Genomic DNA, 72,089 nt, shown 5'->3' with positions numbered 1-72,089 from the left:
GTTTAGCGATTGCCAGAAAACATTGCCTGCGAACCCTCAATCTTCAACCTTTCCTCCGCTATATTTCCCTCCCTCTTCCCGTAATCCAAAATTTTGCCCCATCATCACTTCATCTCTCTTTCACCCTCTCGTTTTCCCTCCCCCTCTCTCAAGATCCGAAATGTATATTATCTAAAAAGATCTTATATACACTTTAGTCTGTCCCTAACAATTTTATATCTTTTCTTTCAAAGAAGGTTTTTCTTAAAGGTGCTACTCCACAATCACTTTAAATATGACAATTAATCGACTACACCTTAAACAGTCAAATATGACATAATATTTTTGATGTTATCTTGTCTTTACATCATCTAATGATTACAAATTGATTGGATTTTATGAATAATTAATTTTATTTTCACAGTTAAAAGTTTTTAAACCTGAGTACAGTGAAATGGGGATATTTTTAGGTTGCGTCTCTTTTAGTATTCTGGAAACTTGCAAAAGTGTTTGTTTGGTAATGTTTCCAAAATTTGCGTCAAGAGTTAGCTTCTTTTTTCTTTCCTTTTGAAGGTTCTGGAAAAAATAAAAAGTTAAAACTTTTTTGCAAGTTCATGAATAAAAATTGACCAAACAAACATCTTTCAGCAAACTACTTGCAATATTGTTTTGTAATTCTCCAAAGACGCAAACAAACCCAGCATTACTAATCTCAAATGTTGTATAAGAGCTTGAAAGAAGCTCTCATTGCTCTTTTTAGATTCTTGTGAAGAACCAACAAGGGTTAAAATTAAGAAACATTATAAAAGAAAAGGAGTCCATCTCATCTCCCTTATTCCTCCTCTTCTCCTTCTTGTTCACCCCACAAGACTCCCTTTTTCTCCATCTCCATTTTCTTCTTCTACTTCGAAACACCACCCGTCACCCCACAATGCCAGCCCAAGACCGCTCCCTCCCAGTGAGTCTCCTCACACACCCTTCCAGATACTATTTTTCCCTTATAGCTTCTTCTCCTCCTCTTTTCCCCCAGCCCCTCCAACCAGAGACTCTTCTTCTCCTTTCATCTATGTCCTTCATTTTTCAATTTCATTTGGTCCTTTTTCCCCTCCTTTCTTCTCCTCCCAGACACCTCATGTCACCCATGTGTCATCCACTCCCAATAACAGCTCGAAACTCCAGTCAAACCATCACACCAGACACATATCCTCCTCTGCACATTCTCTCATAACATAGGCAACAATCTGAACTTCGAGAAACACAACAAGTTTTACACTATGCACATCAATTTGGTCACTCCCCTCAATCTTTTTATCAATAAAAGTGACATCATTGAAGTTAGTCCTTATATTGTGAGAAACTAGAGCAAATAATGGACAATTGAAGAATCCAAGCTATCATCTATTACACAGTAATACTCTAGACAAAACAAAGCTACTTGCGAAGCTATAATAGATCATAAAAATGTTAATACCATAAAATATCCAACCCCATATATCATCAAAATCCCAAAAATAAACCACGACAAAGTTCTTAAAGCTAGGCTGCCAACCTTAGATGCTGTGTACCCAGCTGCCAGAGCAAGAACCGGCTGCACAGCTATATAAAGTCCCGGAACATTGAAAGTCTCAAACATAATTTCACCGGTATATTCGCGGTTCTCCGGTGCAGTCATAGGGCTTTCAGTCAACAGAAAATAGTGATCCTCAGGGTCACAGCGCAGATAATTGAATATGCACTGCTGCCAGAACCGCTCCATTGCATCCCAGTTATCAACTTGTCCATGTTTAATAGGATAGCTAAGATTGTAAGTGCTACTAGATTTAGATCTACTCACTGCCTCTTCCCCAATAAAGAAATCAAGATCAGCCATAACTCCTGCACTGTACTGAGCTAAGTTGCTGCTCTTAGTCAAAGCTCGAGGCTGATTGATAAATGATTCGTTAACAGCGACAACTGTAGGCAGTATGAAAGATGGTTCAACATTTCCAGCAAAACCCATTTTTGTATACCTGAAAATAAGAGAGAAAAACAAACTTTTGGAATCAAAATGTCGTTGAGGAATTTTATCAAACAGGTGGAGGATAATGATATAATACCCGGTTCCATTGTCAATCACTACAGCTGAGCGAGAGGTAGAAGGGTCCATAATGAATTCAAGAAGGAATACGAAAGGTTGAATGTGCTGTGATGGATCTGCAGTTGAGATCCAAAGAAGGGTTTAAAGGGGATGATCATGGTCGTAAAGGTTTCAATTCGTCCATTCTTTTCATAGAATAAGGTGAAGAAAGAGTTTGGAATTCATCAAAGTGATCATCGTCTAGTAACGTATGAGAATCAGCCGTTCTTCAATATTGCCTTTTCTGGATTGAATATGGATTCCTTTCTTGGCAATCAAACAAAATGTTTTCAAGTCTTTATCGGTGGTTTGCTTGAATTTACTTTCGTCCACGGCAAGTGGGGCTTCTTAGGAGTAATATATAGATGTTCCACATTGGCTGCTTTCGCTTAAACTACTAGACTCCATGTGGATCCTAAAGTGTTATGGTCGGCCACGGTACGGCTGTCCAATTTAGAATTTTTTTTTAAGAAACTGTAATACTAATATTTTATTAGTACTACTAAGAACCAGTCATATTACATGTCATAGAGATGCCACCTAGGACATTTTGGTTACCAAGTTCAACCAACTTAGTATATAACATATCATCCGAAATAAACTTAATAAAATGTGTTCCACCTTTGTCTGCTAGGAATTGGTTTTCAACAAAATATCGTGAGACTACAAAATTCGTGACTTGATTTAATTTGGACTGCTTGGAAGCTTCCTTTGCCAAACTGTTAGATACTTGATTTGCTTGCCTAAAAATATGTATGACCACCACCTACTCCATCTGGTGCATCAACGCCTTGCATCCACAAATAATAGGATTTGTACGTAGGATAACCATGTTAAAGGCATAGAAGTACATCGGTTGAGTCTGTTTCAATCTCCAATAGACACAGTTGGAGAGCATGTTCAAGTTGAAGAGCTAGTAGTTCTGCATGGATAGGAGTAGCAGCATGCATATAGTTATTATATCCAACTACCCAGTCTTCTGAGTTGTTCCGGATAACTCTACCAATTTCACAACACAAATTACTAGCTTTAAATACCCCATTTGTGTTAAGCTTATACTACCCACTAGGTGGTTTAAGCTATTTTATTTTGATGGGCTTTTCAAGGTTGTAATTAGGCTCCCTGGCTATGATGACTTTGAATTCCATTTCCTGTTGAAAAACAAACTTAGGGGACAGAGAATAGTTAGTATTGTTTTGATTATTACTATTTCGGTTCAACCAGATTCCCTATAGAGTAAAAGGAAAAATATCCTCCCAAATTAAGTGATTATTGTCAAGAGTAAAATTAAGATCGTTAATGGTGAGACACTTATTGGGATCAATAGAGAGGAAATTTCTTGAACCCAATTTTTTCCGGAATGCATGGGCAACAAGGCAGGTGATGAAGATGTGAGTATTAGTTTCATCTTTATTTTTGCACATAGGATAAGTGATTGTGTTGTAGAAATGCGGCACTTTCAATACTAATTTCATATACTTTAGCTTACCTTTTAAAGCATTTTAAGTCGTTTCTTATGTTATTTTGTAGGGAATCGGACTTGATGAGCCAAGAACATGAAAAAAAATGTCAAATACCTTCAAGAAATCATATTCGCGATTATGCGATCATAGAATAGATGTGCGAACCGCACTTCAATCACTAGGGCATCTAGGCCTATCGATTTCAAGATTTAAATATGTGATCCATTATGAGGACTGCATAACTAATGTGCGGACCGTAGAATTATCGCACAAAGGCAAGGGGAACTTCTAGTGATAAAAAATGACGAGTCTACAATTCATTATGCGGACCGCAAAATGATCATACGGACTGCATAACCGATATGCGATAGAATTTTGAAAGTGTTGAAGATCAAATCTGCGGCGATGCAATGAATGTGCGGACCGCGGATCACATCTGCGGTCCATTATGTGATCGCGTAACTTTCCTGAAGGCTATTTTTATCACAAATTTGTCTAGACTTTTTAGCCATTATAAATAGAAGAGCTAGGGCTTTGTGGTTTATCTTTGTATGAAAAAGGTCTTACATTAAAAGCATTGAATACTTTATTTATTTGGAGCTTTTTGGATAGATTCCAACACTTTGCCTTCATTGTAAGCTTTTATGTCTTTCTTTATTGCTCTGTTCTTGTATTTTAGCATAAGTATCTAACTTCAAATACTAAGGTTGTGGACTCAAAGTGGTGTGCGGTTAATGGATATTTACCATTGAATATGTATATAATGGGTTGTTGATTTTTATGCATTTCTCATGCTTCATTTATGATTGGTGGTTGCAAACATTATCTATTTCTATTTTACTTTTCTTTCACTTGAAAAAGTGGGTTAGGGTTGTGAGCACGTGATTTTTGTTTCACACGACAATCACTCCAAAAAGAAATAAAAAAACAAATATAATTGGCCCTGCTGTACAATTTCGGATTTCTGTACGGCACCTTGTGGATTTATTTGTGATTTTGGCCCATTTCTTATTTATTTACTTTATTAAAATAAAATTCAAAAAAATATATATGTGTCCTGCGTAATTCAAACCGTAATTCGGTCGTTAAATAGAAAATCGTGAATAGGCATTTTCGTCCGTGATTTTATTTGGTTTGACTTTACCGGTTTTGAAATATTTTAGTATGTGTGCAAATAATTGTATTTGAGTGTGTATTTAATTTTAATTTGATTTTTTTGGCTTAGCTTTGTTTTAAAATAAATAAGAAGAAAATAAAAAAAAAATAAAGAAAAGACCCCTTCCGGACTTGGGCCAATTTTAACAAAATTGGCCCAAACAAACAGCCCAAGACCCAGGCCTGCCCAGCCCAGGTCACCTGATGCCCAGGACGTCCAAACGACGTCGTTTGAGTCGTGCCTGATCTGGGCCGTTGATCTCAGAGTGATCAACGGCCAAGATCAATCCCCATAACCCATCAACAAACCCGACCCATTTACACCCGGACCGACCCCAACCCCTTACCCTTGAAACGACGTCGTTCCCTGTTAGCCGAAGGATCCTGGCCCTTCATCTCGTCTCATCCAACGGCCAGGATCCACTTGCCCACTAACTATATAAGCGCATAACACTACCCTGCCCCCCTATCCAAACCCCAGCCTTCGTCGTCTTCACCACAACACCTAAAACCCTAGCCGCCTCTGCATACTTCCGCCATGAAAGCCGGCGGCATGGATGCCGGTGACCTTCCCTTGAACACCATAGGACCCCCAGGCCATCCTGAACCCAAATCTACCAACCCCATGTTTCGAATCACCCCCCAGGTCCTCGAATCTTCATTCGAAGATTCGAGTCAAAACTCGATCTGACCCAACCAACCCCAGTTTTGTACCAGATACTCCCCAGACCCCCCTCGTGACCGAACCATACTTGGTTTGGTCCGAATCTAACCAGGGAAACATGAATCCCGGATCTGAGTTTTGGAACTTTGTAGTTCCTCGTCACTAGTTCATACCCGTTCGAGCCAAAGAAATTAAGGTCCAAGGGACCTTAATCGAAGTGTTTCTCATCTGAGAAACACTTCGATTAAAGTCCGTTCAGCCTTAAGAAAGTCTGTCCAAGTCCGGTTCAAGGTTTCCGATTTTTCAAGATTTGAGGTGAGTCTGCCTTCTTCCCTTATTTGTTTGGTCCATGTGAGGGATTAGATGTCTGTTCATGTTTTGTGTCAATTTGTGTTTTGAATTTTTATCAACTTTTGTTCGTCCACTCTGTTTGAACATCTGTGTTTGTCTGAATCCTTCTCCTCCTATTCTGATACGGCATGCGTATTGGTTGTATTCCAATTTGTACTAACTAACTGATTCCTCGGATGCACCATTCTATTTTAATCAGTATAAGTCGAGTCATGTATCCTATACTTCTGAATGTTTGATTTTCGGCTACGATTGTGTACGATAATGCTAATATAGTCGAGTCGACATGTGTCGTCAATTAATTTCAACTGTCTGAGCATAGTAAATCGATTTGCTTCTGTTGAACATTTGTTGAAATCAATTCAGAATCAGTTTCGTTTACCTATAGCTGTTGATTTGGACCAGTCAATGTAAAAAGGGATTGTTTATGTTTAAATCCTGAATTGGAAGGCATGTGCACTCGTGCACAGCATGTGCATTGGTGCACCTCATGTGCCTTGTGCACAGCCTGTTTTTCTGCATTAAGAAGCTTTTAAGTTTTAAACAATCTGACAGTATATGCTGTCAGATATATTTTACTGCCCATACTTGCTTTTAGATAATAAAGTAAAAAAGTTAAAGCCTGCTAAGGGAATGTCATGGGATTAATACTTAAATAGTTGAGTGGAAACTGAAAAGTAATGGGCACATGGGAGGGGTATCTGATTAATCTAACAGGCTGTAAAAGTTTTGATGTGGAGGCTTATAAAAGGGGAGGATCTGAGATTAGGACAGGGGGGATTAGAGAAGAAACACACACACACTGTGAGGAGTTTTGAAAGAGAGAGTTGATAGAGATACACAGAAAAAGCATACAGAGATAGAGAGAGGCAATGAGAGGGAACATCTGAAAGTTTCAAATTCTGAAAACAGAAACTGGAAAAGTTTTCTCTTCGATAAACCAAATAGATTTCAAATTGAGGACTGATATTAGAACTTGAAAAGAAAGGAGATAGGGAAAGAGATATCACAAAAATCAGGAATTGTCTTCTCCCTACTGTTTGTCGATTCTCATTTTGTTCAAACTGTCCAAGTTAGTCCTGTTTTCCTTCAAGTGTCAGTTAAGTCTATTGTTTGGATTTGTTTGTTGGCTTCCCCTGGAATTGGATTGCTTGATTCTCTGACTCCATTACTACTGGGAATTTGTCTCATTCTGCCTCTCCTCCATTGGCTTTATTGGCCTCTTGCACTGGGATTTCTGTTCTATTTGGCACCTGCTGTTACTGCTGTTGTTTGGTATCGCTTCTATTGCCCTACTGACCCCTTGCTTCTCCTGTTGTATCCAATATCCAGGTACATACTAAGACTCGCATTTGATGTAACAATGAAAGCATGAATCAAAAGATTTGAAGGAGTTATAATCACCTGTTGTATTGCTTACGAATTGCCTTTTTTAATGTTGTTAAGATACGCAGTTTCTTGGTCTGTTAGCCTAATAGAGACACATTAGTAAGGTTGTACTTAATTAAAGTTTATGCCCATCTGGAGCTGTGACATTTTATTCGTTTGGTAGTACATAAGATGTAAATACAATCCATGAAATGTGCAGCCATTTTAATACAATTGCTAACTCAAAATCGCCATTTCAGCATGTTTTGAATATGTAGGGGCAAATGATTGTTTAAGATTTAGCTAAAGACAATACAGTTTCAAACTCTTGAGTTTCAGTTTGCGTGAAGCAGTTTATAGGATGAGTAAAATACCATTAGTCGCATTTCTTAACAAGCAATCTTAATTAATCTTGTCTGAATAAGTTAAAGTTAAGGAGCTCTTGTAACAGTCATAGCATTTCATCAATCCCATATACGTTTCTTTTATCAAGTTCAAAGCATGTTTACATGAGGTACAATGTTTCTTCATCCCGTAAATAATTAATTGGATGATTAGCTAAAAATCTGGATTTGGGCCAAACACATAGTAAAAATAGCACGCATCTTTTTTTTCTATTTTTTTAAAGAGATAAACACATTAGAAATGTAATCGCTTTAGGATGTTCCTTCTAAAAAAATGAGACGAGCCTCGCCAAATGAGATGAAAATCGCGGGGTCCTCAATAAATAACCTTGATAATTATCTAGAATTCAGGATAGGCCATTTAATAAATTTCATGGCCTTCCACAAATAATAACGCACTAGACCCCCTTAGGCGCCCTTAATAAATTACACTGTTAAACTTGGGTGCACATTGATGTGACCCGAATCCAAATCTCGACGGAGTCGAAATGTGTTAACAACTACGGGCGCATTGACTGTGACGTGGTTTGAGGTGCATTTTCACGACGTTGCAATTCTATAAAAATAAATGATAATAATAAAAGCGGTTTAAACTTAATAAAAGCACATAAGTCACAACCTGTATTTAAATCAGATACTTAGCCATTATAACAATTTAAGCGACCGTGCTAGAACCACGGGATTCGAGGATGCCTAACACCTTCCCTCGGGTCAACAGAATTCCTTACTTAGAATTTCTGGTTCGCAGACTTCATTTGGAAAAGTCGAAAATTTCCTCGATTTGGGATTCAAGATAAACCGGTGACTTGGGACACCAAAAACCAAACCTTTCCCAAGTGGCGACTCTGAATTAAATAAATAATCCCATTTTGAATATTGTCACTTAAATTGGAAAAACTCCACCCGCGCATCTTACCCCTCGGGGGCGGGGCGTAAAAAAAGGAGGTGTGACAGCTATTTACCATTGAATATGTATATAATGGGTTGTTGATTTTTATGCATTTCTCATGCTTCATTTATGATTGGTGGTTGCAAACATTATCTATTTCTATTTTACTTTTCTTTCACTTGAAAAAGTGGGTTAGGGTTTGATAGAAATGAATAGCAAGAACTCGAGACTTTAAACCATGTTTAATAGAATCGCTTAGGAGTAAGTGGATTCTACTTGGTATATATTGGTTGCTCTTAATTGTAACTCTTTTGTATTTGGGCAAATCATGAAAGAGAAATACTATCTAACTATTGAAAAATATTGGATAGTTATTTTAGGAACCATTTGCATATCAACAAACTTTCCATTAGAAAAATATCATATTAACACTAACAACATTATATTCCATGAAAGAGGACACAACCTTAGTTTCTTAATTCAATTAGTTAAATCTCTTAACAAAATAGCTTCTCTTCATAGTTTGCAACTAATAAACACTTTCCAAACTAACGGTGAAGAATTACAACCTTAGTCAAGTGACACGCTATTCAAGTAATCCTTTTACGCCTATTCCATGTAGGATTCGACCCCAACCTAGTTGGATTAATATGTTTGACATCGACCACTTTACACCATTTATAGGTGTAATTTGAGCGTATTAAATTTTTCTGCCATTGTCGAGGAATACAATTTTGATGTTACTAACTAGTGTATGCTCTACTTTGCGTCTTTTTCTATTCCATCACAGTTTCCTTTTTTTGGTGTAACTAGGAAAGCATATGTGAGCCGAAGAATGTGTTTGTAGGTATGGATGAATTTATTGATGATTCAAATTCTATTGTCCCTTCTAGATTTGACACGGCTACCTTCAAAGTGGATCATAGTCTCTACCTAAGGCGGAGGGGTTCTTTAGAAATTTCATCGACGATGACCCAACACAACACCTCAAATATTTTGTGGGTGTGTGGGAAATACATAATCAAAATCATATTTTGAATGATGCCTTAAGGTTGAGGGTTTTCAAATATTCTCTAGGCTGAGAGGCAAGGAAATGGATTCTTAGTCTACCTCCAAACTCCATCCATACTTGGGCCGAACTTGTGCACGTCTTCCTAGGGAAATTGTTTCCACAAATCAAGAAGTCCGAGCTTCGGGACAAAATTTTCTTCTTCAAGCAATTACCGGGGGAACAACTTCATGAAGCTTGGGTGAGATTCAAGCAATACTTGGCGAGATCACCAAATCATGGGTTTTCCAAAAAATATGTTGTTGGAGAAGTTTTACACGGGGTTGGACCCCATGAACCAATCCGTAGCCAACAATACAGTGAATGGATTTCTCATGGACAAGACGCTTGCAAGAGTCACGCAAATCCTCGACAAGGTAGCCGAACACAACCAAACTTGGCATCGTGGGTGGTGTCCCATATGGTATCACCATATTCAAGGAAAATCAAGAAGGAGCTTAATTGATTGCCAGGCTTTCCACCAATGTAAATATTTTGACAAAAATATTTATGAAAAGCCAAACAACGAAAGTAAATATAGTGAAAGACGTACAACCAATATCGAATGTTAACTACCAACATCAAAAAGGCCAACATCAAGAATATCCTCCAATGCAATATGAAGAAGCAAATTATGTTAAAAATTCACAAGGAGGATATCAAAGGCAAAACTACCAAGGGTCCGGACAACTACATCAATGGAGACCTAACCCGCAAAGGCAAGGTAATAAACAATGGCGAAATGATTAAGATAATTCAAATCAAGGAAATTGAAAAAACAACAACAATTTTGCAAATTGGAGTTCAAAATAGAGGTGTTTAACGGGTGGGTTAGGACGGGTTGTACTAAAAAAAAATCAGCCCGTACGGTAAAATCAGCCCGTACGGTTATCGTTCCGGGCTGTTAACAGGATGAATTAGCGGGTTGTGTTTTTGCGGGTTTTATTTGGCCCGTACGGGTTCGGGCTTAAACGGGCCGGGTCAGGCTCAATTTTTTCTTTTTGTAAATTTTGTTTTTTTTATTCAATGTTATTGATACTTAAGTGTTTGAAAATTTTGAAAAATTAAATTGTAATTTATCAATTATTAGGGGTGGGAGGGCTATTTTCTTAATGGGGGAGGCCTAAATGACCATTTGTGCAAAATATGACCGTTCCCCAATGGTCATTTTTGAATTTGACCGTTGACAACGGTCCACAAAATAAAAAAAATAAAAAATTGTAAGGATAACATGCTGAACTAGGCTGCAGCTCGTTAAAAACCCGTTAACGGGTTAGCGGGCTTAGCGGGTTTCGGTGCGGTATCCAAAATTTGTTCATCTAAAACCCAATCCCCGTCCAACCCGTTCCAGCCCGCCTTAATATGCTACAGTAACGGGTTGAACAGGCCGAAGCGGGGAGAAGCTCCGGGGAGAAGCTCGCTGGTCGAGACTCCCTATTCTGTTAATGTCAATACCTAAAATAAGAAAGAGGACGGACAAGTTACAAAGCCGGACGATCTCGCGGGTCCCCGGTACGTAGCCCCTCCTCGACTCGAGTTGGTCCGCTCGGGTACACAGTCTAGAACAAATACCAAGGTTTAAACCTAGTATAACGAAACTTCATGCCGGATCCCTAGTAGGAACGTTTATTTGCATTATGTTGCATTTGACTTAGGGGGCTCAACACAGGGGTTGGGTCCGTCTAGGACAGGCAACCTGAATTGAAAAGACCACCCTGCTGCATCCTATTTGTTTTGTGCATTTATTTGCTTCGGTTCCGCATGCTGACCGGTTTCTAAAAAAAGAGGAAAATAGCAACGTGGAAGGATAATTACTTATTTTGGAAAAATAAAACCAATGTTCAAATATTGTCAAAACCTCACCGGAATTGTTCTAAAAAAAAAAGAAAAAGAAAGAATAAAAACAAAATTTGTCTTCTTAGTTTGAATTATTAAAAAAGGGGGGTATATATAAAAAAAAATTTCTTTCGCTTTCAAAATAAAAAAAAAAGAAATGGTATTTATTTTTAAAAGTAAAAAAAAAAAATGGAAAACTCATAATTCAAAAAAAAATTTCTCTTGTAATACCCTTTTATAAATTCAGACTGATAGTCCAAATATTGCCAAAAAAAAAATTATTTTTTCTTTAGTCTTTATCTTTCTTCAAAAATAATAAAAAATACTTATTTCTGATTTTTAGGTTTATTTAATTTTCTCTATTCACGGTATGCCCCGAACTACGCCGGTTTGATTCTCACCGGATGTGAGATACGTAGGCAACCCTCGTCGGGTTCAACCCCCATTTTGCTAAAATAGCCAAAATCAAAAAATATATGTTTCAAATTTTTAAAGAGTCATAAATAAGTCAGGTGATGCTGTTTTGACATGAATAGCCGAATGTTCCCGAAAGGGGACGCCGGAAGGCTGACTTTGCATAAATAGCCACTTTTGGGTTTTGCTTAGCATTTTTAGACCCACACAGCCTTAAAATCTTCGTCCCCGAAGTGCTTAAAGGCCGTGTTCAAAGCTTGGTCCCCTCTGTAAAATATTTTGAGTCAGTCATTTTTGTTAAAATCACCTTAATAAATGTGCAGGATGAGCACGATGCAAAATGAACATTTTTCAATAATGACCAAAATCCCTATCAAGTTACGGCTATGGTGGAATGATCTAGGTGTTGAAGGGCAAAATGAGGTTAAGAAAAATCTGAAAGGTCTTGTGGGTCTGTTGGAAATCCAGCCTCGGGGAGATATCATAAGAGCTTTGGTTACCTATTGGGACCCGGCGCACAATGTTTTCCATTTCCCTGATTTTGAGCTCACCCCAACTTTGGAAGAAATGGCCGGATACATCGGGAATACTGAACTTCCGTTGAGGGAAAAATACTTGGTCGCCCCAAGAGTCGTCACGGTACATCGGTTCCTGGATTCATTGAAAATACCTAGAACAGTCCACAACCCGGATCTAGCAGCCGGATTCTGTACTCCAGACTTCATATATGATAGATACGGTCACGAGGGGGGATTCAATAATCCAATCAACAAACTGTGCAGCAAAGGAGTTCGTCAGAAGTGGGACGAGCACAGACGGGTGGCGTTCATGATAACGTTTCTGGGTCTTCTGGTATTTCCCAGGAAAGATGGAAACGTTGATTTGAAGATATCTGGGGTCGTCGGCACTTTACTCACGCAAAGCAACAGTACTCTCGCGCCTATGGTGGTATCCGACATCTTTCGAGCTCTCACAGCTTGTAAAGCTGGGGGAAATTTCTTCGAAGGTTGTAACTTGCTTTTGCAGATATGGATGACCGAGCACCTTTGCCATCATTCCGAGATTTTGAGCCATGGTTCCCCGGAAAAGACCCGCATAGGAGAATCTTACGCGAGAGCCAAAGAGATCAGTTTGCCCGAAGGAGTCCTGGCTTGGACCACGTTCTTTCAAGCTCTTACTGCCAGCCAAATACAATGGAAGTTGGGATGGTTGCCCGTTGATGAGGTCTTATATATGTCAGCGGCTAAAACTCATTTCTTGTTGATGGGGCTTAAGAGCATTCAACCTTACGCACCCGGCCGAGTTTTAAGACAGTTCGGAAAATGCCAGACAGTACCTCATGAGGAAGATCTAAGCACCTCAAGCAATTGAGATAAGTCCTAACGGGCAGTTCCCAGAAGCAAAGATTCGCCAAATCTGGAATGAGGGTCAATATTTGAAATCAGATACTTGCGTGCGGGATCAAGCCAAAGGAGAAACGGCGCCAGGTTACCTTGCATGGTACAGAAGGGAACTCGAGCATGAAAGGCCAGCTAAGAGACCCCACATCCGGAATTTTACCGAATCATCACAAAAGCAGTGGGATTGGTTAGCAAAAGAAAGAGGCTATTGCACCGAAATCAGCGGGTTAAAGCAACAAGTGGAAAAATTGAAATATGAACACAACGTGCAAGTTGCTACCGATCTGGGAGAACGGAACAGGTTGATTCAAGAAAATGAAATGCTCAGAGCCCAGATCAAACAGATAAGGTTGGATGCAGATAGACAACCAAGGCGTCGATCGGACGAGCAGTTGATAAAAGGGCTAAAAGGTGAAATCAGGGAATGGCGAGATGGTTTGGAGAAATCTGAAAACATCATAGCAGAGCTCAAAGCACAGTGGGGTACAAGAACAGACAAGCATCGCAGGTACCTGAATCGATTGGAAAGCGACCATGAGAAGACTGTTGCTAAGATAAAGAGAGAGATGGCTGCACTTGAGATCAAAACAGCTAATCAGGCCAAGGATTTCCAAATTGAGAGCAGATACTGGTATGACTCAATAGCCCAGATGAAGTTGGAAGTACGACGACTGAAGCATCAGCATGTACAAGATGCTCAAGTTTTCAAGATATGCAGCGATCAGACAAAACGCCTGCTCGTAGAGAAGAAGCAAACCAGAGATAGGATCAAGGCCATTGCCCATGCCATCACCAGACGATGCCTACGATGTGAGAACATGTCCAGCGCTACCGTCCTCTCGGCAGTAATGGGTTATGTCAAGCAGACTATGCACGAGCTAGAGCAACTTGAGTGGGATCTCACGCCTAGGACCGCGGCGAGGCCGAACGACGCCCCGCGGAAACCAATTTTTAAAACCATAATGCATTCATAGGTCAAATCTGTATCTATAGCATCTTCTGCCTTTTTTTTTTTCATCAGGGTGATTTTTAGTCTATTTTGAGTCTAGGTTTATTTCCAAAGTTTGCTTTTTCTTTTGCAAATGTAGTTTGTAATAGACTGCTTCAATAATAAAGAGTTTGCTTCTTTCACGCTCATTCGTGTTTTCGAACTACGTAATGATCTGATTCACGTGAGTATCGTGATACGTAGGCAATCCTCATCGGATCCGATCGCATTTTATTTTGCTACAAGAAAAATATATATAAAAGAAAAATAAATGAAAATAAAAAAAAAAGAAGAAAAGGGGGAAATAAGAGGAAAATACCGGAATGACGCATGCTCTCGTAGCAGACATATAGTAATCCACTTAACTGTATAGGTGCATCATGCCCAACGTGAGATTAACTATCTGTTATTTGCTACAAATTAACCGTGCGCTTGTCATTGAGCATGTTTCCAGGGTTTTTGAAAAGACGGTTGGTTTGGTGAAAGTCTGGCCTCGCACTCATACTTCACGAGGTCAAAGAGAGGTGTTCAACTACCTATTGTTAGGACCAGAAACAGTACTCACACCTACTTCACCAGGTCAAAAGGAAGTGTGGAAATGTCTTCGGAAATTCCATTGCAAACAGTCCCCGTCTCTGAGGAGAGCTCAATCTCAGCCGTCCTCACGCCTGAATCCGCAACTGCAGAAGAAAATAGAATCCTACGGCTCCGCATGTTGGAAATGCTGGATGATTGGAACAACGGGAAAGAGCCGCCAAGTGTCGTCCCCGGATTCCCTGAATTATTCTCCAGGTCAGGTGGGACTTCTAATGTCCCCATAAATTACCCTGCTACCCCATTCGGGTATCCAGCCAACTCCGTTTTCTCCGCCGGATCACCTTCTGAGCCTCATCCCCGAATGTCGGCCACCGATGCAAGCATGAATATCTTTACTGCATCGCCTTGCCCAGCTACGGCACAGCCTGCCACATACAAGCCAAGCTTTGACTCATCCTCTTTTACATTCCAAGCACCATCGTTCTCAATGGAACCAACCAGGTTCGCTACCAACAATAATCCTCTACCGCCTCAGTGCGAACTCGCACCGGGACAGGAACAGAACCCCAGGATTGCAGAACAAAATGAGATTGCTAAGAGAATGAGAAGCCTTGAACAAAGTTTGAAGAATATGCAAGGTTTGAGCGGGCAAAAGAGCGTCTCTTACACCGACCTGTGCATGTTCCCTCACGTGCACCTGCCGACGGGTTTCAAGACCCCCAAGTTCGAGAAATATGATGGGCACGGTGACCCCATTGCACATCTTAAGAAATACTGCAACCAATTGCGGGGAGCCGGCGGAAAAGAAGAACTGCTCATGGCATATTTTGGGGAAAGCTTAGTAGGGATAGCTTCGGAATGGTATATGGATCAGGAAATGTCCCGATGGCATATATGGGATGATCTCGCCAGAGATTTTGTAAAGCAATTCCAGTATAACATCGACATTGCGCCAGACCGAAACTCTCTGTCGAATTTGAAGAAGAAGCCGTCGGAAAGTTTTAGAGAGTATGCTATTAAGTGGCGTGAACAGGCGTCGAGAGTGAAGCCTCCCATGGATGAAGTGGAAATGGTCACTACCTTTCTCCAGGCTCAAGAGTCTGACTATTTCCAAAACATGATGTCGGCCATGGGTAAGCCATTCGCGGAAGCAATCAAGATAGGAGAAATGGTAGAGAATGGGCTGAAAACGGGTCGGATTCTGAGTCAAGCAGCCCTAAGGGCAACCTCTCAGGCCATCCAAAGCGGGTCTGGAGGGACGACAAGGGGGAAGAAGAAGGAAGAAACGGCTATGGCAGCCTCTGAAGCAAGGGAGTATCGTCATCACAGGCCCCATTTTCCGGAAAGGGCCTCACAACACTACTACCCCCACTCAAATGCGGCATATGCTCATCAACCTTATATGGTCATGAATGCCCAACCTTATAACCATTCACCACAACAAGCCAGCCGAGGCCCAGCTCCACCTCCCAGAAATCAGCCTCCTTACCGCAACCACTATAACCCACAACCCCCTCAAAATAACTACCGCTCCCAAGAGCCACCTCGACGGCGGACTTTCACGCCCATCGGTGAGCCATACTCGACTTTGTTCCCAAAGTTGGTTCAGTTGGGTTTCCTACAACCCATCCCTCAAACAAGGCAAAACCCGACATCTCCTTCTTACAAAGCCGGAGTCAGATGCGCCTATCATTCAGGGGCCGAGGGTCATGATACAAACGACTGCTGGTCATTGAAAAGAGTGGTCGAAAATTTGATAGAGCAGGGGAAGATAGTGCTAAGGGACGAAGAGATCCCAAATGTAACTAACAATCCATTGCCCGCTCACAATAATGGGCCGCTGATCGGCATGATTTGTGAAGACAAAGAGTTCGACCCTGCCTTGAAAGCCATAATTGCCATTGTCGACACAGCGAGGAGGCCTGAAACAGACCAGAAATCAGAAAGGGGGGAGGAGGCCAAGGCTGCAGAAAGCAAGCCTGAAAAGAAGGTGGAGAAGAAAGTGGTACCGGCAAAGGGTGGAGTTCTTTACATACCGCGAGGTCAAGCCAAGAAGACGCAGAACTTCGGGATCAAAAAGACAAAACCTATGTATGTGCCAAAAGGGGCCTATGTGGTCCGGGGGACGATTCAACCACCTCGGCTGAATGAGCCAGTGGTTATCGGACGCGTGCCACAAAAGCCAATGACCAACCCGTCCACAGTACCGTGGAATTATCAAAAGACTTTGGTAACATACAAAGGTAAGGAGGTCATGGAAGAACTTCCAGAAAATACTTTCGTTGGAGGGTACTCAAATACCCAAGAACTGAACAACGCCACACAAAGGCGCTTCCCTCCAAAGGAGCCTGTGAGTGTTGAAGAAGCGGAAGTGTTCTTCAAGCAGATGAAGATGCCAGATTATGAAGTGATAGACCAGCTGCGCAAGCACCCTGAGCAGGTGTCCATGCTGTCACTATTAATGAGGTCAACCGAGCATCAAAAGATCCTGCTGAAAACCCTGAATGAAGCATACGTACCGGTCGAAACCTCGGTGGAGCAACTAGAGCGGATGACCGAAAGATTCTTCGCCGTCAACCAAATCTCCTTCAGCAAGAACGATCTACCCCCGGAAGGAGCAGCACACAACAAGGCATTGCATTTAACAGTCAAATGTGAGGACTACTATGTCAAGCGGGTGATGCTGGATGGGGGATCAGGTGTTGACATCTGCCCGCTCTCCACGCTGCAAAGAATGGAAATTGAGACCGGAAGAATCCGACCCAACAACGTCTGCGTGAGAGCTTTCGATGGTATCAAGAGAGACACCATGGGAGAAATAGACCTGTTGCTGGTCATAGGACCAGTCGAATCTCGAGTCACTTTCCAAGTGATCGACATGGACACATCTTACAATTTCCTCCTTGGCAGGCCTTGGATCCATGCGGCAGGAGCCGTGCCTTCTACTCTTCACCAGATGGTGAAGTTCGAGTATGAAGACCAAGAGATCGTGGTCCATGGAGAAGATGAACATGCCATTTATCGGGACCCATCTATCCCGTATCTTGAACCAAGAGAAGGGAGTGAGCATACGGTCTATCAAGCTTTCGAGGTGGTATTGGCAGAGCAGCACGAAGAGGGAGTACCTTGCCCCCAGCCTTTCTTGTCTAACGCTTCGGTTATGGTGGCCAAAGAGATGATCCGACACGGATTTAGGCCAGGGAAGGGGCTTGGACGAACCCTTCAGGGAATGACGGAACCCATTACTTTACCAGTCATCAAGAAACCTTTTGGACTAGGTTTCAAACCTACTCCAGCAGACGAAAAATGGGCAAAGAAAAGGAGAAATGAGGGCTGGAAGTTGCCTCAACCACTGCCGGATTTACATGCGACTTTTGTCAGGCCAGGGTACACTGAAGAAGAAGAAGATGAGGTCTTCACAGTTGAGGAAATCGAGGAAATATGTGGGGCAATGAGGGAAATGCTCTACGAGGTCCACATGGTTCAACCAGGCGAAGGCACAAGCACTGCTGAGATGATATACATGGGGCCAAACGCCAAGCTCCAAAACTGGGAGATCACGCCATTCCCAACTAGACGGAAGTCCGGGTAGACTTGTCCTGCCACCTTTCCTGTATCACAAGTTATCCCCGGGACATAACTTGAACGTTTTCTTCTTTTCATTTGTTATTCCGAATTCCTAGTTGTAAACGTTGTTGTCTTCCAATTTTCCAAAGAAAATGAAAAAAAAAATCTTCATTGCTTTCCTTTCTTTCTTTCGTTCTGATTTTATTACTTTTCCTCTTATCTTCCTTTTCAGTCCTAATAATGCGGCTTTAAATATGACATGCTTGCGGACTTCACGCCCGGATCACAATGAGCTATTTAACTGCGAATTAATGGATCCAGAACCAGAATATGATGCGGAAGAGGCTTTTAGGGAGATAAACCGAGAGTTGGAATATTTCGAGAATAAACCTAAGCCAAATCTGAATGACACTGAACCGGTAAATTTAGGAACCCCGGAAGAAATCCGGGAGACCAAGATAAGCATTCACACGGACAAGAAAACGCGAGAGGCGATAATTCAACTTCTTCTTGAATTTAAAGACGTGTTTGCTTGGTCATATGATGACATGCCGGGACTAGGTGTCGATCTAGTGGTTCACAAATTGCCGATTCATCCTGATTGTCCTCCGGTTCAACAAAAGCAACGAAAGTTCAAAACCGAGGTCAGTGACAAAATTAAAGAGGAGATCACCAAGCAACTGAAAACAGGAGTGATCCGAGTAGTCCAATATACAACATGGTTGGCGAATGTGGTTCCAGTACCGAAAAAGGACGGGAAAACTCGAGTATGTGTAGATTACCGAGATCTGAACAGAGCAAGTCCTAAAGATAATTTCCCGCTGCCCAACATCCACATCCTCGTTGATAATTGCGCCAAGCACGAGATACAGTCTTTCGTAGATTGTTACGCTGGGTATCATCAGGTATTGATGGATGAAGAGGATGCCGAAAAAACTGCCTTCACCACGCCTTGGGGCACCTACTGTTATCGGGTCATGCCGTTTGGTTTAAAGAATGCTGGGGCTACTTACATGAGGGCCATGACCGCCATTTTCCATGACATGATGCATCAGGAAATAGAGGTGTACGTGGACGATGTAATAGTCAAGTCCAGGACACAGGATAATCACATCCAAGACTTGAGGAAATTCTTCGAGAGACTAAGGAAGTATGACTTGAAGCTAAATCCAGCAAAATGCGCTTTCGGAGTTCCGTCAGGTAAACTTTTGGGTTTCATCGTAAGCAGGAGAGGTATCGAGCTAGATCCGACTAAGATAAAATCTATCAAAGATCTACCTCCCCCAAGAACGAAGAAAGACGTGATGAGTCTTTTGGGCAGGCTGAACTACATCAGTCGGTTTATTGCCCAGCTGACAAGCACGTGTGAGCCCATATTCAAGTTGTTAAGAAAGGATGCGGCGATTAAGTGGACAACGGAGTGTCAAGAAGCCTTTGATAAAGTCAAAGAGTACCTTTCGAATCCCCCAGTCTTGGTCCCTCCCGAACCAGGGAGGCCACTTTTCTTGTATCTGACAGTCTTGGAGAACTCCTTTGGCTGCGTCCTGGGGCAACACGATGTGACCGGGAAAAGGGAACAGGCGATCTACTACCTGAGCAAGAAATTCACCAGCTACGAGGCCAAATACACTCTGTTGGAGAAGACATGCTGCGCTCTCACATGGGTTGCTCAAAAGCTGAGGCATTATCTCCAAGCCCACACTACATTCCTCATAAGCAGGTTGGATCCCTTGAAATATATATTTCAGAAACCAATGCCTACTGGGAGACTGGCTAAATGGCAAATCTTGCTTACGGAGTTCGACATAGTTTATATCACTCGCACGGCAATGAAAGCCCAGGCGTTAGCAGATCATTTGGCCGAAAACCCGGTCGATGAGGAATACCAGCCATTGGATACCTATTTTCCAGATGAAGAGGTAAACACCGTAGAAGCGATCTCGGAGGAAGCTCATGTTTGGAAGATGTTCTTTGACGGAGCCGTGAATACCAAGGGTATAGGGATCGGGGCAATTTTGATCTCACCTGCCGGTCAGCATTATCCCGCCACAGCTAGACTTCGTTTCTTCTGCACAAATAATACAGCTGAATATGAAGCCTGCATTATGGGCATACATATGGCAATCGATCAGGATGTCAAAGACTTACTGATTATGGGAGATTCTGACCTGATCATCCGGCAAGTTCAAGGCGAATGGGAAACTCGGGATGTCAAACTTATCCCATACCGACAACATGTGGAGGACCTCAGCAAGCGCTTTAACTCAATAGAATTCAGGTATATTCCGAGGTTTCACAATGCCTTGGTACCATGACATCAAGAAATTCTTGAAGACACAAGAATACCCCGAGCATGCAACTGGAGATCAAAAGAGGACCATTAGGCGACATGCAAGTGGTTTCTTTTTGAGCAGTGAATTGTTATATAAGAGGACTCCGGACCTCAATCTCTTAAGATGTGTCGATATCGAGGAAGCAAGAAAGATCATGCACGAAGTACACGCAGGTGTATGTGGACCTCACATGAACGGGTATGTCTTAGCGAAGAAGATCCTTAGAGCAGGTTATTACTGGATGACCATGGAAAAGGATTGCTTTAGCTTTGTCCGGAAGTGTCATCAGTGTCAGGTGCACGGTAATTTGATTCATGCACCTCCCACAGAACTGCATCCCATGTCCGCACCTTGGCCATTTGTCGCTTGGGGCATGGACGTCATTGGACCAATTGAACCAAAGGCTTCGAATGGACACAGGTTTATACTGGTTGCCATCGATTACTTCACAAAGTGGGTAGAGGCTGTCACTCTCAAGTCGGTCACCAAGAAAGCTGTAGTGGATTTTGTACACTCAAATCTTATCTGTCGCTTCGGCATTCCTGCGACTATCATTACAGATAATGCAGCAAACTTGAACAGTCACTTGATGGGAGATGTGTGCGAGCAATTCAAGATAACACACAGGAATTCCACTCCTTATCGGCCAAAAGCCAATGGTGCTGTAGAAGCTGCAAATAAAAACATCAAGAAGATTTTGAGGAAAACAATACAAAGTTCCCGACAGTGGCATGAGCAGTTACCTTTTGCGTTATTGGGGTATCGCACTACGGTGCGCACATCGGTGGGAGCGACTCCTTATCTTTTGGTTTATGGAACCGAGGCCGTAATACCGGCAGAGATAGAGATTCCTTCACTTCGAATCATTGTCGAAGCAGAAATCGAGGACAGCGAGTGGGTTAAGACTCGACTGGAGCAATTGACGTTGATTGATGAAAAGCGGATGGCTGCAGTTTGTCACGGACAGTTATACCAACGAAGGATGGCCCGTGCTTACAACAAGAAAGTCCGACCTCGGAATTTCGAAGTAGGACAATTGGTACTGAGGCGTATTCTGCCGCATCATGAAGAAGCAAAAGGAAAGTTTGCCCCAAATTGGAAAGGCCCATACATCGTAAGGAAAATATTGCCAAGAGGAGCATTGTATTTAGGTGATATCGAAGGAAATGACCCTGACACAGCGGTGAATGCAGATGCAGTCAAGAGGTACTACGTCTAGATCATACTCCAAGTGGTCCTGACACGTTGAAAAGGGCGAAGGTGTTTATTCCCCACTACTCCCCAAACACTACCCAATTCTCGCTACCACCTTTTGAGCCGTTATATATAAAAAAAAAAAAAAAAAAAACATTGATTGAGGCCTGAACTACGTTTGACTTGATTCCGAAAGGATACGTAGGCAGCCTCTCCCTGAGGTTCAGTCACACCAACAACAAAATCCCATTCACCCTGAAATGGAAAACCGGGGCATGTCAGACACTTGAGAAGTTTAGTATCAGCTACCTCTCTTCACCAGGTACAAGCCTTCAAATCAATTACCAAAGATGGTGGGAAACCAATAAGCATCACAAAAGGAAACCAGCACACCCTGAGTTGAGAGAAATAAAATGAGAGAGTCTCGGCGGTGAAAACCTTCGGGCACCACGAGGCGACGGGAGAAGAGAAACCAAAATGAGAGAGCTTGTTTAGTAAAAACTCGCAAAGAGTGCTATCAAGCGACGACAGGAAGAGAAATGAGAGAGGTCAGCCAGCGAAAACCCGCAAAGGGCGCTGTTGGCCGAAAAGAATGACGCCACCCCAAGAAGGTCGCGGCAAAGTTCCACCAGTTTTGGAACCACAGATCTGTTCTGGTCTAGGAAAACGCAAGTTCATGGAAGGTCAGACGTCCAGTCCAAAAGGCATGTCATGTCATTTAAAGCCAGCATTATCTTCCTCAGATAAGTCTTTCTCTCCCCGAAAAGGGTATTTCTTTTCTGATTTGTTTTCCCCTTTTGTTTCTTTTCGAATCCCTTTCGCATTTTAACCCCGAGTTCAGGACACACCGGAAAGGGTAGGTGGCATGGTTTGTTTACACGGAATCCCGTCTCATGAAGGAAAGCACCTCATCTCGTTGATATGATTACCCAAGCATGATGAATCATGACGTTTGATGGTGTTCCGGAGAAAAGGAAAAGAGAGAAATCTTGAAATCTTCCCCAGCAAGTCCACCTTCGGACAAATCCCCACAGAGTCTCCCCCTGTACAAATCCCAACAGAGTCTTGTACAATCTCCCACAGAATCTCCCCAAATTATAAAATTATAAAAAAAAAAAAGAAAGAAAAAATGGAATCTCCCCAGCACATCCCAGCGGGTCCTTTGGTAGACATCCCCAACAAGCTTACCCCAACAAATTCTAGAAATCCCACTTTGAAATAAATCCCCCAGCATGCCCATTGTACAAAATCCACACAAAGAATCCACTTTGTAAATATTCCCCACAAAGCTTCCCTTTTGTACAAATCCCCACAAAATACCTCCAATAAAACCCCCGTTGAGAACCTCCAAGCAAAACGGGACACAAAAAAAAAGAGCCTTACGAGGCAAATCATCACAGAATCTGGAAATACAAGCCTGAGCGGTCCAAAGGGTTTCGGCATATGAATCAAATCAATGGCGGGACTTCACAACAGAAATGAAGACGCAACAAAGCAACTGGGAACGATCGAGGTCACCGAACCGACCGTCATTTCCGAACTAACAATTGTTCTTTATCTGAAAAGTTGAAACAGGTATAATCCAAGACAACCGTGCAAGAAGCAGGTGTCGCCCAAAGAGGAAGGTACAAGAAACATTTTGGCAATAAGGAATTCACTCGAAAGGTAAGCTTCCACGAAACTCCCTTTTATCTAAAACAAGAAAACTCAAAAATAGATCGTGTAGTATTCTCGAGCTTTATCCCCAGCCAGTCAGCATTAGGGTTTTAAACCCTAAACTGAACTTTTTCCTTTTAGCCAGCATTAGAGTTTTAAACTCTAAACTGAGCTTTTCCATGCAATCAGCATTAGGGTTTTAAACCCTAAACTGAATTTTCCTTTTAGTCAGCATTAGGGTTTTAAACCCTAAACTGAACTTTTCCTTTTAGCCAGCATTAGAGTTTTAAACTCTAAACTGAGCTTTTCCATGCAATCAGCATTAGGGTTTTAAAACCCTAAACTGAATTTTCCTTTAGTCAGCATTAGGGTTTTAAACCCTAAACTGAACTTTTCCTTTTAGCCAGCATTAGAGTTTTAAACTCTAAACTGAGCTTTTCCATGCAATCAGCATTAGGGTTTTAAACCCTAAACTGAATTTTCCTTTAGTCAGCATTAGGGTTTTAAACCCTAAACTGAACTTTTCCTTTTAGCCAGCATTAGAGTTTTAAACTCTAAACTGAGCTTTTCCATGCAATCAGCATTAGGGTTTTAAACCCTAAACTGAATTTTCCTTTAGTCAGCATTAGGGTTTTAAACCCTAAACTGAACTTTTCCTTTTAGCCAGCATTAGAGTTTTAAACTCTAAACTGAGCTTTTCCATGCAATCAGCATTAGGGTTTTAAACCCTAAACTGAATTTTCCTTTAGTCAGCATTAGGGTTTTAAACCCTAAACTGAACTTTTCCTTTTAGCCAGCATTAGAGTTTTAAACTCTAAACTGAGCTTTTCCATGCAATCAGCATTAGGGTTTTAAACCCTAAACTGAATTTTCCTTTTAGTCAGCATTAGGGTTTTAAACCCTAAACTGAACTTTTTCCTTTTAGCCAGCATTAGAGTTTTAAACTCTAAACTGAGCTTTTCCATGCAATCAGCATTAGGGTTTTAAACCCTAAACTGAATTTTCCTTTTAGTCAGCATTAGGGTTTTAAACCCTAAACTGAACTTTTTCCTTTTAGCCAGCATTAGAGTTTTAAACTCTAAACTGAGCTTTTCCATGCAATCAGCATTAGGGTTTTAAACCCTAAACTGAATTTTCCTTTAGTCAGCATTAGGGTTTTAAACCCTAAACTGAACTTTTCCTTTCAGCCAGCATTAGAGTTTTAAACTCTAAACTGAGCTTTTCCATGCAATCAGCATTAGGGTTTTAAACCCTAAACTGAATTTTCCTTTAGTCAGCATTAGGGTTTTAAACCCTAAACTGAACTTTTCCTTTTAGCCAGCATTAGAGTTTTAAACTCTAAACTGAGCTTTTCCATGCAATCAGCATTAGGGTTTTAAACCCTAAACTGAATTTTCCTTTAGTCAGCATTAGGGTTTTAAACTCTAAACTGAACTTTTCCTTTTAGCCAGCATTAGAGTTTTAAACTCTAAACTGAGCTTTTCCATGCAATCAGCATTAGGGTTTTAAACTCTAAACTGAATTCTCTTTAGTCAGCATTAAGGTTTTAAACCCTAAACTGAACTTTTTCCTTTTAGCCAGCATTAGAGTTTTAAACTCTAAACTGAGCTTTTCCATGCAATCAGCATTAGGGTTTTAAACCCTAAACTGAATTTTCCTTTAGTCAGCATTAGGGTTTTAAACCCTAAACTGAATTTTCCTTTAGTCAGCATTAGGGTTTTAAACTCTAAACTGAATTCTCTTTAGTCAGCATTAGGGTTTTAAACCCTAAACTGAACTTTTTCCTTTTAGCCAGCATTAGAGTTTTAAACTCTAAACTGAGCTTTTCCATGCAATCAGCATTAGGGTTTTAAACCCTAAACTGAATTCTCTTTTAGTCAGCATCAGGGTTTTAAACCCTAAACTGAACTTTTTCCTTTTAGCCAGCATTAGAGTTTTAAAACTCTAAACTGAGTTTTTCCATGCAATCAGCATTAGGGTTTTAAACCCTAAACTGAATTTTCCTTTAGTCAGCATTAGGGTTTTAAACCCTAAACTGAACTTTTTCCTTTTAGCCAGCATTAGAGTTTTAAACTCTAAACTGAGCTTTTCCATGCAATCAGCATTAGGGTTTTAAACCCTAAACTGAATTTTCCTTTTAGTCAGCATTAGGGTTTTAAACCCTAAACTGAACTTTTTTCCTTTCAGCCAGCATTAGGGTTTTAAACCCTAAACTGAATTCTCCCTTTGTTCGGCGCTAGGGTTTTAAACCCTACACTGAACTTTTCCCCAGCTAGTCGATATTAGGGCTCCAACCCTGCACTGAGCATGCATATCCTCTTTCATCAATTTTATGAACTACCTAGTGAATAATTAACGAAATTTTCCTAGTGAAACTGGGGCAGAAAATTTCGTTCGTTTGTTTTCTCCCGCAGGTCTGACCTCGAGCCACATGAATCGAAATGACCCACGAGATGAATCCCAGTTCGGAATCAAAGAAGAAAAAGACAAAAAAGAGATATCCCGAGATATCAGAGTAAAGGGAAAGCAAATCGACTCCAACATTTGACTAACGTCCTGACCTCTGCCGGTCACATTTTATTCGGTATCCCGGAGATTAAAAAACAAGTCGCCACAGCTCGCAAGCATCAAGATTCAGATCAGAGTCTACAAGCAGAATCAGCTAAGACCCAAGATCAAGTCGTAAAAGAATCATAGATAGGAATCTTGTAACTAGCAGTTGACATGCATAAAAGTAGTTAAGTTCAGTTTCCAATTTTCGCTTGGTTGTAATAAGGCGGTCAGTGACGTAGCAGTGACAACAGCAGCAGCAGTAGCGGCAAGCATTGCAGTCCCATGGTAGCCCCAGCTACCAAAACTTCTCGAACTACATTGACCTGATTCCTGTTTAGCCCAGGATATGTAGGAAATCTTTGAAGCAAGATTCGGTCAGATCTTTCAAAAAATGCTTCATACGGAGTGGTCTATAGGCAAAAATCGCTCATACACGCTCACTTGATCTTTGCACGAAAACCCTTCGTGTTTCCGAACAAAGAGGGGCAGCTGTGAGCACGTGATTTTTGTTTCACACGACAATCACTCCAAAAAGAAATAAAAAAACAAATATAATTGGCCCTGCTGTACAATTTCGGATTTCTGTACGGCACCTTGTGGATTTATTTGTGATTTTGGCCCATTTCTTATTTATTTACTTTATTAAAATAAAATTCAAAAAAATATATATGTGTCCTGCGTAATTCAAACCGTAATTCGGTCGTTAAATAGAAAATCGTGAATAGGCATTTTCGTCCGTGATTTTATTTGGTTTGACTTTACCGGTTTTGAAATATTTTAGTATGTGTGCAAATAATTGTATTTGAGTGTGTATTTAATTTTAATTTGATTTTTTTGGCTTAGCTTTGTTTTAAAATAAATAAGAAGAAAAATAAAAAAAAAATAAAGAAAAGACCCCTTCCGGACTTGGGCCAATTTTAACAAAATTGGCCCAAACAAACAGCCCAAGACCCAGGCCTGCCCAGCCCAGGTCACCTGATGCCCAGGACGTCCAAACGACGTCGTTTGAGTCGTGCCTGATCTGGGCCGTTGATCTCAGAGTGATCAACGGCCAAGATCAATCCCCATAACCCATCAACAAACCCGACCCATTTACACCCGGACCGACCCCAACCCCTTACCCTTGAAACGACGTCGTTCCCTGTTAGCCGAAGGATCCTGGCCCTTCATCTCGTCTCATCCAACGGCCAGGATCCACTTGCCCACTAACTATATAAGCGCATAACACTACCCTGCCCCCCCTATCCAAACCCCAGCCTTCGTCGTCTTCACCACAACACCTAAAACCCTAGCCGCCTCTGCATACTTCCGCCATGAAAGCCGGCGGCATGGATGCCGGTGACCTTCCCTTGAACACCATAGGACCCCCAGGCCATCCTGAACCCAAATCTACCAACCCCATGTTTCGAATCACCCCCCAGGTCCTCGAATCTTCATTCGAAGATTCGAGTCAAAACTCGATCTGACCCAACCAACCCCAGTTTTGTACCAGATACTCCCCAGACCCCCCTCGTGACCGAACCATACTTGGTTTGGTCCGAATCTAACCAGGGAAACATGAATCCCGGATCTGAGTTTTGGAACTTTGTAGTTCCTCGTCACTAGTTCATACCCGTTCGAGCCAAAGAAATTAAGGTCCAAGGGACCTTAATCGAAGTGTTTCTCATCTGAGAAACACTTCGATTAAAGTCCGTTCAGCCTTAAGAAAGTCTGTCCAAGTCCGGTTCAAGGTTTCCGATTTTTCAAGATTTGAGGTGAGTCTGCCTTCTTCCCTTATTTGTTTGGTCCATGTGAGGGATTAGATGTCTGTTCATGTTTTGTGTCAATTTGTGTTTTGAATTTTTATCAACTTTTGTTCGTCCACTCTGTTTGAACATCTGTGTTTGTCTGAATCCTTCTCCTCCTATTCTGATACGGCATGCGTATTGGTTGTATTCCAATTTGTACTAACTAACTGATTCCTCGGATGCACCATTCTATTTTAATCAGTATAAGTCGAGTCATGTATCCTATACTTCTGAATGTTTGATTTTCGGCTACGATTGTGTACGATAATGCTAATATAGTCGAGTCGACATGTGTCGTCAATTAATTTCAACTGTCTGAGCATAGTAAATCGATTTGCTTCTGTTGAACATTTGTTGAAATCAATTCAGAATCAGTTTCGTTTACCTATAGCTGTTGATTTGGACCAGTCAATGTAAAAAGGGATTGTTTATGTTTAAATCCTGAATTGGAAGGCATGTGCACTCGTGCACAGCATGTGCATTGGTGCACCTCATGTGCCTTGTGCACAGCCTGTTTTTCTGCATTAAGAAGCTTTTAAGTTTTAAACAATCTGACAGTATATGCTGTCAGATATATTTTACTGCCCATACTTGCTTTTAGATAATAAAGTAAAAAAGTTAAAGCCTGCTAAGGGAATGTCATGGGATTAATACTTAAATAGTTGAGTGGAAACTGAAAAGTAATGGGCACATGGGAGGGGTATCTGATTAATCTAACAGGCTGTAAAAGTTTTGATGTGGAGGCTTATAAAAGGGGAGGATCTGAGATTAGGACAGGGGGGATTAGAGAAGAAACACACACACACTGTGAGGAGTTTTGAAAGAGAGAGTTGATAGAGATACACAGAAAAAGCATACAGAGATAGAGAGAGGCAATGAGAGGGAACATCTGAAAGTTTCAAATTCTGAAAACAGAAACTGGAAAAGTTTTCTCTTCGATAAACCAAATAGATTTCAAATTGAGGACTGATATTAGAACTTGAAAAGAAAGGAGATAGGGAAAGAGATATCACAAAAATCAGGAATTGTCTTCTCCCTACTGTTTGTCGATTCTCATTTTGTTCAAACTGTCCAAGTTAGTCCTGTTTTCCTTCAAGTGTCAGTTAAGTCTATTGTTTGGATTTGTTTGTTGGCTTCCCCTGGAATTGGATTGCTTGATTCTCTGACTCCATTACTACTGGGAATTTGTCTCATTCTGCCTCTCCTCCATTGGCTTTATTGGCCTCTTGCACTGGGATTTCTGTTCTATTTGGCACCTGCTGTTACTGCTGTTGTTTGGTATCGCTTCTATTGCCCTACTGACCCCTTGCTTCTCCTGTTGTATCCAATATCCAGGTACATACTAAGACTCGCATTTGATGTAACAATGAAAGCATGAATCAAAAGATTTGAAGGAGTTATAATCACCTGTTGTATTGCTTACGAATTGCCTTTTTTAATGTTGTTAAGATACGCAGTTTCTTGGTCTGTTAGCCTAATAGAGACACATTAGTAAGGTTGTACTTAATTAAAGTTTATGCCCATCTGGAGCTGTGACATTTTATTCGTTTGGTAGTACATAAGATGTAAATACAATCCATGAAATGTGCAGCCATTTTAATACAATTGCTAACTCAAAATCGCCATTTCAGCATGTTTTGAATATGTAGGGGCAAATGATTGTTTAAGATTTAGCTAAAGACAATACAGTTTCAAACTCTTGAGTTTCAGTTTGCGTGAAGCAGTTTATAGGATGAGTAAAATACCATTAGTCGCATTTCTTAACAAGCAATCTTAATTAATCTTGTCTGAATAAGTTAAAGTTAAGGAGCTCTTGTAACAGTCATAGCATTTCATCAATCCCATATACGTTTCTTTTATCAAGTTCAAAGCATGTTTACATGAGGTACAATGTTTCTTCATCCCGTAAATAATTAATTGGATGATTAGCTAAAAATCTGGATTTGGGCCAAACACATAGTAAAAATAGCACGCATCTTTTTTTTCTATTTTTTTAAAGAGATAAACACATTAGAAATGTAATCGCTTTAGGATGTTCCTTCTAAAAAAATGAGACGAGCCTCGCCAAATGAGATGAAAATCGCGGGGTCCTCAATAAATAACCTTGATAATTATCTAGAATTCAGGATAGGCCATTTAATAAATTTCATGGCCTTCCACAAATAATAACGCACTAGACCCCCTTAGGCGCCCTTAATAAATTACACTGTTAAACTTGGGTGCACATTGATGTGACCCGAATCCAAATCTCGACGGAGTCGAAATGTGTTAACAACTACGGGCGCATTGACTGTGACGTGGTTTGAGGTGCATTTTCACGACGTTGCAATTCTATAAAAATAAATGATAATAATAAAAGCGGTTTAAACTTAATAAAAGCACATAAGTCACAACCTGTATTTAAATCAGATACTTAGCCATTATAACAATTTAAGCGACCGTGCTAGAACCACGGGATTCGAGGATGCCTAACACCTTCCCTCGGGTCAACAGAATTCCTTACTTAGAATTTCTGGTTCGCAGACTTCATTTGGAAAAGTCGAAAATTTCCTCGATTTGGGATTCAAGATAAACCGGTGACTTGGGACACCAAAAACCAAACCTTTCCCAAGTGGCGACTCTGAATTAAATAAATAATCCCATTTTGAATATTGTCACTTAAATTGGAAAAACTCCACCCGCGCATCTTACCCCTCGGGGGCGGGGCGTAAAAAAAGGAGGTGTGACAGCTATTTACCATTGAATATGTATATAATGGGTTGTTGATTTTTATGCATTTCTCATGCTTCATTTATGATTGGTGGTTGCAAACATTATCTATTTCTATTTTACTTTTCTTTCACTTGAAAAAGTGGGTTAGGGTTTGATAGAAATGAATAGCAAGAACTCGAGACTTTAAACCATGTTTAATAGAATCGCTTAGGAGTAAGTGGATTCTACTTGGTATATATTGGTTGCTCTTAATTGTAACTCTTTTGTATTTGGGCAAATCATGAAAGAGAAATACTATCTAACTATTGAAAAATATTGGATAGTTATTTTAGGAACCATTTGCATATCAACAAACTTTCCATTAGAAAAATATCATATTAACACTAACAACATTATATTCCATGAAAGAGGACACAACCTTAGTTTCTTAATTCAATTAGTTAAATCTCTTAACAAAATAGCTTCTCTTCATAGTTTGCAACTAATAAACACTTTCCAAACTAACGGTGAAGAATTACAACCTTAGTCAAGTGACACGCTATTCAAGTAATCCTTTTACGCCTATTCCATGTAGGATTCGACCCCAACCTAGTTGGATTAATATGTTTGACATCGACCACTTTACACCATTTATAGGTGTAATTTGAGCGTATTAAATTTTTCTGCCATTGTCGAGGAATACAATTTTGATGTTACTAACTAGTGTATGCTCTACTTTGCGTCTTTTTCTATTCCATCACAGTTTCCTTTTTTTGGTGTAACTAGGAAAGCATATGTGAGCCGAAGAATGTGTTTGTAGGTATGGATGAATTTATTGATGATTCAAATTCTATTGTCCCTTCTAGATTTGACACGGCTACCTTCAAAGTAGATCATAGTCTCTACCTAAGGCGGAGGGGTTCTTTAGAAATTTCATCGACGATGACCCAACACAACACCTCAAATATTTTGTGGGTGTGTGGGAAATACATAATCAAAATCATATTTTGAATGATGCCTTAAGGTTGAGGGTTTTCAAATATTCTCTAGGCTGAGAGGCAAGGAAATGGATTCTTAGTCTACCTCCAAACTCCATCCATACTTGGGCCGAACTTGTGCACGTCTTCCTAGGGAAATTGTTTCCACAAATCAAGAAGTCCGAGCTTCGGGACAAAATTTTCTTCTTCAAGCAATTACCGGGGGAACAACTTCATGAAGCTTGGGTGAGATTCAAGCAATACTTGGCGAGATCACCAAATCATGGGTTTTCCAAAAAATATGTTGTTGGAGAAGTTTTACACGGGGTTGGACCCCATGAACCAATCCGTAGCCAACAATACAGTGAATGGATTTCTCATGGACAAGACGCTTGCAAGAGTCACGCAAATCCTCGACAAGGTAGCCGAACACAACCAAACTTGGCATCGTGGGTGGTGTCCCATATGGTATCACCATATTCAAGGAAAATCAAGAAGGAGCTTAATTGATTGCCAGGCTTTCCACCAATGTAAATATTTTGACAAAAATATTTATGAAAAGCCAAACAACGAAAGTAAATATAGTGAAAGACGTACAACCAATATCGAATGTTAACTACCAACATCAAAAAGGCCAACATCAAGAATATCCTCCAATGCAATATGAAGAAGCAAATTATGTTAAAAATTCACAAGGAGGATATCAAAGGCAAAACTACCAAGGGTCCGGACAACTACATCAATGGAGACCTAACCCGCAAAGGCAAGGTAATAAACAATGGCGAAATGATTAAGATAATTCAAATCAAGGAAATTGAAAAAACAACAACAATTTTGCAAATTGGAGTTCAAAATAGAGGTGTTTAACGGGTGGGTTAGGACGGGTTGTACTAAAAAAAAATCAGCCCGTACGGTAAAATCAGCCCGTACGGTTATCGTTCCGGGCTGTTAACAGGATGAATTAGCGGGTTGTGTTTTTGCGGGTTTTATTTGGCCCGTACGGGTTCGGGCTTAAACGGGCCGGGTCAGGCTCAATTTTTTCTTTTTGTAAATTTTGTTTTTTTTATTCAATGTTATTGATACTTAAGTGTTTGAAAATTTTGAAAAATTAAATTGTAATTTATCAATTATTAGGGGTGGGAGGGCTATTTTCTTAATGGGGGAGGCCTAAATGACCATTTGTGCAAAATATGGCCGTTCCCCAATGGTCATTTTTGAATTTGACCGTTGACAACGGTCCACAAAATAAAAAAAATAAAAAATTGTAAGGATAACATGCTGAACTAGGCTGCAGCTCGTTAAAAACCCGTTAACGGGTTAGCGGGCTTAGCGGGTTTCGGTGCGGTATCCAAAATTTGTTCATCTAAAACCCAATCCCCGTCCAACCCGTTCCAGCCCGCCTTAATATGCTACAGTAACGGGTTGAACAGGCCGAAGCGGGTTGAAAATGGGTCAGCCCGGCCCGATTAACAGGTATAGTTCAAATCCCTATGTTCCACCAAAGGGCCAATACTCTAATTCTCAACACTAGTAGGAGAGTTCTTCAAGCGACCAAAGTAATTCAAAATTGGAGAACATGCTTGAAAGCGTATTGCAAAATCAAGAGAGGTCTGACACTTCAATGAAAAATATGACCGAGCTTGTGGGTTCTTACATCGCATCTATTCTGAAGTTGGAGATGTAAATGAGAGATCTTTGAAGAGAAAAAACTCCAAAACAAAAAGGCACACTCCCAAGTGATACAACTGCAAACCCAAAGGATAGTGGGGGTATCCAAACCTCTCATTGCATGACCATTACAACTCGAAGTGGGAAACTACTTCAAAGTGAGAGTGAATGGGTGGTCGATGTGGAAGATGTTGAACAAGAGTATGAGGCACAAGTTGAAATGCCTAACGTTGTTGAAGTTGAGAGAATCCCAAAAAAGGTGAAGGCTCAAGATGTGAGCCATGAAAAATTGAGGAAAAAGTAACAGAGGCACCAAAATCTCTAGCACCAATTCCTAGACATCCCCCTCCATTTCATCAAAGATTAGCCAAAAGAGTTGATGATAGCAATTTTGAGAAGTTCTATGACATTTTAAAGCAATTATCAGTGAATACTCCATTTGTGGAAGCTTTTCAAGAGATGCCCAGATTTGCTAAATACTAGAAGGATTCGATCACTAAAAAGAAAACTATCAAGAATGAAACGGTGAGTGTCACGCACTAGATTAGCTCCATCATCTCAATGACCACCATCCAAAAGAAAGAGGATATGGGGGCTTTTGCTATTCCATGCACTATTAGATTACGTGACTTTGCAAGAGCTCTTTATGATAATGGGGCTAGCATAAACTTAATGCCTATTGCTATCTAGAAGCAAGTGGGATCAGGGATTCCTAGGCCTACTAGTATGCGATTGCAAATGGTTGACCGTTCGGTGAAATGACCGATAGCGATAGTGGATGATGTCCTTGTGAAAGTGGGGAAGTTCCTCCTCCCCGCCGACTTCGTTATTCTTGATTGTGTTGTTGATAAAGAAATCCCTATCATCTTGGGAAGACCATTCCTTATAACCGGAAGAACACTTATGGACTCGAAAAGAAATGAGGTTAAAGTTCTAGGTGAATGACGAAGAAGTTACTTTTTAAGCAAGAAAGGGGCATGAAACTACCAAATGCATACAAGTGTATCTCGGTACTTGATATTGTTGATGTGGTTGAAGATTTTGTTGAGGTGAAGATGGAAGAGGAATGCCTTGGTGAGGCATTGGCGGTGATCTTGATGAATTTTGATGGTGAGGACATAGAGGTATATGTGGAGACAATGAACGCATTGGAAGGGTTCGGTTCATATTGCGAACCAAAGAAGCTTTCTCTTAACTTGGAGAATATAGTCACTCCTCTCACCAAGCCTTCAATCGTTGAGCAGCCACTACCACCACTCTTAAGGTTTAAATTTCTTGGCTCTAATCACACTCTACCTGTAGTTATTTTATCTTTGATAAATGATGTATAGGTTAGCAGTTATTGGAAACCTTGAAGGAGCATAGACAAGCCATTGGTTGGACAATAGGGGATGTCAGGGGGATTACAGTTGGTATTTGTGAGCACAAAATCCAACTTGAAAGTATGGAGTATTAAAGGAGATTGAATCCCTCCATACAAGAAGTGGTGAAAAAAGAAATTATTAAAATGGTTGGATGTCGGGGTTGTTTACCCCATCATGGATAATCCTTGGATGAGTCTGGTGCAATGTGTGCCAAATAAGTGAGGTATGACCGTGATTCAAAATGAAAAAATGAACTCATTCCAACAAGGACGGTGTCTGGATGGAGAGTTTGCATGGACTACCGGAAGCTCAATAGTGCTACTTGTAAAGACCATTTCCCTATGTGTTTTATCGATCAAATGATTGATTGGCTATCGGGAATGTTGTTGATGATAGGCTATAATTGCGTATTTTAGTTGCTTATTGTACTCTAATTTACTGCACTTTAATTAAATTTTAGCTTTAATTGCTAGTGTTTTGCACTTATTGTGTGTTTTATGATTTGTAGGAGTGATTCCGAGCTATGTAGATGTTGTGGAACTAATTCGAGCTATTTGGAGCTTTGAAGTCTGAGTAAAAGCCCAAAGAAATAAGCCAGGATTGCGTTCGAGGTTCAAGGATCACTTCGGGACGTCAAAATTCAAGGGAAAATAATCTGCTGAAAAAATGCACTAGTGCATCGCACTGGGTGATGCATAGCTCGGCGCATTAGTGTAAAAATCTGTCAGAAAATAGCAAACTTAAGAGAATGGGTTTTTGGGGTCTGTCAGGAAAAAGCACTAATGCTACACGCCCTGCTACGCACAGTGTGATGCATAAAAAACAATAAGTTTGTAAGTTTTCCTATTTCGTTTAGGAAAAGGGAATTTTGTCTAGGCCCGATCATACTTGGCATAAATACATGGAAGAATGGTAGTTTTTGGACTTTTGACACATCTTAGACTTAAGGAAACTAAGGAGTAGGTGGAGACGCAAAAGCACAAGGATTTCATCATTCAATCCTCACTCAAGGCAAGAGTTTGGATTGTTTATGTTTTCCTTTAACTTAAACAAATTTGTGATATGTTACTCCATATCTATGGAGTAGTTCTCTTTAGGGTTTGATGGATTTGGTGTATTGATACTTGTTTGTGGATATTAACTCCAGTTTTTATGTATTGGACCGTTTTGGATGTTCTAATCATTGCATCTATATTCACTTGTTCATGTAATCGAGAGAGGCATAACTTGTAATATTTTTGCATTATATTTTGTTGGTTGAAGTCATTCATTCTTCTTAGTAATCGGAAGAGGATAGTTGAATTGTTGATAGAACCAAGTTAGAAGGATAATCAAGAGAGGTTCTCCTAAAGACCAATCCACTACAAATTCTTGCATATATTCACGTGCTTAAAATTGGTTCATCTTGTGAGGCTGAGACTTAATCGAGAGAGGGGTTTCTACTAAATAATTGAATTAATAACCAAGTAAATCGAGAGACTCGCTTGAACATTTCATATGAATTATCTAGAGTTATATCTCAAACATTTAGTTTGTACCTATCCTATCAACCCTATCTTCTCCCAATTGATAACCTTCTTTGCTTATTACTTGCGCTAATTATCATTAGTCAATAGTTTAGACTCTTAGTTAATTTTAGTCTTAATCATAAAATTCTCAATTGTTGATCATCTTGGATAGCTATCTAGCTACAAACTATGATAATACTCTTTAACTCCAATCCTTGTGGATACGATATTATAAATTACTATATTCGACTAGCGAGCATATTTTCGTGTGTGTTTTGTGTTCGTCGAATTTTGGCACTGTTGTTGGGGATTGGCAATCAATAGAGTTTGAAATAGTTTGTAGTGCTAATTCAGAAATTTTTCTTTTTATTTTATTTTTCTCTTTTTACGCTTGGTATTCTTTTGACTGTGCGTACGCTATAGGTTAGATTGGTGCATGACTCGATCTTCTGGGAAGGAAGTGCCACCATACGAACTAGAAATCGAGAAACATCTGCGACAGTTGAGGAAGGAAAGAAATATACCGAGAATATAGAGAAGGTTGAGAAATCCTCAACCAAAGAAAATATGGCTGGAGATGATGATAATGTTGATTTGGCTGCGAGGGAGGCAACCCAACTTAGAGAGAATCTTAAAGGGATGCAGAGGATGCAACTATTAGAGATGCAAAAATTGCATATGAAGAAGAGAGGGCTCGAAGAATGGCTCAGAATCAGCCCTTGGGTGCAAACCAGTTCTGTTACACCCCACATTTTCGTATATGAAAGTACGCCATAAATAAATTGACTAGAGCTCGGAAATGAGATGTTAAGTTCCGTATTTTTTTTACGTTAATGTTTCTATATTTGCATTCATGGCCTGCCATTACATATTTATCAATGACTCCTTTATTATCATATAAATTAGGCTTGATCCTAGGATCTTGTTTCCATAGGTATCGCTACAAATAGAAGGCTCAACAGTTTGTAGGAAACAAAAATTCTTGGCAAAACATATATTGTATTCCATTTTTGCTCTCAATTAAACAACTTTATTTGCTTTTTATATTGCTTTCATTTCTGTCCTCGGAAACATTATACTCGAAGCCATACTCGTCATCTTCTTCAATTTCAACTGCTAAGTCTTACTTTTAATCTTATTTCTTTATCATTTTTGGGATCAAATCAGTTTGCTTGTCTATAAATCACGTAACAAATTTAACTATACCGTTTTACGGGTAAACATGTTTTGCGTCTCTGTGCATCTTTATTATTGTTGGTTGTAAATTTTGCGGGACTCAACAATTTAGAAGGCTGGAAATGAGACATGAGGGTAGTGTTGACACTAGATTTTAGCAGAAAATAGTGAAATCAAACAGACAAATATAAACGTGCATGATTCTGTAGGTGCAAACGGCTTAAACGGAAGATAGCAAAAGTCATAGCAGAAAGGTGTAAATTTTTTTTGTAATCGTCTTTATTTCTTGTAAAATAAATTCAGCAAGAACTTATTTTTTCATAATCTTTGTCAAAACCGAATACCAAATAAGCTTTAACCAAAATTAAGGAAGAAATGTTTAGTGAAGAAACCATTAATTGATCAGTCTATCGATCGAGCTTGCCATGGCAATTGGCAAATAGAAGAAAAGCGAAAACAGATGCTCTTTCTTCTTCTTTTGTTTTAAATTATTTTTGATTTTAACTTTTGTGAGTTGATATTTTGAAAAAAATTACACTATAACATCGTCTAAAAGGTAATTATAAGTGATGGTTAAAGAAATTACGGAAAATGGTCATATTTATCCCTGTACTCTTCAAAGAGGGTTACATTTGTCCTTCGTCATACTTTTTGACATATTTATCCTTATACTTATACTTTAGTGATCATATTTGCCCCTCATCCATTAAATCCCCATGTCCCACCTTTGTTTTCCTACATGGTGCCTATGTGGATTTCTTTTTCCTCCAATTTAAATATGGTCAACTATTTAAGATAATTTAATCCGCCCACCCAATTTAAATATTGTCACCTATTTAAGATAATGGCACTATTTCAGCTCCATATTTTCCTGATAGCAGCAACAACATATTGGCAAACAAGAACTTTGAACTCAAAATCACTAATCTGATACAGCTTACAATTATTGCAGTAACCAAATTAAATTACGAAAAGTTGCACAACAATGGAATTAATGATAAAGGTCCGTGCTTAAAATAGAGCACTGCCAGAAGCCTAATATTGTCTAGGATGGTTTCCTCAAACATATTTTTTCTCGAAAAGAAAATATTGCTCTCTCCTCTCATTTTATATGAAAGAATTCGATTACAAGGGTCAACACATCTAGTTTTTTTTTGTGATTTGGGTATATAATTTTCATGTTTTTCAAAAATAAAATAAAATTACATATTTAAAAAAGTATATCTAAATAATTCAACTTTTTGGATGGCAGAGTCATGATTTAAAGTTTATGGGTTCTGATCTTGCTCATAGCTCATTTTAGTTATTAAGTTCGTAATTAAATATTTATACATATTTAATGTATTTCCTAATAGAACACAAATCTAAACAAAAGCTATAGAGTTCATTCAAACCATACCTAATACTCTAGCTCCACCCCTTATCTTCGACCTGGTTTAACATAAACCTACAATGACGAATAATATTAGAGTAATGTGAATTATGAGAATGAAGCCACTGTATTTTATATATTGGCTACCCAAAGACACAAATAGGTGCAGACAACCAAATTATGGTTTATGGTTTATGGTTAAATTAAATTATCTTAAATAGTTGACCATATTTAAATTGGAGGAAAAAGAAATCCACATAGGCACCATGTAGGAAAACAAAGGTGGAACATGAGGATTTAATGGATGAGGGCAAATATGATCCTAAAGTATAAGTGTAAGGATAAATATGTCAAAAAGTATGACGAAGGACAAATGTAACCCTCTTTGAAGAGTACAAGGATAAATATGATCCTAAAGTATAATGGTAAGGATAAATATATCAAAAAAGTATAACGAATGACAAATATAACCATTTTTAAAGAGTACAGGGATAAATATGACCCTTTTCCGAAGAAACTAATCTTAAAAATAACGGATAAGGGTCATATTTATCCTTCTACTATCGAAAATAAGTTATATCTACCCTCCGTTTCAGTTTCTTATTAAAATTAACCTTACCGTTGTACTTTGGGATTAAAATTAACCCCCAGACATTAAATTGCTCTTCAAAACTTAAAAATCACACGTGGCATGATATGATTGAAGGCAAAAGATCAACCCCACCTTCCATTTTAAACAACCCGATCCAACCAAATAACCCGCTCCGCCCGAAACCCCTCACCTTTCTTTGTGATTTGTTACAACTTCTGAAATGGGATGATGATGAAAGGTCGTTTGCACATTCATTGATTTATTTACAGCTTCTGAAAGGTCGTGGTGCTCGTATTGCTGCCAAGCTGTCAGCTTTGAAAGTGGAAAGGGAGAGGGAAAGGCAAATGCTGAAAGGCAATGAACAGTAACATTTCACCAGAACAGATTTTAAGCAAATAATGTTCTAAATTTTTTGGCCAAGATGAATCAACCAGTAGGCATGCATGGAATATCGAAAGTCTAGTCTTATCTGAACGAAAGAGGATATTGAGAATGAAAAGAGACACCAAATATCTCAACAGTAGTGCATCAGAGGAATATTTCTCTTGTATAGGGTTTTCCTCGATTAAAAACCATATTGACATTTTTGCCTCCATTTTTCATGGTAAAACTATCATATTTAAATTCTACAATTGCTTGAGATATAAACAAATTCAAGAATATTTTATGCTTAGGCGTTATATATAATGAAAGTTAGTGCAATTCAATTTATCTAAAAGACTAACTCCTATATTATTATGAAAGCAGGCAATTCTTTTAAACAGTACATATTTTTTTCTTAACCTTTTAACACTAACGAATTTATTTACCCATAGCTTTCTAATGTACATTTACAGTAGATTAAAGAAAAAACAGAGATGAAAAAAAGATGATAAGAATAAAACTGAGACTGGGAATAAGCGATGATTTGATGCTCTTGTGCTGGTACGATTTCATTCTATTGACCCATATCTGCAGAGCTTCGTGAAAGTGATAGAGGAAGCGGATTTGCCGGAGAGCCACCGGAATATTGGGAACAAGTGAGATTTTTTCCCGCTCCAAGATGTGGGGTTATTTGGTTGGGTCGGGCTGTTCAAAATAAAAAGTGGGGTGGGTCTTTTACATTCAATCAGATCGTGCCATGTGTATTTTTAAAGTTTTAAAGAAGGATTTAACATCTGAGGAGTAATGCTAATCTCAAAGTATGACGGTAAGGTTATTTTTACTAAGAAACTTAAACGAAGAATAGATATAACTTATTTTCGATAGTATAAGGCTAGATATGACCCTTTTCCGTAAAAATAATCCATACTACCGAACACACGAATAATCTGGCGCTATAAAGTTCTTTTTTTACAATGTGCCTATCTATCCATATAAGTAAATTCATACTCCTCCCCTTCCAATTATGTGACATACTTTCTCTTACTATTTCATTTTTAAAAAAATGACAAATTTTAATATTTATAAATAATGTTAAGCTTTTAATTTAATTTAATGAGAAACTTTTATAGTCATATAAATGTTATGAAATATTTAAGAATATAAATTTTTTATAACTATACTGGCATTATAAAATATTTTAAAATAAAAGTTCTAAAAATTTTACTTTATTTTTAAATTTGGTGCCATATCAAACTCAAAGTACTACTTATATATTTTAGACAGTGTCGATAAGTTCAAGATGTAGTTAGCTTGGAAGTTGCGGAATCTTAACTTTTACGCAGTTAACCCTAGGAGTCTCCCGGACTTTGCGGCAGTGAAAGATACCTTGTGACTGTCCCACTAAGACTTGATTAATTTCCATAAATTATTCTTAACTAGGTAGGTGAAACTCAAATGGAGACGTATTTGCAATACTTTATTCTTTTTCTTGGCTTAATCTCTCTTTCCAAATCCGTTGATCTAAGCTTTTCCATATGGGTATGGGGAAGCTTCTTCAGACCATCAAAGAATTTGAAAGAATACGGTTCATGGGCTCTGATTACTGGCTCCACCGACGGAATAGGCAAAGCCCTCGCATTTGAATTGGCAAATAAGGGTCTAAATCTCATTTTAGTTGGAAGAAACCCTTCAAAACTTGAGGACACCGCTAATGCAATCCATGAAAGATATAGAGGAAAAATGTTCATTAAAACTGTTGTTATAGATTTTGCAAAGTGTCCACCAGAAGAAATTGTAACGAAAATAGAAAGAAGCTGTTGATGTTGGAATATTGATTAATAATGCTGGAATGGCAAACCCCTATGCGAGATTTATGCATGAAGTTGATTTGGAGTTGGTGAAGGGTTTGATGAAGGTGAATATGGAGGGGTTAACGTGGGTGACAAAGTCGATTATTCCGAGGATGCTGGAGAAGAAAAAGGGTGCTATTGTGAACATACGATCAGGCTCGTCCGCAACTGTCTCATCCTATCCTCTCTACTCCATCTATGCCGCCACCAAAGCGTAAGAATCTTATGAAATTATTCTACCGGCGCTTTTCAGTTTTTACATCTATTAAAAGAGAGTTCTCTAATTGTGTTTGGTTGAACCTTTAAAAAAAATTGAAGTAGTTTTTCTAAAAATGTTTTCAACACTTTTGAATTTAAACGCATCCTAAAAAGTATTTGGAAAAAAAAAGTGTTCGTATTGGTTTCAAAACAAAACTACTCATAAAAGTAATTTAAGGCTGTATTTATATGAAATGTTTTTATCTTTTCTGCTCGTAAGATATTTACTCCTACAAAAAAAAAATTTACCAAAAAAATGTTACACTATTCAAACATTTTTTAATATCTTTTTAAGCTGCGATTTTTTAATTTCTGGTATAATTTTTTTTTTATCTGAGATAATATTGTTTAAGTCTACCTTATATAAGAGTATTAATTGCATCCTTTGAGGGAACGAACAACAATCTTTTATGTACTTTGACCGGTTTCAACTATCTGTGGCGTCCCGATTGGCCTGTGCATGCCTCGAATAATTCCACGGGCACCCAAAATGATCATCTCTTCTAATTACCAACCAATTTTTGATGTAGACACGAGTTTTAAATGATCAGATAGATACTTTTCACCTGCTGTGGATAAAACTTAGTCTCCTTTTACATTTCATATTTAGGATAGGAAACGAGACAATTACGAATTTAGGAGAGTTGGATTGGAATAGGTTTGGTTCTTCTTTATAATGCAAATATAGTTGTATTTCACCTTAAAATTGGGAATTGAAGTTGACACTTATGATTTTATTCTTATTCGAATGAAATTGAATTCATCATAGTTGTATTTATTTGTGTTGTTTGCTTTTCCCTTCGAGTTTGAGGCCTCCTATAATACATAGCACCTCTTGGTTACATTTTTTAAGTGTCCTATAATAGGACTCCTATTTTGGTGGATACAAATAGGCATAGGAGTAATTGAAACTTTGTAGCTATACTGTATTTTTTTCATCATACAACCATCCAGAAATTAAAAGCTTAATGGGGTGACAAATTAAAATGCAGGTACGTACAGATGTTGTCAAAATCCCTGAGTGTCGAATACAAGCAACAAGGAATCGATGTTCAGTGCCAGGTAGGTTCTTTGTTACTCTTACATCAATGAATAATCATAAAGGCAATATGTAATGATAGGAAACTTAACGGAGGACTTCAAAAAATGACGCTTTACCTTTTTTGTTTTTCTTGTTGGACCTCTAACTTCATGTTTACCAATTCTTTGGACTTGGTCAACAGCATGTTGCAACTTGATGTTAAGAAACTGAATCATCCAGGATTACTTACACTTGTCATAGCTTTCCTATCCAACCGGTTAATTTTTTAGAAGGTTTAAGTTTTATGCAATTGAATTGGAAATATTCCGTCTTACCGTCAAGGGCGGCACGATGAGTTTTGTGGCCTAAAACCAAATTTTATGAGGGGTTTTAAAAAATTATTTATTTATTTAAAGTCTATTTTTCTTTAGATACAAAGTTATTATAATTTTTTTTTAATTAATAACTCCTAATAAGTCTTTCTTAATTGACAACATAGCTATTTAAACTTTCTTGAGACATTGTTGATCTTAGGCAAGATTTTATCAATTTTAATTTTGAAAACTTTTTTCCACTGAATCGACGGTAACAAGAGTTATTAACATTATTCCATAAGCAATATCGGCACTGGAAAAAGAATCAAATATTTTTATTTGACCGAGTGTATCAATTAAACTATTATCTTCTAATTGTACTATTTTCCTTAATACTTTTAATTCCGAAAATAAATCTCCATCAATATCGAATTGATTATTATGCTTTAAGGAACATTCAAGATTAAGGCAATAGTTTTTCAAATTTCCACTAAATAGAAAACCAAAAATATTTTCGTATGCTTCGAATTGTTCAAATCTATTTTGAAGTGAAAAAATAGTCTTGTCTACTATGTATAAATTAATCAACTCCAGAGGGCTCTTCGAAAGATTTTGAGATTTTATTATTAACATTCTCATTAAATTGTTACTTCCTATATATCACACGTTCTTAAGAAATTAGGGTTCGATATTCATTTCAAGTGTAATTTTCTTGGCAGAAATCATAGCAGTTGCAAATCCTTTTCTATATACTTGTTAAAGAAAGAAATCAAACTTTTTCTCTTCACAAAACCTTTTTTAAAACTTATACATAGCCTATTAAGTGTAACAAAAAATGGAGTCTCCACAAATGTAGGCCCTAAAGTAGTTGCTTACTTGCTTTATGGGGAGGGGGGGGATTTGCAACCGTACCTTATATTTGTGCCACCTTTAAATCTGTACCCTATTTTTTAAAATTATTGATTTGGTAGCCAGTGACAAAAAATCCGTAATAATATGACACTTACATCCCTGATAAATCGCATGATCTGCAACCTCATTCATAAAAAAGATCTCCCCCTTTTCTCTCAGCAGCTTTATCAAAAAACCATAAACTTCATGTTAATATAGCATGAAGTTGTTTCATGTTGAAGCTAAAACTTCATGCTAATGCATGCTGAAATTATTTATCCTGCAGTCTACAGTTTTGTCATGAGTGCTGAAGTTATTTAGTTCATTTGCTAAAACATCAGTTTAAATATGCTGAAGTTATTTAGTTCATTTGCGAAAACTTCAAGTAAACATGCTTAAGTTTTTGTCTTGCAGTATGTAATTATCTAATGAGTTTTTGCTAATGCATGCTGAAGTTATTTAGTTCATTTGCTAAAATTTTAGTTTGAACATGTTGAAGTTATTTAGTTCATTTGTGAAATTTTAGACGAAACATGCTTAAGTTTTTGTCTTGCAATATATAATTTTCTAATGAGTTTTTGCTAATGCATGCTGAAGTTATTTAGTTCATTTGCTAAAACTTCAGACTAAACATACTTAAGTTATTTAGTTCGTTATGCTTAAATTATTTAGTTCATTTGTGAAAACTTCAGATTAAACATGCTTAAGTTATTTAGTTCCTTTGCTAAAACTTCAGACGAAACATGCTTAACTTATTTAGTTCATTTGCTAAAACTTCAGACTAAACATACTTAAGTTATTTAGTTCATTATGCTTAAGTTATTTGGTTCATTTGCTAAAACTTCAGACTAAATATGCTTAGGTTATTTAGTTCATTTGCTAAAATTTCGTGCCAAAACATGCTGAAGTTTTATCCTGCAGTCTGCAATTTTGTCAATGGTATGTCCTGAAGGGCAAAATCGTCTTTTTAAAATGCTTTTAACAAAAAAAAGGTACGGATGCAAACGAAAAATCAAAACGAGTATAAATTAAAAGGGGCCGACCAAATAGGACGCCTCATGCAATTTTTACGCTTTATGGAAGGGTTGCGCCCCAAACAAAAGGAATTTATCCCTAATGGAAAAATCATACGCTGCATATTGACTGATGAACATGTTTGTATTTTCTAGATTCCGCTGCTAGTGGCAACAAAGATGACATGTATAAAGAAATCTTCTTTGTTCGTTCCATCAGCCGAAACATATAGTAAAGCGAGCACAAGATGGATAGGTTATGGGGAAATTTGCGTGCCTTACTGGCCACATGCTATTCAAGGATTCATCATTCGAGCACTGCCTGAGAAACTGCTGGATCACCTTTTGTTCAAGTATTTTAATGGGATGAGAAAGAGAGGCTTGCACAAGGATACGAAACTTGCAAAGATGAAGTAAGAAAAGTAGTTGTGACGGAATGAATAAAGTAAAGAATGGCCTTTTAAAGTAATGAGGCAAATACTACTGTATTATACTTATTTGAAATCCTTTAGACTCTGCTTGGAAAGTCACCCTGTAATTGGAATTGGTGTAATTACTAGAATAGTAATTACACATCCTAGTAATTACATAGTTATGTAATTACGACGACATATTTGTTTGTCATAATGTAATTACAATGTAGTTACAAGTTTACTGTTTGGTTGCACAAGTGTAATTACACATTTAGATTAAATTTCAAATTAAGTAATTATCAAACTTAAAAGTTAATATAATAAATATATGCATATAATTTTTTATAAGTATAAATGTTATTATATTTTGTATTTAAGATGTATATTTTTTCGTGAATATACATTAATTTAGTAATCATATATTTATAACTAATACTGTAAAAATAAGTTATATATATTTTTAAATTAATAATATTTAGTTTAGATACTTACGAAAATAAAAAAAATACATTTTGTGATAACATCATGAAATTCATGTTTGATAAAATAAATTAATATTTACAAATATAATGTAATAACATTATTCAAATGTTTGACAAAACTAATTGATCACGCCCAACTATGCCTTATAAAAGGACAATGCGATCGTTGCAAGTATAATCCGGTTTACAAGTCCGGAGTCGAATCCCACAGAGAACTAAGGCTTAGCTACAGCTGTTCACTATCACCAAGAAGACAAACTTGAACAGTTCCTACCTTATAGATATTTAGATTCTTGTGTTTAACTAATTAATTAACAAATTAAAATAATAAATTAACAACTAAAGATATTAAGAGTTAGAGACAAGATTAAGGAGGTCTAGAGTTATGATTCCCCAATTGTCGGAATCCTTCCCGCTATATCTTCTATAATTTCGCCTAAGTATTCCCTACCGATCATGAGCACTCTTATTATCGTAAATCTCTCCCGAGTAATCACGACAATTTACTAGACGCACTCTCCCGAGCTACGCTAGCTGGCTTTTGATACAGCTCACTTCAGATCGCACTCAAGGCTTCGTTATCCCTAATCCCACCTTTAAACCCTCGGTTATTGATCTCTCATATACTCTGGGAGTGGTGTTGTTCAACAATTACCTAAATATACACTCTCTCCCGAGTTATGCATACTAAATAGGCACAGCTAATTGAGAGCTCTTCAATTAACTACAATAAGAACGTAGTTGAACAAATAGAGATTATACTACGGCTCAATTATATAAAAACATAACAAGAATTTATCCTACAAAAGGTTCTATCAAAACTCTAGATAACAATTTAGCTATTCATAATAGTATGTAAAACTACAATACTAAAATTCATAACCAACAATAAAAAATAGTAAGAGAAAAGAAAAAACTTGTAGAAGAATTCCCAAGCCTTGCTCCTATTGTGTCGCTGCCTCCTTAGGTCAAATCTATGTCAAAAATATGTCCTCTCCAATTCTTGGCCGGCTTCCTTGGTTTAATATAGGGTTTAGGGCTTAAAATCCCGTGTTTTGCACTTTGGTCCCTGAAATTTATGCATCCTGCCACGGTTCCACCGCGGTCGCGCCGGAACCGCGGCCAAACACCCTCTCAGATTCTTCAGTTGTCCGCGACTGCCCTCTGCCGCGGTCGCGGTTTTTGACCCTGTTCCGTTTGGAATTTGGAAAAACGTAAAACATGAAAGGTGTATCCCTTTGAGTTAGCTTTCCAACCATATATTGTGGAGCTCAAATGGAGTTCTGAGTAAAACGTTATGTCTAGTTTACTAAATAGTACGCAATATGCCTCTTCGAGTTTTCGTTTTGTTGTTTTATCATCCGTTGATCCCCGAACGCGATCCCGGCTTAATTCCTTGAGCTATTACTCAGACTTCAAAGCTCCAAACCACTTAAATTCATTACATAACATCTATATAGCTCGGAATCACACTTACAAGGCATAAAACATACAATTAGTGCAAAACACTAGCGATTAAAGCGCAAACTCAACTAAAGTGCAGTAAATTAGAGTGTAATAATCGACTAAAATACGTAATTATAGCCTATCATCACTAATCTGTCAACTCTAACTAAAAAATGAACAACATGCAATGTGAGCCAATACTATTGAAACAAGTAAATTTGAACCATGAATATAACACAATTTCAAAATTCAAAAAAAATAAATAGTTTAACATATGTCAAATTCCAACATAATAATAGTAAGTTCTAGTGCAACTTAATAATTAGGAAGCATGATAAGTTATAACCACATTCAACAACGAAATTCCACTTTAATTGCATCACTCATTATATGCCAAGTTCGTTAATGACTCATTATTTCTAATATTAGGAGGTGTAGTTTAAAAAAATAGAATAATAAAATATAGTAAGCAATTACATAGAATCATGAGAAGTAAAGATAGAGAAATAAAAGATAAATAAGGTACAAAGAAAAATATTTTTTAAAATTTCAAAAGAAATTAAAAAATTAAAATAATAGAAATAAAAAGTTATAAAGAAAATAAATTAAAATAAAAACAAAAAGAAACGAAACGAAAAAACAACCTTGTAATTACACAGTGTAATTACCACCAATTCTCACCTCCCCCTTGAGAATTGGAGAGTGTAAATTACACCCCTCCAATTACACCCAATTCCATGCTGACCAAATAATTACTTGGCCAAATAAACATATCAAATTGTATAATTACACCCAATTACACCCAAATCCTTTTCAAGGTGGCTTTCCAAACAAGCTCTTAGTAATATTGCTTTGTATCAGCCTTCTGCTTTAAGAATTGCTGCGCATATCACATAAGTAGGCTTTGCACATTGCTTGTCTAAAAGAAAACGATAAAGAATAAAGAAAATATTGGCATCCAGGCTCTTCTTCTGGTTAAAGAACTGATGAAAAGAGCAAATCACTAGACTATTGTCAAACTTTGAGATCTTACTTCTTCGAGGTAGGGATAAAGTTTGCGTACACACTATCCTCTCCAAATCTACTAGTGAGGTTTTGTTACGAGCCAAAATTCCCACCCTCAAATGTCGTGATGACGCCTACTAATGTGAGCTAGGCAAGCCAATCCTTAACTATCTACTACCTTTTTCATATTACTACTTTTAAAACAAACATAGGGCGACAATATAAATAAAGCGAAAGTCAACATTTATAAAGCTTAGAGCTACGTCTATTACCACTTTTAAACTTCAATACCCCAAAATCTGGTGTCACAGTACCACAGACTGTCTAAGAGTCACTACATACAAAGTCTGAAGAAAATACATAGTACTGTTCTTGAGCAAGAGATAAAGGAAACAAGAAATAGAGATAGAGGGGGACGTCAGGGCCCGCGAATGTCTGCAGGTCTACCTTGGGTCTCCGGATGGACTAAAGGAAGCCCTCCAACTACTGTCCGAAAGCTGCTCCGGGATCTGCACACAGTGCAGAGTGTAGTATCAGTACAACTGACCCCGTGTGTTGGTAAGTGCCTCGCCTAACCCCGGCGAAGTCGTGACGAGGCTAGGACCAGACTCCAGATAAACCTGTGCAGTTATATAATATATGGCAGAAAAGTAAACAGATAATAAGCAATTAAAGTTGGGGAAGGGGAACATGCCTCGGGGATAGCTGATAAAGCAAAATAGCAAGGAATAAGTAAGGAATCTGACAATATAAATTCTAACACAGATAAAGAAAAGTAAAGACAACTTTCACTTTCAGTTTCCATCTTGTTGCAGGCGTGCAACCTGATCCCATTTCTCATATCTTGTGGTAGGCGTACCACCCGCTCCCATTTCATAATATCTTGTGGTAGACGTACCACACGCTCCCATTTCATAATATCTTGTGGTAAGCGTACCACCCGCTCTCATTTCATAATATCTTGTGGTAGGCATACCACCCGCTCCCATTTCATAATATCTTGTGGTAGGCATACCACCCGCTCCCATTTCATAATATCTTGTGGTAGGCGTACCACCCGCTCCCATTTCATAATATCCTGTAATTTCAAGGAATTCCGGCAAGGAAAAATAATCAAATAATAACTTTCCGGCAAGGGAACACAACAATGTAATAATTTTTCCGGCAAGGGAACAACAATATTGAAATAGTCATCCCGGCAAGGGAGAATCAGCTATAACCAATCTCCACTTAGCTTGTACTCAGTTCAATTATTGAAAATGCTCAATCATAGAAGATCATTAAGTAAAGCACCCAAGTGTCATTTAAGAACACAACAACTTCAATTTAAAACTCACGGTCATGCTTGACACTAACGTATAGATACTCGTCACCATGCCTATACGTCGTACTCAACAAGAAGCAAGTAGCACATATGACTCAACTCCTAATCCCTCAAGCTAGGGTTAGACCAAACACTTACCTCGATGCCTTGAACACCACTCAAGTCTCAATTATAGCTTTACCCCCCGATTCCACCACCAATTCGCTCGAATCTAGTCACAAGTTACTTAATTATATCAATAAGTGCTAAATGAATCAACCCCAATACATGAAAATGAGTTTTCCAAAGTTTTACCCAAAAAGTCAAAATCACCCCCGAGCCCACGTGGTCGAAACCCGAGGTTCGGACCAAAATCTGATTACCCATTCCCCCCACGAATCCAAATATATAATTTATTTTGCCTTAAATTGAGGTCCAAATCCCTAATTTTAGAAAAACCCAGGTTCTACCCAAAACACCCAATTTCCTCCATGAAAATCTTTGATTTGAAGTTGAAATCATGTTAAAAGATGTTAAGGAGTGAAGAAAATGAGTTAGAAATCACTTACCAACATTCTGGAGAGGAAGGGTTGTTTGAAAAATCGCCTCTTATATTTTTGGGGTTTTAAAAAGTGAAAAATAACTGAAATTCTCGTCTATTTATACCCCTCTCAGACCTCCTGTGTGGATCGCATCAAATGGACCGCGGCCGCACTAGCGTACCTGAAGACCCGCAGTTCAACACCCTGTGCGAATCGCACAAGGCCGACTGCGGCCACACAGCCTCCACCGCGGATCGTACAAAGGAGACCGCGGTCGCGCTGGCACCTCTACGGTCGCACCCGATTTCTCGTGGACCGCACTAGAGGGTTCAGAGACCTGCAACTTCCTGAACCTGCAACATCTGACTTTCTAAGCCTAAGGCATCCCGGAACCTACTCGAAACTCACCCGAGCCCTCGAAATTCCAACCCAAGTATACACACAACCTCAAAAACATCCTACAAACATATTCATATAATCAAATTACCAAAATAACATCACGAGCATCGAATTAAACCTCGAGATCAATGAAATTTCTCAAAACTTTTTTAAACATCAAATTTCTCAGGAATGACTCAAGTCATATATAAGACCTGTACCGGGCGCCGAACCAAAATACGGGCCCGATACCATTGCTTTCTAATCAGTTTTCATTTCAAATTTCCTTAAACAATTTCTGAAAGCAATTTCACTTAAAAATTCATTTCTCGGGCTTGGGGCCTCGGAATTCGATTCCGGGCATACGCTCAAGTCCCATATTTTTCTATGGACCCTCCGGGACCGTCGAATCACGGATCCGGGTCTGTTTACCCAAAATATTGACCGAAAATAAAATTAACTCATTTTAAAGTCAAAACTTAACATTTTTCACAGAGTTTCATACTTGAGCTTTCCGGCTACGTGCCCGTACTGTGCACGCAAATCGAGACGATTCTAATGAGGTTTTCAAGACCTCGGAAACAGAGAAATCAATTGAAAGCAAGTGATAACCCTTTGGGTCTTCACAGGTTTTATTGGTTAGTCGTTGTTGTTGTATTGTCAAACTTTGCACCAAAGTGAAACAAGTAATCTCTTTGTTGCAACTTTAACTATTTTAATTTCGGAGTTATCCGGAAAGTTAGTAGAATGAGATAAAGTCAGCAACACTAATTTTTTTGACTGATCAACCAAATATTTAACTTGCCGAATTATTTTATACTATCTGATTAAAGACGAAAAGTTTGAAAGTGACTTATAATAATTTAATCTGTTTACCTAGTCCAAAAATTAAGGAAAAACGATACATTTACACATGAAAACTAAATTAATTATTCTTGCCTACCCATTTTTTTTTTCTATCCATCAAATTAAATAAATACTCATCAGTCCTCTATGATATCCACATGATATATATTATAGAGGCCTGGTTCATTTCTTTTAGAAATACACTCAGTCCTTTATGATCCCCCATAATATATATCATAGGGTATCATAGAGATCTAGTTCATTCCTTCCAGAAAAATACGCAGTCCTCTATATTACTAACCTGGTATATATCATATACTGATAGGGTATTACAGAGGACACATTCCTTCCTCCAAAGAATACTTCTGAGCCTTCTATCATACCCACATGGTATCATACATGACAAATTCATTTTTAAAAAAAAAGTTATTTCTCAATTCTCTTTGATACCCATATGATATATATCACATATGGACAGGATATTATAAATGAATAATTTATTTCTTTAAAAAGAAAGCTCAGCCTTTTATGATACCAAATTGGTATATATCATATACCGATAGAGTATTATAAAGGACTGGTTCATTTTTCTAGAAATATACTTATTAGTCCTCCCATAACCACCATGGACTACTGATTTTTATTTCCACCAAAGAAAACCTCAAACTCACTCAAAACCGTACCTTCATCTCGATAAAATATCAATCACCACCTAACAATAAAAGATCTTTCATCTTTGCATCTTGGGCAACAAAGGCTAAACGACGAAATACAAGAAATATCCGAATCTTGTTATTATTTTGTTTAATTATAAGAAAAGGCCCTTTGGTAACTTTTGAATTAATTAAATTAGCACAAGCAGCTAATTTACGGTTTTATGGGAATGATTTCCTTCCACGCCATTCATAAATAAAATAATAAAAAATAATAATATTAATAAATATCATAAGAACTTTGCTAAAAAAGTTTAAATAGTTAAAAATATGATTTTTTGTGTGAAAAACCTAAAATTATAATAGTGTACTATTGCGTTATATTGTATACTATAATAATATATTGTTACAGTAAATTACATACTGTTAAATTATATTGTGTACCGATATGGCATACAGTATCCAAAATGGGATCCTGGGTTCTTCATCCAATAGTATACTATTACATTATACTATATACTGTAATAATATTCATTTTCAATTAATTGTATACTGTTTAAATTAATTATTGTATACCAAAATAGTATATAGTATATCATTTTGGTATACAATATAAATTTGTCTTTTGTTGCGCTAGTTCAACTCAGTTTCAACCAAAATTCAAAAATTTACTCCAAAATTTCCACCAAATTAATTCAAAGTTTGGCCACATCTTTAATCAATATTTCAAACACACTCCAGTCATAATCACATCGAAACACCTACAAATTCAATAAATTCAATTATTGAGTTTCAGGTTTTAAGGTCCTTCAGTGGTGGATTTAATTTTTATTATAAATATTCAAAAATAGCATTAACAGCAAAATCTACACATCAAGGAATAATGTCCAACGAATTTCAAGAAAACACCAAGAAAAGAAAAAACAAGAATTAGAAGAAAACAAAAACATCAAAATTTCTTGTTTTTTCCTATTGTTTGGTACTTACTCCAAAAGTGCAAAGAATAGCATAGAAAGACCAGGAAATTGTAAGTAACGGAATCCTAGAAAAAAAAATCATAGGTTTGAGACCACCTAAATCCCTCTCTTTTCACGGTAACTTGATAGAAAAAATTGAAAATTTTCAAATTATTAATCTAAAAAAGCAGGTAAAAGATAAAAAAGGAAAATATGGTGTTGCGACAATGGTATGTGAATATGGTGCATTGATGGCCTCCTTTGATGGTGGTTTTGTCCATGGGGAAAAGGGGCGTAGGAAGTGGTGGATGAGTTGTAGGTGGGAGGTAGGGTGAAAAGAAAATGATAAGAAGAGGAAAAAAAAGGAAAAAAGATTTAGGCCAACTGGCCTTTTCTGGTAAATAAGCATCTTGGTTATAGACTAAACTAGTGTATTAGCCCACGCTTCACGTAGTTGAGAAAAAAATAGTAAATTTATGAATTTATCATTTTGTATAATTAGTTGTGATAAAATAAATAAAATTATTCATCATGTATATGCATTAAAAAGTAATTTTATAACTAGTAAATCAAAATTATGAGTATATTCATTGTATGTATGTATTACCCAATATATTGAAGTTAGTTCTTTCTATGCAATGTTTTTGATGTCCAATTGATCGTGTGTCGCTCTCTGTCATTAATTATTCGTGTGGTACACCACTCTTCATATCTTTCTATTTTCTGGAACAAAAACAATGTTATTAAAACTATAATAACGGCATATACTTCCATAACTATTTAACAACAAATTTTATTAGTAAAACTATATACCTGATAACTTTGTGTTATATTCTCTTGATTAGAATCATTATGTTATCATCAATTATATCTAGTTCAAATGATTAAAAAATACTGTTGATTGAAATCTTATTAATATCATTGGTACCCGTAAATCATGCTTAAGGGAGAAAATATTGCCTTTTTGATTTTGTATTTTGGTGGCTCCTTGAGAGCAAATTGAATTTCAAAACTAATAAATAGCCGATCTTTTACATAAATTAATAAAAGAGGCATAGTTGACTAACTTATTTAATGAATCTGTATGACTATGACTTATTTCTCCCCCTAGAAAATCATCCTTCAAATAGAAGATGCAAATACGACCTTAGACACTGCGTAAGATCATTTCTCCCCCGTGACCCTGTGCAAGCGCCCATCTTCCTTACCATGCCATGCCTTAGCTTTTCCATCCCTTCTATGCTTTTGCTACATGTTGCCTTTGCGGTGTCATGGACGCGTCAATGCCATGGTTTTTGCACCTAAACCACATGATGTAGTGCCACAGTCCATGCCCATCTACATATGCCCATGTTGGGCAGTCTTGCCAACATGATGCTAACATCCATCATAGGGTTGTGCCGAGGTCCATCATGTAAATCCCTCATCACGCCCACGCAATGTTAGATTAACCATGCTGAGGGGCTAACAAACCTCCCCCACCAGATAAGTTCGTCGCCCTCGACGAGGCAGAATCCAGATACGCCAAGATTTCTTCTTTAAATTTCCGTATAGATGACCCTTTCTCCCAAGTCGTATCACACTCTTGTTTCCCCGTAACATTGAACCAAGAACTCTATCCTTCAGTTCTTTTTTCTATAACCCAGCGTACGGTGATCCAAAATCTTCTCAATGGTCTCCCCATATTGCTTATGCTCTACTGGAGGAGCACATTCAAATACCGCCCTTATTGGATCTTCAGCATCTTCATAAAACGGTTTTAGGAAGCTTACATGAAAAGTTGGGTGTATTTTGAGACGTTCCAGCAGATTCAGCCAAAATGTCACTTCACTGTAACGACTTAGTCGGTATGTATTATACATATGTATTTGTCATTACGTGACTTGCCGGGCTGGTTGGTATGGTTTCGGGGAGGTTTTGGTGTGAATTGGGATACTTAGTCCCAAGGTTGGAAGCTTAAGTTGTAAGAGTTGACCAGAGTTTGACTTTTGTGTAAATGACCCCAAAGCGACGATTTGATGTTTCCAATAGCATTGTATGATGATTTTGGAATTAGAAATATGTACGGATTTTGATTTGGATGTTCCTAATTCGTCTTAGCTTAAATTGGCAAAAGTTAGAAACTTAAAGGTTTGAAAGGTGATAAGTTTGGCCGAAAGTTGACTTTGTAGATATTGGGTTCGAATTTTGGTTCCGGAAGTTGAAATAGGTCCATTGTGTTATCTCGGACTTGCATGCAAAACTTGAGTTCATTCTGAGTTGATTTGATAAGGTTCAACATGAGTTTTGTGAGTTGAAAGTTCATTAGGTCCTTAGGCTTGAATCGAGGCGCATGCAATACGTGGTTTTGATGTTGTTTTATTTAATTTGGGGCCTCGAGCATGTCCGTATTATATTTTGGGATTGGATGGGGTCCCGGAGTCCTCGGGTGAGTTCCCGAATGGTTTCAGATCATTCCTAGGTGTTTGGGAGTTGCTGGTGTGTCTGCAGTGCTTCGAGATCACGGAGCTAGGCTTGCGATTGTGTAAAGGAATTTGGGCAGCTAGCGGTTGTTCTTCGCGATCGCGTAGGTCGGGACGCGTTCGTGGTGTATTGTGATCGTTGGCCTTTGTGTTCGTGAGGGGGCCTCGCTTTAGCGCAGCGTTAAGGCTGGGGAAAGGTCGGAGCTACACCTTCGCACTCGCGAGACTAGGGATACAATCGTGTGACTAGGGATTCGGTCCCGAAGGTTTAGGTCGATGAAGGTCACGATCGCGACAGTTAGACCGCGTTTGTGAGGGGTATTTGGGAGTGGTGTATTTTTGCTTTAGTAACCGCGATGCATATGCCCGGGCTGATTATTTAAGTGCTATATTTCGAAGGTTTTGGTTAGATTATCACAATTTGAGTTAGAGAGCTCGGATTTGGGCGATCTTGGAGCACTGCAAGAAATTTAATTTTTAACGATCATTTCTTAACGAAGGGACATAAATCTGGTCGTTATAAGTGTATTTATAGCAACTAAATTTTTTTCCAGTCGTTAAAACTAATTTTTAGCTCAATATTAACGAAGGGATAATATTCGGCCGTTAAATATAATACAGCCGGTCGTTAAATAATTATTAATTAAGAAAAGGAGCTACCTTTTCCCTCATTTTTCCCACATTTCCGCCAAATCTCCCACCCCCCAGAAAAAGGAAAAAGCCCTAAGACGTCGACAATTCTCTAAATAGTTCGTATAAAACTAAAAAGCCTGAAACATCGACTTCTCTAACAGTTTCATCATAAACCTCAGTTTTGAACGAATTAGCAGAGAACTGCTACGGCGAATTCAAATAATTAGAGAAATTGCTCTACTCTTTTTTTATGTGAATTGAGTGATAATTTCGCTAGAAAAGGCATCTGAACTAGGAGCAGGGATGAGAGAGGCCAGAGAATAGATTGTGATTTGACTCCCCATCTGTTGAGCGATATCTGTTTTTAACGAGCAACTACTATATCTCCTGCCACGATTAAATCATCTTCTCTAACCGTGTATTCTGATTGTCAATTTTGTGTTATCAGTTTCACTGAGTGCCAAGTATAACTGTCAAAATATCGGTCCTCCTAAAATTAAAGTTGATAATTTTTAGCGGTTGCGATCACACTTGTATGTATATGGATGTTGTTGTTCCCTTTGGTGAAAGAATGACACAAAATACAGAAATTATTTCTATCTATATATTGATGGGACAATAAGATGAATCAATGTGTTAAACCAAAATGGACAGGAAAAGGGGGAGAAATGTTGTGTTTCAACTAGAAGTAATCTAGAGAAGAGGGTGGATGCACTGTCCTCTTTTGGTCCTTTCCTCCATTATAGCTTATCTAATTATACAACAGCCTTAAGGAATCCTCATAAGCTTATTATATAACAACTATGATGGAAATGACACTAGTAGAAACTTTGTGATGAGTGACCAAATAAGCATCGATGCAAGCTACTATGCATTGTACCAAAATGTCATACTCATTCGGGATTGATTTAGAAGGGGTGAGGAGGTATATGAGAAGACAAAAAAGGAGAAAAGATTGGGAGAATGCGTAAAGTTGAATGTAGTATGATGGAGTCTTTTATAGGCATACTTTACAATGTGTATATTACATTTAGCCGATGTGAGACACTAGTATGTGCACTGTTACTTCTGTACGTATTTAACTTGGTCTAAGCCTAGCTATCTTCCCCCTCAAGGGGTGTGTGTATATATGTCGTATGTACCACATTTTGTTTCAACCTACATATATAGTTCATAGATTAACAAGGAACTTAGTATGTAAGCAAGTTAGTCCTCTGACTTTGCTGACTTGGTGATGGTGTCTCTATGATAAACCGACTGTCATTTCTATATGCTTGGTTCTCTTTAAAAATACTGGATTAGATGCAATACGAATTGCAGTTTGATTACTGTACATAGTTGTCTGATTAATCTGCACAAACTTCAATTCTCGGAATAGGTATTTCATCCATATGAGTTCATCAGGTTAATCGTACTGGCCCAATATTTGCTTTAACTTGCAACCACATATTGTATCATGCTCTTTCAGGATGGATGGGCTAGGGACTAAATGCGCACAACTTGCAAAGCTAGTGTTTGATTAGCCTTCATCACCATCTTCAAGATCAATAGATTGAATCATTTAATAGGTTAGTAGATTGAAAATCCTATTTTACTCTGTGATGTATGAGATCGATTTACCACTATCCAATCTCGTCCTTTGAGTTGTTGCATAGCTGGAGAAACTGATTCTATGGTATCTGCTGCCTGCTTCTCACACTTATCATCTCTAAACCCATCAGTAACATCTAAGTATCAAGCTACTGCTATAGGAGTTTGTCAAGATTTGCCTGGAGCGTGAAGCACCTGAACAGATGTTTTATCCACATATATCTGCCCCTGTTCAAAATTTGATTGCTGCACGGTTTCATTAAGTTTTTCCTTACCCCAGTTGCTTCATTATCTCAACAAACTTGAGTACATCCTCGATCTGAAACACGATCAACAGTAGGGTCTTTAGAAATCTACTTTTTCCCCTCACAAACCTGAGACACCCTATTCACAGTTGTAGCTTTAGAACATACTGGTTTTTCAAACAATTCAGTAGGTACAAAAGCTGGTTGATCATGTACATACACCAACTGTTGATATGGGCAACAGAGGGCCATCACCAATGGTTCCTTCACTAATTGTTGTGTTTCTTAGTCTGCTCATTTTTTGTCCAACAATTTCTAGCATAGGTGGAGGTGCCACCATTGTTCTTTCTAACATTGTTATTTCCTATCTCCTTGACACTTGTTGTATACTAATATTCATTCCTATACAAAGTATATCATCTGCTACCCATTGGGAAGGCAGTACTGGTTCTGTTGTATATGATGGAGAAGGTTTGTTTGGGGTAGGGACCATGTTCCTAGTTATCCTCTTCTTCTTTTTGGACAATCTGATGGGATAAGTTCTCTTTTTGCTTTTAATTTTTTATAATTAGTAAGATGATAAAATTATCACTTTTGTTAGAGATGGAATAAACAAAGCGTATAGCAGATTCTTTAGACAAACAGAGAAAAATGTACACTCGTGACACTTCCTTAATGTTTTGGATTCTCAGTAGGAAATTTCAACACCTTTGTACCATCTGTTGCCTTAGGATCCTTCAAAGCAGCAATAGTTTCAGGAGATGATTGAGCTCGATTCCCATTAGGAGTTAGAGCATCAAGTACCTGCCCAGCTCTTTTCTCCTTCCGATCTGTTGAGAGTTGCATCTTAGATTGTTCAAGTTCCTTAGTGATCAACTGTCCAGCTGCATTAGCGTATTGCTCAACATCTATAATTATAGCAGTCCTTTCGATCAACCACAGGTGCTTTTGCATTCTTCAAAACCTGAGAACCCCTTAGAGCTGGGGCAAGAACTTCACCTGCTAAATATTTGGGGGCTAGGGCAAGGACTTCACCTGCTAAACCTTAGAGCCGCCCTAGCAATGGATTTGAAGATTGCCTCATCAGTGAAGAAAGAGGTGAATCTCGCAGCCGCGTAAAGTTGCAATTTTGTTGATTATACAGTAAATGCTCACAAAATTAACCTGTTTAATACTTGCCCTCGTTTAAATTAGTTTTTATGTACCCACTTTTGCAGGAGTTAAGTACAATTAGCTGGTTAAACGATTTATAAATATGTTCATATTTCTGAGCTAGTTTTACATTTTTTTTGTAGAACTAGACAATAATTAGGCTTTCCAATAGTGCAAATTCAAAATTTATGTACAATAGATAATTTCTAACAATTAGCTTCAGGAGGAACGATGATATGTAATTTCTCATGTTTAATTGTTATAAAAGGTTCTAGTCGAAATTGTCAAGTTAGCTCAAAAGCGACAGATGAAAGGAAGTAGCGGAGGGTGGAAAGATTTTTTGAGATCATATGACTAGAAGTTAGGGGTTAGCTTGAGTGACCCGTCCAAGAGGTCCGTTGATGATCTGCTTGCGTTTTTGAAGACGTTTAGTCAAGAGTATGACATAAAGGTGGTTAATATCGATTACCTCTTGTTTTCATTCGGTTAATTAGCGTAAAATAATGCTGCTACTACTAATGCCATAATGTCCCTTTTGTGCAGCTTTTTAAAAAGGTGTTTCAATGTTATTCCATTCGAGATGCTGTAGAGAAGCTTCAGAAAAAGTCCCCGGATAGTTAATCTGCGGAACATGTGAAGAGTATATTTTGGCTTCTAGTATTATTACGATTCATAACTGTGACATTAGGTTGGTTTTGTTGTAAGATAGTTGGGAAAAATCTACTTAAGTGGGTTGAGAGTAGCTAATTCATCTCCAGTCGCTGCTAATAGGTCTTATAACTTGTTTTGTTAGAATTTAACTGCGGCTATAACTTGTTCTGTTAGAATTTTACTACGGCTATAACTTGTTAATATATAGTTGATATTTGAGAGTGACAACCTGATGATCCGTGGTTTGAATACCAGCTACAACACATGCTATGATGAGTGATTTTCTCTAACCTTGGTGGGCGGAGTTACCATTGCCAACATATGCTTGTGGGCAAGACATGCTGCTCGATGGATTATAGTCAAGTTGCTCGCAAGCTAGCCGGGCATGGTGATAGAAAAAATTAAAGATAAAAATAAAAATTGGAATTAATATTCAGAATTATTGATAGCAAAATAGTTGCATGCTCTCCAATTTTGATAAACCACCCCCCCACTATACACACACACTTTTTTTCCCAACAACTTTTGTGCTTAATAAATTGATATTGTGGCAGTGCAGGGACTGATTCGTTTAACTTTTGAGCACCCTCAATATCCGACTGATTACTCATTTCCATCACACGAGGAGGTTAGACTAAATGAATTTGTGAATCCAAACAAACCAATTGCAGATTACAGAACTGAGATTACTGGAATAAACCGCTGGAGATTTAGATAAAGTTTCTTGTTCATTGGCTGATGTACAGATGTCCATGAAGAAGTTATTATCACATGTAACCATATTGATTGGCCACAGTTTACACAATGACCTTCGAGGTAAGCTGCATATTGCATCATAAGTGATGGTCTTTAATTAACATTCAAATCTTTGGTGCACATCTACTGGTAAATGGAATGATATGACTTCTATGATCACGTGTCTCTTTTTAATATCCCCAGACTTTAATGTTATTTCTACTCCCTTTTCTCTTTTCTTTCCCTGTCCTTAGAGTATTATGTCATGCTTTTCCTCAGTTATGTCCTTAGCTTCTTTTTGTTTTTTTGATAAAGCTCTGTTATGTTGTTCTTAATAGCTTTGAAGGTAGATCATGCAAGAGTGATTGACACATTTTATGTCTTCAAATATCGGGATCAACCTTCTAATAGAAGATCTTCTTTATGTAATTTGTGTAAAGTAAGCTGTGCTTTTTTAATCTTAGTATTTCTTTCCCATACTACGATATGTCCACTCTGTTGAATTGTTGGCCATATCAACCCTTACTTTGTATTCCTATTTTAGTTGGGAATTTTTAAGTGCAGACATTTTTTCAAATGCTTTTATCTGAACACTCCAAATAACTCTATTCGTTTTATGTTTAGTAAAATAGTTGTGCTACTTTTTTTAGCAGTCTTTATGGTTTGTCTCCCTGTTCTTCTTTTTCCAACTGTGGTTCCTTTTATAAACTGAAGATTAATAAGTATTTAACTATTTATCACAAGCTCTGCTTGGTGAATGCTATTGCTTACTTACAATAGTTTCCATATAGTCTGTCTTAGGTTTTGAACTTCGAAAGAAGGACTCTCCACATAATTGTCTGGATGATGTATGTACTGCAATGAAATTTGTTCTTGCCAAGATTGAACATGGAGTTGATTGTATCATACCATTAGTTCGTGAGGTGGTAATATCATACAGCCTTTTATTTTAAATTTTATTTTCTTTCTTGTGTCCTGATTATAAGATGGTCATCTACTCCTTTGAATTTAGGTGCAAGAGCCCAAGGTGGCAAAGCTACTTGTCCACAGAATACCAGTGGCTGTTCATAGTGAAGAGTTACACAAGGTTATTCCTGGAGACTTTACCATAGAAGTTAAGGTTAGGAGAATCTCATGCTTTTTTCTCTCTCATGTCATATAAATAACGGAAAAGGGTCAAAAGTATCCCTATCGTATGGTAAATGGTTTATAAAAGCCCCCCGTCTATCTATCCGTCTGAAAATATATAGGAAGTTGTTTCTAATTTTAAATTTACCCCCCTTAACGGAATTCCATGTCTGCATCTCATTAACTGATGTGGCCTTATTTCATTTGTCCACGTGGATCAGTGGGGCTAACATTTTCTTTGGGTATCTTTTTACCCATTAAACCGATCCGACCCATTTCTTTTACCTATGGGTTAGTCTTTTAACCCTAAACCCACATTTTTACTCGTCTTCTTCCCCAATTTAGAACATAGGTCATCTGTTCCCCTATTCCCCTTTATTATTCTCTAAAATTTCTCTTTTACAACTAATTAAATCTTGTCTTTTTCTTTCGAAATATCTGAAAATTCTGTCTCTTCTGGTTCGTCGCGTCTTTGTGGTTGTGGTTTAACTGCAAATCATTTTGTGGCTAAGACTCAATTGAATGGTGGTCGTCGATTCTACAAATGCCCTCGTTTTGACGATGCCTCTTCATGTGGTTTGTGGGAATGGCAAGATGAAGAGATGCCACCACATGTGACGATGCTAATCCATAACTTGAATACTTTACTGAAGTCAATGGAAGTTGAAAGAAATTATCTGAAGAAGATGGTGGCTAATTTGGAAGTTGTAGTTTCTGCTGAAAGACTGAAAATGGAGAAAATAATGGAAGAGGTCGAGGGAATTAATTCAGCAAAGTTACAGAAGGTTGCTAGGATGGAGGCTCAACTACAACATATGAAGTTGTTTATTTTGTTTTCTAGGATTGTCTTTGTGTTAATACTAGTTTTTAAGATGATGTAGTGTAGTTATGTTATGGTGTAGTTATGTTATGATGCAGAAGTTTGAAGTTTATGTATTATGTTTTGATGAAGTTTGAAGTTAAACCACAAAATTGAAATATGAAGTTTGCAGATGTTTATGTATTAGGTTCTGATTTTTTTCCTTTTTCTGCATTTGTAATGTTTATGTATTATGTTTCCTTTTGTAATTCTACATTTGAAAATTATAATGGTTCTCTTTTGGTATGAAATGAAGTTTGTTACCATTCTCTTCACTCTCATACAATATTTAAATTCTTCATTTGTAAAGGTGCACATGCACAGACAATCACAATAACAAATAGAAATCTCTTATAGATAGACAAGATAGACAAGAAGAACATTGCCATTAATCGGGTAGCAAATTTACATTGTTTCAAGATTTCAGCCCAACAAAATATTGCTATTAGACAAGTAAATGTGTGATCCAAAAACCTGTACCACTGTCACAATATTTACTTGTCTAAAAACCTAGAACATAAACAAACAACATGTACTCGAACAGTCATGCAAAAAAGGATTTTAATGTATATTACATTCATCATTTCTTGCTACACTACTCCCCCTTGCCCCTCCCCTTGACTCTTCTAGCTTTAAGTTTGCCAATGTTTTTCTCTTTCACACCCAACAATTGAGCTGTTGTCATTGCTTCCTTCCCCTTCCAGGTAGTTTTCTTTGGGGAGTATGGCAGTTTTGTTGGTTGTACTAGTGTGATCACCTGTGAATGGTATCTTCCTAGTGCCAGAATTTTGTTGATTCCTACACTGAAGTCTAGTCTTAATATCAGACACAATCTTAGGCCTCAAAACTGGGTCAGCTTCTGCACCAAAGTCTACTTGAATAAGCCTTCTTCTGGTCTGAATACTTTGACTTGGCATCTTAGTTGCCTGGGTGTCATGGCAGGATTGCTGACTTGGCTGTTGGGTGTCCTAACTGGATGGATGAGTTGGCTGCTGAGTGTTTTGACTGGATTGCTGACTTGGCTGCTGAGTGTCATGACTGGATGGCTGAGTTGGCTGCTGAGTGTTCTGGCTGGATTGCTAACTTGGCTGATGAGTGTCATGACTGGATGACTGAGTTGGCTGCTGAGTGTTCTGACTGGATTGTTGGTATTGTGCTTTAAAACCTGGAGTAGGGACTATAAAAAATTCTGATTCTTGGTCTTCATTTGTCTAAGTGTGGTCTTGCACTTTCTTTGACTATAATTATAATCAAATATACATGTTATCTTATGAGTAAAAAAAACAGATTGTGAGTATAAACAACAGATTGAAAGAATACCTTGTTGGATAATGGACAACTTCTTTTATTATGATTTGGCTGGCCACAAAAACTGCAAGTCATCTGAAGACCCTTCATAGATGTTGACCATTGTCTTTGCCTTTTCCTAGCTTCATCCTTCTCTCTTGACCTTTTCACTTTAGGTCTACCAACCATCTTTGCTAGTGGTGGTGGATCTATGGCTTGGTGTGGCTCAACTTTCTAGAATCTTTCACCTCTAACAGGCTGCAGTTTGTGCTGATACACCAACTGCCAGACTTGTTTGGAATACCACCAGTGAATCCCAAGTGTTGGGTCTTGTTTCTTATATAAGAGTGCCTTAATAGCATGAGCACAAGGGATTCCAAACAAGTCCCAAAGCCTGCATGTGCACCTTTGTTGCTCCAGAATCACTGTGTGCCTGTCTTCACCTTCACTTATTTCAAAACCCCTATCTCCATTAAAATTTTCCTTGCACTTTGAAGCCATCTCTCTATAATCATTGTATAACTCCATTGCATATGGGTTGTATTCACCTCTCCAACTGTTAACTTCTTCTGCTCTATCCTTTAGTTGATTCATCACCTTCAATAGTTAATCAGTAACATAGTAAATCAATAGTATGAAATCATTTACATAGTAGTTAGTCAATAGTAGTAAATCAGTAGTTAATCAACAGTAGTAAATCAGTAAACAAGTAGTTAGTCAAAGTAGTTAACTTCACCTTCACTCTTATATCTTCAAGCATCTTCACTATTGGCTTATGTCTAGCTTCAAGAATCTAAGAGTTGAAGGACTCTGTAAAGTTGTTGTCCACCATTGGGTTCTTACATTGGGTATCAAAGTAAGCTCTACATCAGGTTAATGGAGGATAATTCAGCAAGTCCCTGACAGCATCCTTAGAAACTTCACCTAACTATTTCAACATGTCCTTAAATTCCTCCTCATATGTGCTCCAAGAACACCACCACATTAACTTTTTCATCTCATCAGTATTCCATTTTTTGCTCCAATTTGCTTCAATATGCCTTACACAATATCTGTGATATGATTGTGGACATACATTCCTCACAACATCTAACACACCCTACACATGAAGAAACACTACATCAACAAAGAATGTGCTAAATGTAAAAATCTGCTAAATGTAAAAATCTGCATATGGTAACATACCTTCTGCATATCTGACATGAATGTGTACCCTTCACCATCTTTCAAGTCCAAAGAAGCCTTCAAGTTCTCCATGAACCTTTGCCAGGTTGTCTTTGTTTCCTTATCCACTATAGCCTAAGCTAGTGGATACACATGCTTGCAAGAATTTTGAGCAACAACAACTAATAATATCCTTTTGCATTTGCCTTTTAAAAATGTTCCACCTAGACCTATAAAAGGTCTCAAACCTGCTTTGAATCCACTCTTGAGGGCTTGGAAATAGACATACATCTCAAAAATCTTCTCTTACCTTCCTCCATTGCATCCTTGGATATCTGTATCACCACATCAGTACCAATGTTTGTTTCTCTCAACTCTTGAGCATATGCCTCCAATTTGTTGTACTCTTCCAAGTAAGAACTCTCCAATTTCTCTAAAACCATTCTCTTTACCCTTTTTAACTTTGAGTCACTCACATTCAAACTAAATCTATTCTCTAAATCAACCTTCATCTTTTTAATCTTAAACTTAGGATTATTTTGAATCTTTCTCTTAAAATAATGTGCTAAAGCAATAGGAGTAGCTATTCTGTTCTCAAAGACTTTACCACAGTCATGTTCATCCCTCCAAATTTTTATCTTTACCCCTTAATCTTTGCCATCCTTAGAAATAAGACATTTAAAGGGACACCAAATCTGACACTTATGTCTAAGTCTTCTCTTATCACTCTTATCTGCCTTAAGGCCCCTCATATTAGACACAATATAATAACCAATATCCTCCTTAGCTTCAGCAAGATCTTTGAAAGTCATACCCTTTTCCAATATTTTATACCTATCAAGGTTGTCAGTTACCTCACACTTCTTCTGCCTCTCAAAAAAACCTAGGGAATCACTATCTTAATCACTATCAACACTTTCAATATTTGTATCATCTTCACTACTATCACAGTTAGAAGCTACAACAATAGGTATCCTATCTATTGCTGCTATAAACTAGATAAATACAGGAACATTTACAATATCATCCAACAGGTCAACACCAAATAATTGTACATTAGTGAAACCATCATTAATTAGGGCTTGAATCTTCCTAATTCCTTCATCCCCATCTAACAAAAAATACCTCCCAGAAGGGTTAAGAAATATCAGTTGTTGTACCTCAACATATCCTATCACTTCTGTGTATTCTTTACACAAATCAATATAAGAGAGATGGTCTACTTCATAACCACTCAACACATGCACATCTCTCTTAGTATAAGACAACATAGGTTCCAATACCCACTTGCCCCCATAATTAAAATATAAGTTCACTTTATCCACCATTCATCGGATAAAATCACATGCAAAAACAATAAAAAAAGGGCAAAATGGGACCACATCAGCAGTATAATACAAAGCGACAATAAAAATATAAAGATATAAAACCCCACCATCAATTAATTATACAAATCGACAAAAAACATAGCTTTAGTATGTAGGACCAATACGATAAGGACCACCAAAAACAAAACTAACACAAAAAATTCTAGAAAGGTACAAAAAATAGCTCAGAAAAGATAAAAACATCACATGCAGCAGACATAAACCTGTCAGTTCCCAAATATTCCCCAACCCTACAATTTAATAACTTTAAACTGTAAATACTTACTTTAATATCGCTGGAAATCAAAGGTCTTCCTGTTTTGAGCGCACCAAATTGGACCAGACAATGAACCCTAACGAAGCCCTAAAATCGCCATTGATAGTTTAGATAGAAGAAATGAGAGAAATGGTAAAAAGTAAGTATTTTGTCGATGGATTTAGGGTTAAATGACTGACCCATAGGTAAAAGAAATGGGTCAGATCGGTTTAATGGGTAAAAAAATACCCAAAGATAATGTTAGTCCCACTGATCCACGCGGACAAATGAAATAAGGCCACATCAGTTAATGAGATGCAGGCATGGAATTCCGTTAGTCGTGGGGGTAAATTTAAAATTAAAAATAATGTCCTATATATTTTCAGATGGATAAATGGACGAGGGGGGAGGGGGAGTGGGGTTTATAAACCATTTACCATACGATAGGGGTAGTTTTGGCCCTTTTCCATATAAATAATAAATGACATCTTTATGCCGTTTGCACTACTTTATGCTGATTAGTTTATAAAAGCACATGTCGACGTTCAGTCGTTGAAGAATCACATTGTTGCTTGTTTGCATTTTTTTAATGGTCTATGCTATAGTCATACATGGATCCTTTAATTGCCTTAATGTACTCGTGTCAAACTGGTGTGACATTGGGCATAGGTGCTTTGCTAATTCTTCAAAAAACACTAATATTTGCCAGAAGCTACACGTGCCATGCCAATCGAGGGTCTATCAGAAACAGCTAGTACACACTACCCTCCCCAGACCCCAGTTGTGAGATTACAGTAGGTCGTCGTAGTTGTAAAACCTGAGAACCCCTAACTATAGTAGCGTCAACAGGACCTGTAGCAGCACTAGAACCAGCTGTTATAGGTAGTAGCTTACAAACATCGGATCCTTTAGCTACAACATCTGATTCTTGCCCCTCATTAGCCACAATAGAAGCTTTAAAAACTTGTTGATTTATCAGATGGTTCACCAGCTGCATCCCTGCGACTGCCACCTCCCCATTACCATCCGGCTTATGATTAGTTTGTAACGCTGAGTTCACAACCTTGTAAAGCCTCACCAAGGCTATAGTAGCACGAACATCACCTGTAGGTTTAGATTGACCCTCCACCACCTTTGAAACATCACCTACAGGATTAATTGGACCACTATTAGCTAGTTCTTTTCCAGTTTTTGTGACACTATTAGCTAGTTCTTTTCCAGTTTTTGTGACCTGCTGCTGCCCAGATGCATTCTTAGCAACAACTGCTGTATTTCGCATCTTATTAACATCAAATCCTTGATGAACTACAATGGACTTGTTCCCATTATTATTAGCATCATCCAAACATGTTCCCTCAACCACCTGCTGCCATTATTTATCATCCAACAATTGCCTCAGATCACCTTGAAACTTCTTCACCAAAATTTGATCTTCACAATTCTCGTCTGCCCCATACCTTACATTGTCTCAAGTCCTTGACAAAATCAAATGACATGTATTGTAACCATGCCCTTGACGCCTACAACAAGTACAATATAACGGCAGTTGTCATCATAAGGACATTGGATCATATTTAGTGATATTTTTGCCAAAAAAAGTATTTATCCTTAATATAAATACCTAAGGAGACTCCTTAACAAAAAAGAATTATTTTTGCAGTCTAAGGATCGTTGGATCACGTTCATTACATTCAATGATATTCCTATGTTGATGTCATATCCTTGATATAATGTAAGGCCTTTAATTGTTCTATTTTATCCAATTTAAACTCTAATCCCATTGAATTGAATTCTTGAAATAAATATAGCATTACGTAGTACTAGTATTTGTTTGTGAGTGAGGTTTTAAATTTTGATTCCAACAAGGAAATGGGATTGAAGTCTAAGAGTCGTTATTGTTTTAAACCCCCACTTGTTATCTCGATCATCGAATTGAAGTCTTGCATTGTGAGTCATCCTTTCCCTTTCTTCTTTTTCTGAAAATTTTCAGCTTTAGACTACATTTTCAGAAGTTGAACAATATGCCTATTGGACCAACATAGAAAAAGATTTTGTAGTCATTCGAATAGGCTTGTTCATCAATTTCACCATGTACTTTTTCACTTCAAAATTTTCATCTTTATATTATACTTTAGTATGATCTTCTTTGGTTGTTTATTCCTTGTTACTAAACTAACATAAATTTATTATTGTAACAGATTAGAAATTTGAAATTCAAAGAACCTTTCCTTGAAGAAAGTGTAGAACAAGTTGAAGTATAAGAGGTTTTTGGTTTGTGAGGGATGACTAAAGACATTGTCTTATGTACATATATATGCTGCAATTTTACTTTCTCTTTTTAGGACTTGTTAAAAATGATGTCTTACAATTTGGATTGGTTTCTGGTAAATATGATACTTTAGTTCATTATACTAACAAGATATCAAGTATTTGGTTTATTTTCTAATGTTGTTGAGCGTGTCTGAAAGCATATAAAGAATTATTACTATTCATGTAATTTAAATTTTAGTAATTATATTTATTACATTTTTATATTAGCGAAGAAAAATGTGATCATTAAAACTCTTTAACGATATGTTTCTCAAATAGATAAATGACCATTAACGAAGGGAATTTCGGCTGTTAAAAGCAATTATACAATCAACGAAGGGAATATAGGTCGCTAAAATCACTTGAATTGACTTAATTAGTTGTTGTAATTAGAGTTTTTTAACGACCGAATAACATTTTAACGAGGGGAAAATCATGTCGCTAAAAGCATGTATAACGACCGAAAATTATGCTGTCGCTAAAGAACCTTTAACGATCGGATTGTAAAACCGGTCGTTAACTTTTAACGTCAGAGCTTTTAACGACCGGTGACGACCGGAGTTTTTCCGGTCGTTATCAACTTATAACGACTGAAATTGGACTTTTAACGACCAAATTATCCCTCGCTAAAGGACTATTTTCTTTTAGTGGAGGGAATTTTAAAGATTTGGATTGGGGTAAGTATTTTTGACTCAGATTTATTCATTATCCATGATTCCATCCTTGTTTTTAGCAATTAATTAACGAATCCAAGTGAAGTAATTGAGAATTTTAGTAAAAAGTTTTCTAAATGTAATTTGAGGCTTTGAACCTCGATTTGGAAATTTCACCCAATTCCATAATCATTTTTGCGGTTAAATATCATTTTTGTCAAAATCTAGGTTTTTCCAGTTAACACATAATTTCCACAATTTTACATGTCAAAATCTACTCATAATCTATGTATTAAACTTATATTGGGTAGGGATTACTTACCGTCAATAGCTAGGTTTAATACCCTCTCTATAAAGCTCCAATTTGCCCAAGAAGTGAAATTAATGAACCCAAAATGGGCTAAGTCCTGTTTTAAAAATGTTTCTACCCAGGGGTCCTTATACGCGATTGTTACACCCCATATTTTTGTACGTGAGAGTACATCGTAAGTCAATGATGTAAGCTAACAAATGAGATCATCTTTGAAATCACATAAAGTAATTTATTATGGTACCTTGGATGTTACATATATTGAAGATCATGAACAACAAGTACAAAGAGGGTTGGAAGGTTTAGAAGCTAAGGAATTGAAGAAAACAATGTTTCGTCAAAAGTCGACGAGTTTGGAATGTTATAACATGTACTTTTGGGGTGAGACAAGGGTTCTTAACATGATAAGGAGGTTATATTATGCTTTATGTTAGTCGTATGATCGTTGTGTGTTATGTTTTGAAGTCAAGGGATTTGTGGAACAAAAGTCGACAAAAGTCATCACAAGTTGCATTCATAAGTTTTACTGAAAATTTGGGTCAAATGTAACTGCGCTTTTCTCTGAATATACTTAGAGTTATGGGGTGTTCCACCCATCAAATTGAATCTATATGAGTCTATTTTCTAACGCATTAAACCTCTTATCAATACAACATTGGAGTATAAAGATATATGTATTTTTGCGAGACTACGTAGACTGCAAGGTGACAAGTAGATGTGTCACCTACTTGGTTAAATGAGAGCCCAAAAGAGGCTATTTCGGGTCAGACAAAGATCCCATTTAAGGGATTATCTACTGCAATATAAACCTCATTATATATCACAAATAACCAGACCTAAACCCCTGCAAACTTCCTCCCAAAAGTTACCCATAAATCCTAATTGATTTTCTATCCCTTTCAAGTTCTAATTGGAGGTAAAACCTAGAGTTTGAAGAACCAAGATAGGAGTTGAGTTATCCAACAAATAAGGTAAGTTTACTGCTCTCTTTCATCCATTTTTTCTACTGTAAATTCATGGTAAGTCGTTCTATAGTTGTAAGAACTCACGGGACAGTGACCGGAAGTCATGAGTTTGAGTTATTCACTTATAGCGGACTATTTTGTGTTGCTGTTGGGTTGCGTGTTTTTTCTACTATTTTTTTGACTCTTGGAGGAGGAAGGTTTTGTAGAAACACACATAAATGCAGGGTGGAGGTCTGGTCGTTCGTCGTAACATTTTCGGGCTATTTGACACTAATGCGGTGGTAGTTTTGTGTATGAAGAGATTGGGGTGTGTTGGGCTATTTTATAGTATTTTGTGGTGTATATAAGGTTGGAAAATAATGTATATATATTGATATTGTTGTGTTCTTGTGTTGTTGGTGTTATCTTAAATTTGGAAGAAGTAAGGATTATAGGGGAGATGCTGCCCATTTTTATACAAAATAAACTTGTCGATCGTTGTGCGATAGTTGTACCTTTCATAACTTAAGGATAGTATTATTGTCGTTGTTGTAGATTAAGGTGCAAAGAGGCGAGTTCAACTTGGTGATTTGAAAGATTGTGATAAGGTATGTTAAGGCTAAACCTTTCTTTCATTTTAGCATGATCCAGTAACTACTTGTGTTTGATAACGAGACATAAAGAGAAGTTCATATTCCTGAATTTATGTACATTTTCCTAGTCTTATAAGTTACAGCATTCTCCCTTATCGGGACTTTATATTCACTGTAGTTTTGTCTTCTGTCAGCCAAGAGAGCAGAGAGTCTATAGATATACAGTATTACCCTATTTCCACCACCATCGAGCTATAATCGCTGGGCAAGCCCCTATTGGGCAACCTTTGATCAGATGGCAAGTTATATACCAAGCCTACTTTGGCTGAGCGCCTATAAGCAAGCCTAGAATGGCCGAGATACAGAGCCTAGTATGGCTGAGCGCCTATGGGCGAGCCTACTATGGTAGAGCAGTTACACATACCGAGCCTTATAAGGACGTACATCTATTTTACTTAGTATATTGAGAGAGTTGAGTCAGTATCAGCAGGTAAGTATATTTTCAGATTATCTTTGACTCCCAGTTACTTTCAGTTATTATATTATCATCTCAGTTTCAGCTTTCAGTTATTTCGTTGCCTTACATACTCAGTACATTATTTCGTACTGACGTCCCTTTTGCCGGGGATGCTGCATTTCATACTTGCAAGTCCTCATTGACAGTTGGACAGATCCTCCCAGCAGATAGAGTCAAGCATCAACTTGGTTGGTAAGCTCCACTTCCTCGGAGTTACCAGGTCTAGACCTTGGAGTTCATTTTATATCTACAGGTTTGATGGATAGGTCGAGGCCCTGTCCCGACCATGGACAGTTCACTAGAGGCTATATATATATATATATATATATATATATATATATATATATATATATATATATATATATATATATATATATATATATATATATATATATATATATATATATATATATATATATATATATATATATATATATATATATATATAT

General features: G+C 37.8%; 2 protein-coding genes and 2 pseudogenes across 2 annotated transcripts in view; 2 read left to right on the top strand and 2 right to left on the bottom strand.

Annotated features, from left to right (window-relative positions):
* Positions 1-2,428, bottom strand: part of LOC104229880 (actin-related protein 3-like) — an 8,069-nt gene extending 5,641 nt beyond the window's left edge. Inside the window, exons 1-2 of the mRNA XM_009782604.2 lie at positions 2,076-2,428; positions 1,529-1,988 (exon numbers count right to left, since the gene is read on the bottom strand). Of these exons, the coding sequence (XP_009780906.1) occupies positions 1,529-1,988; positions 2,076-2,125 (510 nt within the window). The 5' untranslated portion in view covers positions 2,126-2,428. The remainder of the gene's footprint in view (positions 1-1,528; positions 1,989-2,075) is intronic.
* Positions 2,429-33,979: 31,551 nt separating this feature from the next.
* Positions 33,980-45,418, top strand: LOC104229881 (very-long-chain 3-oxoacyl-CoA reductase 1-like; annotated as a pseudogene).
* A 13,358-nt stretch (positions 45,419-58,776) lies between these two features.
* Positions 58,777-62,342, top strand: LOC104229879 (small RNA degrading nuclease 3-like; annotated as a pseudogene).
* Positions 62,343-63,760: 1,418 nt separating this feature from the next.
* LOC138889680 (uncharacterized) lies at positions 63,761-65,202 on the bottom strand. The gene is made up of 5 exons (XM_070173015.1): positions 64,939-65,202; positions 64,712-64,825; positions 64,602-64,625; positions 64,263-64,319; positions 63,761-64,123 (listed from the first exon to the last, which is right to left on the bottom strand). Exons 1-5 carry the CDS (start codon positions 65,200-65,202, stop codon positions 63,761-63,763), a joined length of 822 nt encoding a protein of 273 aa, XP_070029116.1.
* Between the last annotated feature and the right edge of the window lie 6,887 nt (positions 65,203-72,089).

Source organism: Nicotiana sylvestris, chromosome 4, assembly GCF_000393655.2.
Source record: "Nicotiana sylvestris chromosome 4, ASM39365v2, whole genome shotgun sequence".
NCBI lineage: Eukaryota > Viridiplantae > Streptophyta > Magnoliopsida > Solanales > Solanaceae > Nicotiana > Nicotiana sylvestris.
Note: the sequence above shows the minus strand (reverse complement) of the source record. Positions and strands in the feature narration are given on the sequence as shown.

Excerpts from the sequence above, each read along its gene's own strand:
- LOC138889680 (XM_070173015.1), bottom strand. The coding sequence starts at position 65,202 with ATGAAGGTTGATTTAGAGAATAGATTTAGTTTGAATGTGAGTGACTCA. Across the intron at positions 64,320-64,601 it reads TGTTAGATGTTGTGAGGAAT|ATTCTTGAAGCTAGACATAA; the intron begins GTATGTCCACAA and ends TTCAACTCTTAG. Across the intron at positions 64,124-64,262 it reads TTGAAGATATAAGAGTGAAG|GTGATGAATCAACTAAAGGA; the intron begins GTGAAGTTAACT and ends TAACTATTGAAG.